This window comes from Lissotriton vulgaris, chromosome 7 (assembly GCF_964263255.1).
Source record: "Lissotriton vulgaris chromosome 7, aLisVul1.2, whole genome shotgun sequence".
NCBI lineage: Eukaryota > Metazoa > Chordata > Amphibia > Caudata > Salamandridae > Lissotriton > Lissotriton vulgaris.
In genome coordinates, this window is record NC_141695.1 from 970,988,129 (window position 1) to 971,060,217 (window position 72,089).

Consider the following 72,089-nt stretch of genomic DNA (forward strand, 5'->3'; position numbering starts at 1 on the left):
TATTCTATTCCCCTCATCTGAGAAGTGCACACCATCTCCTCTATAGATGTCTTGTATGTTGTAACACAAGTTATTGTTGTATATTGAACCCATTCTAAAGTCTCTCATGTAAGCAGAAACAGATTTATTCACATGTTTCCGTGCTTTCTCAAATTCTGGACAAAATTGGTTGGACCAGTTCCATTTCTGTCTTTGGCATATATTTTTTATACCAAGGCAGTTTGGGGAAAAAGTGTCATCAATTGATGAAAGGTGTCCTTTAAAAGCATTTCCAGACCAACCCCAGTCATAGTACCCAAATAATTTCCACCACAGTGCACTATTAAGAGGTCAGGGTTTGGCAGATGCATAAACAAATATATTAAAAACATATAAAATATATTTTTCCTTTAAAAGAAGAATACATTTTACAGCTTTTGATATTTGCTATTAAAAAACCATTGAAATTCACTGAAAAAAACATAGGTTATAGACCAGAGTTAGGAATTAGCATTTACAAAACCTTGAAAATTCACTGAAAAAACCATAGGTTATAGACCATATATAGTTAGGAATTAGCATTTACAAAACCTTATTTTACTCACACAAAACCATTGAAATTCGCATATATAGTTAGTTGCACTAACTATATATCGCGCACCCGCAATCCACTGCTGATGATGTCACATATTACATCATTCATGACATGGTCAGTGACATCACTGATGACATATGAAAACTAAAAAGAAAAAAACCCAATCTTTTCAGAACTATGTCCACTGGCTTAAAAAAGAATTATATTTCTATAGTAGTGTGTAAAACTTTGTCAGAGTGAATGTGTAGTGCATAAATGAACCAATGAATAAGTAGTGTATGGTGAATGTGAAAGTGCAAAACTATAAGAGAGTGCTACAGCATAAATGTATAAGGCGTTTACCTATACTATACTGTAGTACCTCCGAAGCACTTCAATGTATCACATCTATATAAATATGTTAGAAGTCTATACTTCAATTTGCACTGCTAGTGAAACTGCCTGGGTGAATTTGTATGTGTTAGAAGCAAATTCACAACCCCCTTGTACCTCTTTTACACAACTTTTCCATCACTTTTCTGATGCAGCGGTGTTGCAAAAGATGTACCATAGTACTTGATATTTACAATGTAATGCATATGGAAGGTGCATCACATTCTAAAGCCCTGCACCAAAAAGAGACATTCCTGCACAGAGAGGGGGGGAGGGAGTGAAGGTGTTCTAGCATAGGAACATCTCCTAAAAGTGACTGAGTGAAATATATAATAATATAATTTTAGTCAGTTTTAGGCCTATGCAACGTTAAAACCCTGCACCTGCTTGAAACAGGTGTAAAGATTGACACAGCTTTGTGAGCATAGAACCCGAAGAGCATTGCTGGAGCTGTGTTGCACTTGTAACAGAAGTCAAGCAATGCACCACCATCACAACACGAATACATCACATATCTGTGCCGTTTTTGCTCCATAATACACTACATTGTAAATACAGTGCATCCATTGTGCTGATATCACAGTGCACAATAACTGCCATATCTCTGGGAATGTACCACTTATTGTACATCTGATGATTACTGTTTGAATGTAGTGAATGGATTACTACACACTAATCAATGAGTCACTACAAAACTATAACAGGAATGACTGAGTGTTTGGTGAAAATGTAAGGATAGAGACTGGGGAATTCAAAATATAAAAGGTAAATTTGCAGGTGCGTAAAACAGTACATGCATAGTAAATAGGAGTTTGAAGCAGTCCATATACTAAGGCCTACTTCGCTCTATAATTAATTGGGTACTGACTGCATGATTACAGTTCTGCAAAGAGTGTGCATGACTGAATTTATAAAAGCTTCAGTTTTACCACAGTACATATATAAGGAAATATTGCTGAATGGCTCACTACAATATTGAAACAGTAGAGTGAGAGTGATTGTGAAAGTCTAATGATACAGACTGGGACATTTGAATGTAGAAAAAACAAATGTGCAGCTACATAGAAGAGTACATGCATACTCTATACAGGTTTAAAGCAGTACATGGCCTAATGCCTACTTTGCACCATGTTTACTTGAATACTGACTGGATTATTACAGTTCTGCAAGGAGAGTGTCTCTCTGAATTTAGAAGAGCTTCATTTTTAGCACAGTGCATACATAAGGGCATTCTGCTGAATACTTCACTATAATACTGAATCAGCAATCACAAAGAGTTTGCTGGAAGTGTAAGAATATAGACTGGATAATAAAAGCCATAAAAGACAAGTTTCCCATGCATAGAAGAGTGCATGCATAGTGTACAGTAGTTTGAAGCAGTCCATGCCCTAAGGCCCACTCTGCACCATGACTACTTGGGTACTGGCTGAATTATTACAATTCTGCAAGGAGAGTGTCTGGCAAAATGTACAGCAGCTTCACTTTTAGAACAGTGTATACATAAACACATACTACTGAATGGTTTACTACAATACTTAAATAGCAGTACCAAAATGTTTGGAGGAAGTGTAAATATACAGACTAGGCAATTGAAAGTTTAAAAGCCAAGTCTACAGGTGCATAGAAAAGGGCATTTATTATTTAATAACCTTCCCAAAGCCCCAAGCGCCAGCACACCTTTCCGATGGGAGGATAACAATTTACAAATGCTATAATTTTTTTAATTAAGAACCATAAAAATAACAAATATTAAACCTTTTTTTTTCTAATGATAACGATATTTTTTTATACGTCTTCTATTTAGATGCTTTTAATCATGAAAATGCAAAGAAAACATTTTACTGAGTAACACTTTTTAAACTCTCCAACGTATGTAGATAATAATACCTTATATGTGTTACTATCAAAATTGAAACCTTTACAGCTTCACAGTTTGAAACATTTCCGAACACGTGCAGACGAAAAACAGTGAAACCGTGAGCACGTGTATGCTGCAAAACCTGCCATCTACATAGGCGGAGCAACATCTTCCTTCCATAGACTACTAAACAACAAAAAACTATATAAACCACACCTACTGCGCAATTAGTTTCGTTTCCAGAGTTATTTCTGAATCGCCAATCTCTGTTGCAGGTTCTGTTCTCTAGCATTGGATTCTCTTTTTGCGTCAACAAACATATTCCAGAGTTGTACTTTGTTTCAAGATGGCATGGGTATAGCACTTAGTTATAAATTGTGACTATTTGTCAATATTTAAACATTTATATGTAGAAAAAAATGTTTCTACATATATTTTTCGCTTTTTCTCTGTAACTTCAGCAGCTTGTTCTTAGAAACAGATATCTTATAACAAATATTACTCCTTTTCTGGCTCATTTTACCTTATATATAGTGATTTTTTATATTATAATATAGATACTGTACTTCGCTCGAGAGCTGTTGCTAACCCGTCGACGCAAACCCTAAAGATTTAAAATCAACGTGACAATGATACACTTGTTATTATGTTTTCCCCTAAAGATCACATACTGGTATTATGTATATTATAACATTAACAGTCTTAGTGATCCTATCGGAATTCACAATCCATCGTCACAAACAGTAACTAAAAGTAAGCAACGTTACCGGCTTGCAGCTTTCAGTCTATTTTTCCCTTGTGATCATATGCTGTGAGAACATATACATATTATTATTCCCACCGTAATTATCTCATAGGAGTTTATGACCCGTCGCCACGAAGATCACATTTTTTCACCTCCCGGAGAAAAGAAGTTCAGTAAATAATTACTGCTCGAAACTATTTCATTATGGATGGTCTGTTAAATACATAACTTTATTTTCCTTTTCTTTTTACTGTAACAATGGTATTAATGGTTATATTATAATAGATTGTCTTATTGCTACAGAAGAGGAATGGGAGATTTTTCAGCGTCATCTGTAATATAATGATCAAATATTTATATAAACTTGATCCAATATTTTTATATATATTAAAATAAAGCTATTATGCATACTTTGTTACTTTAAATATTTAATAAACCCTACATTTCTGAATGTTATTTTCTAATTTCTATTCTTATTTGTGATTTCTATTCACCTTCTCCTAAAGAATATATAGGACCTGTACTTTATATTATAAGAGTAACATTCTACATATTCTTTGCTGAGTATGTAATTTATCAGCGGAACAGTCTGCAACTTGTAAACACTATGACAGCACGTTTCTGAATTGTACAGACTACACATTTTAAAAATAATAACGCATGCATTTCTATGTAATATGAAACAATTTAGATTTTACTGTTTTACTTGTTCTCTTGATCTGAGATAATGTAGTGCGGGAGTGTTTGTTGTAGCACTTCTTTTCTACTTTATTTAAAAGTAACTGATGCCCTCTTACATCAACAAGAATATGGGGCAACACTTTTACAAACTGTAGCACAAAAATGAACTTTATAGCCACGCTTAACTGATATTTTATGAAATTTCATTTTTAATTGTCACCCCTTTCATATATACTGCAACAGTTTCTGAAGAAATTTTATTTGCATTTGCTTAATAAAAACTGTTTCAACCCTAGACTGAATTTTTTGCTGCACAACCACACCTCCCCATCATGAAAGTAAACACCACATTATAAGTAAACAGTACTACTAAGAAGTATGCCACTTACAAACTTGATAAAAAAAACAGCACAAGACACTGTTATTTTTCCGCCGTGATTTATACACCACACAGCAATTATATAAATGGCCCTTGAAACATATATAAAAAATTGCTTGCCTCATAATTCCTCTCCACCACCTTATGGGCACTGTACACAGTTAATAGTTTTCCTAACCTGCCCTCTACTACTTTCTTTCCCAATACTCCTTTGGAAAATGCATCACAATATCACTGACAACAGTGAACCATTCCCACCCAATAAGGAGCTAACTTTTGTTCAGAACACTTTAGCCAATAAAATGTCCATCTTGTTCCAAAGATGAGCAAAGAATGACTGCTAAGCCTTCTACTTTTAATACTTTACAGCAGATGAACATTAAACTTCGTAAAGTCCCGCTTGGAGCACGTTACCCTAATACTCCACAAACAGGAAGGAATCCTTAATAAAACTTTTCCACAGACTTCTTCTACGACTAACGGTTCCTATGAAAAAAATAAATATAAATATCCACCACAGTAAGTATTTCAATTAGCAACATATTGTGCTGAACTTCTAACCTCTGTACTCACGCAACTGATCCATGAACTGTTACTATGGTAGCAGGCAGAAAAGTAGGACTGTACAAAAAAACATTATATTTACCTTGGATCCTCTACAAGACAGAAACGAAACCAAAATACCACATTTGCAACCCCTTTGCACAGTTTTTTTTAATAAAAAGAGGCCCCAGGGGTGGGGGTGGGGGGATTGAGTGGAGGCGATAGTGTTCGCCGGAACTCCGGGGAGCCATAACCCCCCAGTTAAAGATCGGGGGTAGCGATCCCTGTGCAGGGGAGACCCTCTAGGCCCCCTATTCTGAAAAACAAATTGCCCCTGAGATTTGACCCCCCCGGAGGCTAATTAACAATAAAGCGGGCTTCGCGTTTTTTTTCTTTTTTGCCCAAAACGCGTACCCTGCATTAAAAAAATATATATATATCCCGCATGACGTCATATACGGTGCCCATACACATACTCCACGTAAGATTCTAATTGGTCAAAAACATATATTTATGTATTTAATGTACATATTAAGAGAAGACATTATCTTCGATAATCATAAAAATTGTTTTTTAAAACTTTAAAAAAGCAAATATGACTTTTAAAATCAATTACGGAAATATCGCACGTACGTCGTAAGAGTAAAGATAGTTTGAAGACTTATACATTTTATAAAACAATATAGCACTGCACACTAAAGAACAACACAATTATTGACCCCTCTCCCAACATTTAAAAGCCCCTGGGGGAGGTGGTAAATTAATCGAGACTGAATACGTTAGTACAGCCTACTGTGCTTACGCTACCAGGAAAACACTACAACAGTACAAAGCTCAGATTTACATTGTAGTGATTTCTTAGTTGCAGATCTAGTTGTCAGATCGACACACACTCTCTCATGGCTGGTATACACCCACACCACACCTATCCAGCACATCCGTCACTACACACATGACCCTATGTATAAAAAAGACGGGGTGCACGTGTTCTATGCCATTTTAGAGTTGTTCCCAAAGTACCGAACAAGGGGCCCACTACTACATACGTGGCCTCTTTAGTCACTGAGTTAGTGGTGCCCAAAGCACTGAGCGGGTGAACAACCTGCAATGATAATGAGGGGAGGACGAGTATGTCGTTAGCCATATACATTTACCATCCATGATAAAAGCATAAGCATAATAATGGCTTTCTGGTGACGGACATGCGTTGTAATGGCTGTGGCTTACGTGCTTCAAATTACTTTTTACGTATACGTATGACCAAGTCTGATAACATCGGAGGCCAAAGATAAACACAGAACATCTCATCGATCACAGACAAGATAGGCGGAGGGTAAAATGAAAGTAACAGATATAAAAAAAACGGAGGAAACTACTAAAATAGCGGAGAACGGAGTATGTAATCAATGTTTGGCGCCTCCGCAATATGATTAGAAAGCGGCAAATTTAATACCTGAAATGAGGACAGCTTTGCTTGGCGAACTTAAAGAAAAAGAAAGAAACATGGTCTTGGAAACAAGACTGCTCATACATAGAGAGTACAATTGATGCAAAAAAAAACGGAAAGATTCACATACTATCATAGAAATATAGCTCTTTTTTTCACCAGTAAAGTTAGTTCTAAAAAAAACTGTGGGGTATATTATCAAGCCTGGGCGATAAAATTATCACTGCTTTATCGGCAGGAAACTGCTGATAAAGTGGCGATAATGGGCTTCATAATATGCTCCATGGAATTCAAATCAAAGCTCACGTTAGATGTCCTTCACATCTAAATTGAGCTTCGATTGGAATTTCATAGAGCATATTATCAAGCCCATTATCGCCACTTTATTGGCAGTTTTCTGCCGATAAAGGGGCAATAATTTTATCGCCCAGGCTTGATAATATGGCCCTGTTTTTTTAACCCCAATGCCCCCACGATCCTCCCCCGTCCTTCGAGAGCCGGCATTGCTTTGTCAGAGAGAGCAGCTTACATGCTGCTCTCTCTATCGAAAACCAATCTGCTTTCCTACTTGAAAGAGAAACCAGATTAACTTGCTCTCTCTTTTAAATAGTAAAGCGGTTTGCTGTGGTAAAGTGGGAACAGCGACGCTCCCGCCCTACCACAGCAAACAGCAGTGTCCAGGGGGTAGGCCCCCAGAGACACTGCAGGAGCCGGCCCTGGGAAGCGGTGGTCCCCGTGGCCATCAAGGGCTCCAGGAGGGAGGCCACGCTACCCCCTCCCAACATTAAAAAGCCCCTGGGGGTGAAGGGCCCCAGGAATAAAAGGTCATTTTACATATCACTGCCCCAGGAAGGTAGCGGTCCCTGAGGCGTCTACAGGGGGAGAAGGAGCTGAAAACATACTTTAAAAAAAAAAAACCCTGAGGGGTTAACGGTCCCCGGGGCTGCGGAGGCCTTACAAGCCCATCTTTATGGATAAAAATTGCCCCCGAGATTTGGCCCCCCGGGAGGATAATTAAGTATAAAACATATTTCTAGTTTTTTTTACCTATACGCGAACCCCGCAATTTCTTATTTTCTTTTATTTTTTTAAATTGGGAGCCTAAAGATCCATGTGGGACCCCCTGAGCAGGCCTAGAAGGTCAGGATCTTTCTACACTGCCCCTTTCCTTTTTTTTCAACTTTGTTGTACTGTTTTCTTGTGACTCGTTTCTACAGAGGCACAAGATGGCTGACACACTTCCTGGTTTGGAGTGTTGACAGACAGTTGACATCCAATCAGCAAGCAGCCCGTGCTCATAATTGTACGTATTTCGGTACGCGTGCTGTACTTCGTCTCTCGATATCGCTATGATTTTACTTTGATTTTCTCAGGAACTACTGAACGGATTTACACCATTTAACAAAATGCACAATCAGCGTACCGAACTCTACCTCTCTGCCAAATTTAGCGTAATTCCGTTCAGCAGTTCGAGCTGTAGCCTTTGCTAAAGGTCCCTATGGAAAATTGCATGAGGAAAACACGTTTTGGGACGCCCTTTTTTCTTGGCTCCCACTTTGAATCACCCCTAAACTTTCAGGGAAGGAGCGGAGCCAAGCAGGCCATTTTCTTGGAGAAATTCGCGAAGATTCGTCCACCGGCGCCAAAGTTATTCCAAATAAAATGTTGTGGATTTCCTATGGAAAATATATATATATATTACCTACTGGCGACCGCCAGTAGGTGATATATATACATATATAGATAGATAGATAGATAGATAGATAGATAGATAGATAGATAGATAGATAGATAGATATATTATATATTTATATATATATATATATGCACACACATAAACATATATATACACTTATAAGCATTTATACATATATAATATTGCATATCAAACAAGTCAAAACAATACCCTTTCAGGCATAGAGTGCTGCTTAAATTATGCAAAAATGAAGCAGAGAACAGTTTTATGTTTAAGTGGCGAGCAGCTCTGAATGTACTCACTTCTGCTTTTCTATCAAACTTTGTAAGCATACGATTAGCACATTGCCATCCATGCTGAGATAGAAAGGGAGTCTTTTGCCATTTCTGCAACGTTTTTAAGCATAGAGTTAGCACATTGCCATCCATGCCAATCTGTAAAATGGCACAAGCCTTTTATCACTCCAGGCACAGTATTACCACTTTGGAATGGTAAAATACAATCCAAGCGGACCTGGAAGAAATAAAAGAAACCCCAGACATTTGAGGTGAGCATATTCAGAGAGTTACTGGTGTTGTAAGGGTGCTCTGTACATGAGTTTTTCCCCACTTGAACTACCCAGAGTTTTTCTACTTTTTTTTGTTGCATACCTACATATATATATATAGCAGCACTTATCAACTAATCCAGTCGATAAAACGGCAAGCACGCAGGTATCTGATTTGTAAATCCTTTATTGCAAACACTCCTCACCCTCGACAAGACGCGTTTTGCAATAAAAGCTTTGTAAAAAAATATATATATATATTTGTGTACGTGTGTGTAACAACGTATTGGAAAAGCCTGGTGCCCGCCTCTATACACAAAGGAAACCAGGGCGGCAGCAGCGCGGTCCGTAACTTCACAGAGGATCGGAATGCATTGTCTCTTCTCGACCCCTGCCCGGCTGACAGTTGCTTCTGGTGGGCTGTAATGTTTGGGGACTGGAGGAAGCACTGAGTGATCTTATTTACTGGACATTGACTTTTATTTTATTTTCACCGTTAGCTACCTGCACATCGCAAATCCACACGGACACACCCTGTGCAGCACTTACCTGGGTAATGATCTCTGGGGCTTGTAGTTCCAATGAACTACAAGCAGTGAGCAGATATCCTACGAGGGGGTGTGGCAATCTCTGTTCAATGGAAGTCTCCACAAGCATTGATGGCATCTGAGGAAACCTGCTCTCTCTTCCAAATAGCAAAGCAGATTGCTTTTCCACATGGGGAGCAGCATGTTAGCTACTCCCCATGTGGAAAAGCAATGCCGGCTTCGGCAGGAGGCTGGGAACTGGCTGGGACCGTGGGGGGGTTGTGGACCCCCCCACGGTCCCCAACGGAGTGGGCCTGCCCCGGGGATGGGGTCTCCACGGCTATTAGTGGCCTGGGAGAGGGGCCACGTGGCCCCCCTCCCCAAAATGATATATTTTTTTTAAATATCCGGCCCCGGGGGATGGGGTCCCCGGGGCGATAAGTGGCCACATGAGAGGGGCAAGGCAGCCCCCTCCAAATAAAAACAAAAAATGTAAAAAGGCCCATGCCCCGGGGGATGGGGTCACCGGGGCAGATTATGGCCTCAGGAGAGGGGCCACGCGGCCCCCTTCTCAATGTTTCAATTAAAAAAAAATTAATTGGGGGCAGGTCCTGGGGGATAGGATGCCCAGAGCCAAAAAATTAGAAAAAGAAGGGGCAGCCCCCCTTCTTAAAAAAAAAAATATTTACAAAAACGGGATCATGGCCACAACCCACTATTGTACCACTCTGCAAATGCACCCCCTGGCGCGTTTGCAGATGGTGAACAAATTCCCCTTAAATACTGGGGGTCCTTGGGGGCCAACTAGCCCACCGGCTACATCCAGTGGCACTTACTGGAGGTAGCTCGTGGGCTAGTTGCACCCCAGGGACCCTCAGTATTAAAGAAGAGTTAATCCACCAACTTAAAACGCACCACGGGGCGGGTTTGCACAGTGGTGAAGGGAGTGGGCGCGGCCTGAGTTCACATGTGTGCAAACACGCCCTGTGGCGCGGGTTACGTTGGGGAATTAAATCCTTGTCAATATTGAGGGTGCCTGGGGGCCAACTAGCCCACCAGGCACCTCCAGTAAGCGCCACGGAGCTGCGGTGCATAGTGTTGTAAAAAGGGGCATGGCCTCCGAACACCTCTCTGCAACACAGCCTGCTGGCGCATACTGGAGGTACCTGGTGGGCTAGTTGGCCCCCAGGGACCCACAGGATTGAGGAGGAATTAATTGCACAGGGCGTGTTTGCAGACATATCACCTCATGCCACACCCTCTTCCTTCACCACTGTGCAAATGTGCATGTGGCACGTTTTAAGTTGGGGAATTAATTCTCTTTCAATACTGAGGGTCCCTGAGGGCTAAATAACCCATTAGGTATCTCGAGTATGCGCCATGGAGCTGCATCGCAGAAAGGTGTTCAAAAGCCACGCCCCTTTATACAACTCTCTGCAACGCAGCTCTGTGGCGCTTAGTGGAGGTACCTAGTGGGCTAGTTTGACCCTAGGGACCCTTAGGATTGAAGGGGACTTAATCTCTCAACTTAGAACGGTGACAGGGTGCATTCACACAGTGGTGAAGGGAGGGGACAGGGCCTGGCGTGATGTGTGCAAATACACCCTGTGGCGCGATTTAAGTTAGGGAAAAAATTCCACCTCAAACCTGAGGGACCATGGGGGCCAAGTAGCCAACCAGGTGCTCCCAGGAAGCGCCACTGAGCTGCGTTGCAGAGAGGTAGTGCAGGCTGTGCCCCTTTTTACATCTCTCTGCTACGCAGCTCCATGGCGCTTACTCGATGTACTACGAATTCCTATTTACTCACCTGTTATCAGGAGAGACCTCAATGCTGCATCTTTGAGCCCAGTACTGATCCTGAAAAGTAATTCTAACCATACTTACCAGTAACTTGAATTTCCTTCCATAGGCTAACATTGACTGGTTTCAATTGGAAATTGTTCTAAGTGTGGAGTTTTGGAACTTTTAAATATTCACCTAAAATCATCCGAACAACGAATTCCGATTTACTCACCTGTTATCAGGAGAGAACCCAGTGCTGCATCTTTTAGCCCAGCACTGACCCTGAAAAAAGTAATTCTAACCATACTTACTTGTAACTTGTATTTCCTTCCATAGGAATCCATTGTCTGGTTTTCACCAGAAAAGTTTCTAAGTGTCTATTTTCACAAACTAAAAATATTCCTTAAAAATCGCCTGTATGACTTAAATGTATTCTTCCAACTGTTTAAAGGAGATGCACCAGTGCTGGATCCAGGATCCACCACTGACTGAGAAAAAGTAAAGATAACACTACTTACCTGCTAAGTGAATTTCCTCCCATAGGATAACATTGGTGATTGTATGTGAAAAAAGTTCTGTCAACTTTTAAAATACAATAATATTCCTTAAAAATCACTACTGTAACCAAAACGCTTTTACTCAACTATTTACAGGAGATGTCCAAGGACTGAATCTAGGATCCAGTCCTGGGGTTAGAAAAGTAATCCATAAAGTAAATAATTGCATTTAACTAGAAATTCACATTGAGCTCAATGTTGCATTGTGTTTGAAATTGAGTTGCCCATTGCAACAACTGTAACTACTGTACTTAAAAATCTAATGCCTATTTGCAAAGTAGTTAAACTAAAGTAATTCATTCTGAGAAAGTATATTTTGTAATGTAATGTATAATGTAATTTAAAACATAAAATATCTCAAAATAAATAGTTAAAAAATGTAGTAAATCAGTATAAAAAAAAATAAATATAACAATGAATACATTTAAAAATTGTCATTTACAAAACCTTTGAAATTCACTGAAAAAACATAGGTTTCAGATATGTTACAGTTAGGAATTAGCATTTAAAAAACCTTTGAAATTCACTGAAAAAAAAACATAGGTTTCAGACATAATATAGTTAGGAATTGGCATTAAATAAAACCTTAGAAATTCACAGAAAAAATCATAGGTTTTAGGGGTGTTATAGTTAGCTGGACATTTCACTCGTACAAAACCATTGAAATTCCTCTGTTATAGTTAGTTGTACTAACTATAACTTGCACGCCCGCAATCTACTGCTGATGATGTCACATATTACATCATTCATGACATCACCTCCATTTTGCAAACATGGGGTCAGAGTATCTCCACCCTGAACGCTTATGTGGGATTTCACATAGATTTTCAGCCCCAGTAACTGTTCCTAATAGATAAAATGGCGGCCGCAACTTTCAATTCAAGTCACGTCCAGCCAATCAGAGCATTCCCTTTGGCGCATGCATTCGCGATTCATTGGGAAACCTGTGTGAAATATCCACGGCCAGAGATATCACTATCATTTAAAACTTACATTGCTCAAAAACTACTGAACAGATTTACACCACATAAGAAAAAGGCACTTCCTTGAACTGACATCTACCTCCCTGCCAAATTTGGTATAAGTTTGTTCAGTGGTTTGCGCTGGAGACGTGGATAAAGGTTCCTATGGGAATTAACATTGTAAACGTCACATTATTTCGTGCCCCAAATTCTCGGTCCCCACTGCAAGGATCTCCCCCAAACTTTCCCAATCCATAGTACCAACTGTGACAATTGTTTGCCAAAATTTCATGCAGATTGGTCAAACGAAATCAAAGTAATAGCCAAGTAAAAAAATGCTTTTCCTATGGGAACTAGCCCCTAACTGTAACTACCTACTGGCGACTGCCTGTAGGTATATATATATTACATCCTTCAGTAATGAGGAGAATAAGATTAGATCTATTGTTAAAAAGAATTGGCCAATTCTGTTAACTGACTCTATACTAGGCTTTCAGTTGCCTGATATACCATTGGTCAACTTCCGAAGGGCAAGAAACATGGGGTCTCTGCTAGACACTAGTAGCCCAGAAACGCGACAGACTAGTATATGGTTAAAGCTTGCCACAGGGTTTCGAAAGTGTTCAACTTGCAGGGCTTGCAAATTTGGAAGTAACAAAAAACACTATTGAATGCCTTTTCAACAGAGAGATATTCCCATTGCTGGCAGTTTTAACTGCAAAACTGATTTTGCAGTATATATACTGACGTGCACCTGCGGCCTTAACTATATAGGCAGCACTAAACTGCAGGTGCACATCAGGATTTTACAGCACCTTAGAGTCATCCTGCACAGCGACCCTACTTACCCGGTGGCACGCCATTTTAAGAAAAAACATAATATTGACGTGGCCTGCCTATCATACTTTGTAGTAGGATCTATTCCAAAACTGCGCAGGGGTGGAAATAGGGATCAGAAGTTCAGGCAGCTGAATACAACCATGATTTTAGAATTTGATAGTAAATGGCCGAATGGTCTGAATAATTCTGAGGACATGTATACTTTCCTCCGGGACTTAATCTGTGGTTGTGCTCGCTGGTCTGTTTTCGTGGCTGCTTAGTTGGTCTGGATGGTTTATGCCCTGCACTCTGAGTCATGCCCAGGCGAAATAATACTGGTGGTGAGATTCCCTGCCACCAAGTATGGTATTAACAGAAATTCTGGCCTTGGGGCACTTGATATTACAGTAGCATGTTATATTTCTTGAGGTAGTCAGGTTCCCTGTTGCCTCTTTGAATAGCTTCATTTCTTTGTAAATATAATGAAATTCTGCTTTCTTTTTCTGATTTTTTAGGGTGTTCACATTTTTTTACATTTTGGATGTAATAGGGTGTTTTAGAATTGTGATTTTTTATGTGATTTTAACAATGAATTTAGGCTATACCCTGGATTTTATATTGTTACCAACATTTTTAACTCAGTTTCTATATCCCAGCATCCTACACGTGGCACATTAATCTTAAGCTTTTTTGCACTTTCATATTTGCACAGCTATTTTTGCACAATTGGTAAAGGAGTTATTTCTAATTATATATATGAAAACGTAATGGCCCACATGCATCATTGTTACATTTTGCACTTCCTAATTTGCGAAAAATAAGGAATCGCAAATTAAGAAGTGCAAAATGCTATGCATCATTGTTTTCGGTATTCATTTGGGATTCGGTAAAAATCGCAATTTTTACCGAATCCCAAATGAATACCGAATTCTTAAGTGCATTTTCGCAATTCCTATTGATTCCTATGGGCCAAAAGGCCCATAGGAGTCAATGGGAAGGCATCAGCAAATTGCGAGTGGCACTTTGAAAATTTCATGGGTGCAGGGGGGGGGTCCAAAGGACCCCCCCATGCACCCCTGAAATGTATTTTTCGCATCATGTTTCACACACACATGTCCTAAGGACATGTGTGTGTGAAACATGAATGTAGAAAAAAAAACATTTGCAGCATTTTAAACACTTTTTCCAAATTTACAGAGTGGTTCAACCACTCGGTAAATTTGGCACCCTAATTGCGACTTTGCACTTGTGAAAGTAATGATGCATTGCTTTTAAGAAATCGCACATCTGCGACTTCTTAAAAGCACCCGCAATTTTAGAACTCGCAACAATGTTACGAATTCTAAAATTACTTCATGCATCCCAAAAAGCACTTTTGCATTCGCAAACGGCCGATTTTAAGTAATCGCACCGTTTGCGACTACAAAAATGCTTGATGCATGTGGGCCAATGTGATGTTTACAACAGATTGCATAGTTACACAGAAAAATGTTTTTTGCACCTTAAAGCGTTTACTATATTCCCCCTGATTCATCAGTTTTAGCCTTTTGAAGTAGTGAGGACGGTTATATTTTATGACTAACCACTGAGGGGTGAGCAAGTAAGGATTCATCCTGGAAGAGATTGTGTTAACCAGTCTGCTGTTTACACATACTCAGCTATGAGCATTTATGCCGCTATGTGAAGTAGTATTCAATTTTGTATTCTGTACTGTTTATCTTGCCACCCCTTCCTCCTCATTTAATTTGCATTTATGCACTTTATATTTTCTTTTGTTCAAAAGAGAGTATGAGGCAATGTATAAAGAACCTAGAGTGTCTTTACTATGTCTATGGTCATGTAATCCTAGCAGCCACATCACTCAGGGGGGCGTGTTTTTGTACTCACAGCATATACAAAATTGTAAAATAAGTAACAACTTTGCATGTGATCAAGGGCCCAAGAGCCCGAAACGCGTCATTGCTGCTGCTGTTCACCTGTGCCATTAAAAACAATGAGGCCAGATCCGGTGGTCCGTCTCCTTCCTATGCCTCGCCGATCGAAGGGATTTGAGGTTGCTTGGGGAGTATCTTTGTACATACATATATATATACATATATATATATATATATATATATATATATATATACATATATATATATATATTCAATCACCTCCTGGAAAATCTTCGCATAAAGAAAGAACCAGAGTCGAAGCCCAAATAGTGTGCAGAAGGGTTTATTCAGGCACAAGGAATACTACCCAACGCGTTTCGAAGTCAGCCGACTTCTTGCTCATGGGTCCAGGTCTGTTCCAATACCATCTGTTCCAAGACCATGTCATGAATGATGTAATATGTGACATGATCAGCAGTGGATTGCGGGTGCGCGATATATAGTTAGTGCAACTAACTATATATTCGAATTTCAATGGTTTTGTGTGAGTAAAATAAGGTTTTGTAAATGCTAATTCCTAACTATATATGGTCTATAACCTATGGTTTTTTCAGTGAATTTTCAAGGTTTTGTAATTGCTAATTCCTAACTATATATGGTCTATAACCTATGGTTTTTTCAGTGAATTTCAATGTTTTTTTAATAGCAAATATCAAAAGCTGTAAAATGTATTCTTCTTTTAAAGGAAAAATATATTTTATATGTATTTAATATAATTTTTTTATGTATATACATTTTTTGAGGGAACGAATTTACCAACTATCATGCTGAAGAAGAGTGTGGGGAAAAAAAACAAAGAGGAGGACTAAGAGGAAAGAAAAATCAGTTCAAAAATACAATTGCTTTAAAGCATGAAGTGCTTTTCCACACATTTACATTTAAATAACCCATATTAGAACATACAAAATATCTACAGAGGAGACGGTGTACATTGAATTTTAGACTCTTCATTGGTACCTACATGTTGGTACTTACATCACCAACACAACACAACAGCTCTATTCAGAGCTACCCTACCTCAAAGCACTCTAAAATATTATTTTACTATTTCCCTTGGTTTTCCCCTTGTTACGCTTTCCAGAACACTACCCGGTCGCGGACCGGGCGCTAACCGTGCGAAATCTTTTACATATATGGGCCTCCTCAGCCACCTCAGAAAACCTAGGGGGTCAGGATATGTCTCCCATGCCCCCTTATACCCATTCCCAACATTGTTTATCCTCCATCTTGTGACTAAATTCGTCCGAAACACAAGATGGCGGACTCCCGTTACGCTACCTGTGAGCTACCCGGTTCGCGTACCGGGTAGCGCTTCCACCGCGAAAAATCGGAAAAAAAAATATTTTATTTATTTGCCCCACGGGGCCCTTCAATAGCCCCCACATCAATCCTAGGGGGTCAGGAGGGGTCTACCTTGCCCCTTTCATTCATTTCCCCCTTTGTTTATTTCCACCTCTTGTCTGTCGATCCTACCGAGAGACAAGATGGCGGCCGCTCCGGACTGTTTAGAATGTTGAGAGTCACCGGAGAGCCAATCCGCTTCTCCTCGCGAAGTTCCGTTACGCGTCTGGTACGCGAACCGGGGCGCTAACCGAGACGCTGTCACAGATATATATATTTTTTTGAACGTTAATTTCTCAAAATCCACTGGAGCACATATCTTGAGACCTAGCAAAGGCACATCGGGCAAACAGTCTCTACAATTTTGCCAAGTTTCATAGAAATCCATTCAGCTGTTCGAGCTAAAAGTGAGTCCAACCGCCCTATGGAAAACTCAATGTTAAAAACACGTTTTGGGACCCCCCTTGTTTCTCGGCCCCCGCTTGACGAAACCCCCCTAAACTTTCAGGGGACGCTCAGAAACAAAATGTGCCATTTTCCAGAAAATTTCTGCCAATTCCGTCCATCAACGTCAAAGTTATTCAACATAGAATTTTCAGAAATCCCTATTCAAAAAAATCCTAACTATATATACCTACTGGCGACTGCCAGTAGGTAATATATATATATATATATATATATATATATATATATATATATATATATATATACATATATATATAAAACATTTCTATGGCAAAATGAAACCCCTCATTTTGTTCCTTTGCAAATTAAATGTTTTAAGTGTTAACACTTTATTCCGATCAAGATGACTTCAGGTGTGCCATACTTTTGTCATAAGTATGACTGTTAGCGCTCTAGTTGTTCTTTAGAACACTCTGGGACATTCTTTCACTGGGCTATAGTTGGGCTACATCTGGCTGATATTTGGGCTACATTTGTTTTTTTTTGTCTCTGGTGGCCATCTTTGTGCTACATTGGGCTACATTGGGCTACATTTGGGCTTTAACATATATATAGCCCAATGTAGCCCAATATATATTTTTCAAAGTTAATTTTCGTAAAAACCACTGGAGCATATATCTTGAGACATAGCAAAGGCACATCGGGCTACCAGTCCCTACAATTTTGCCAGGTTTTGTGGAAATCCATTCAGCCGTTCGAGCTAAAAGTGAGTCCAACCGCCCTATGGAAAACTTAATGTTAAAAACACGTTTTGGGACCTCCCTTTTTTCTCGGCCCCCGCTTGACGAAACCCCCCCAATCTTTTAGGGGACGCTCAGAAACAAAATGTGCCATTTTCCTGAAAATTTCAGCCAATTCCGTTGATCAACGCCAAAGTTATTCAACATAGAATTTTCAGAAATCCCTATTAAAAAAAATCCTAACTATATATACCTACTGGCGACCGCCAGTAGGTAATATATATATATATATATATATATATATATATATATATATATATATATATATATATATATATATATATATATATATATATATATATATATATATATATATATATATATATATATATATATATATATATATATATATATATATATATGTATATATATATATCAGCTTTCACAACACCAGCCTGCTGCATTCTCGAGCGGGAGCCCACGTAATGGGGGTGTGCCCGTTTCAAAGTATTCCGCTCACCATATCCACAGGTTCTCGTCATGTATAAAGATTGCAGCACTCACGGGGGTGGTTCCACAAACAAGTTTAATATGAAACCTCACAGCAAAGTAAGATGCGTTTCGGCATCGGCCTTCGTCAATTGTTACACAAAAATACGAGGCAGCCATTGTTGCTTTATAATTATTGCCTATTCACATTTCAACAACACAAACAAGGGACACATGCATAGTGTATTGGTGCCGCCATCATGTAAAGTGCAGTAACCTCCTAATTTAGTAAACATCCTAAGTTACCAATCAGACTTTGAAACTTGTAAATCTCAGTAATCATTACTCAATAGGAGTTCTGTGAGATCAAGTGTGAATTTAAATATGATTTTAAATACCCGCCCTGAATGGGCATAGGTCGTAAAACGCCCTTGTAATTTGACTCATAGTTAAATCTTGCCCTGGATGGGCTTGAACAATGGTTATACATCTTACTATCTTCATTTTCTTAGTATACTTAGAAACAATTATCTGTAACTCAGACTTCATTGTATTATAAAACAATTTCAGCAGGTTCATAAAAGTTCATATTCAGGCCAGCTGGCCATAAAACATCCTGCAAAACACGATCATAGTTTTAATCAATAGATGCAACTGGATATCTAAGTTCATGCCTGGTCAACTGATCCCAGTTGTGTGCCAGACATATCAGACTTATCAAAATCGTATCAAAGAACTGTGTCAAAAACATATCAAAAGACTATATCAAGAAGCATTGATGATCAAAACAAAGCATTTATCCTAAATGTACCGATAATTCCTCATGCATGTTGAGCCCCTTCGGCATTTTGCTCTGGAGATCTATAATATTGCGAGATTCCAATCCCCTTAGTTTCTGTAAATGATCTCCCCCTCTCACATTTGTAGGAACGCTATCTAAGCAGATGTACAACAACAGGTCCCTGTTGCGTTTGTGTTCCTTGACAAAATGCCTGGCTACAGGGTAGGACTCATCGTTATTCTTAATGGCCCGCAAGTGCTCTAAAATACGCAACTTCACCGGATAAGTGGTGCTCCCAATGTATCTGAGCCCACAGGGACAGATCAAACAATAAATAGCATATGGGATGGAGCATGTAAGGAATTTCTATATACACTTGGGCGTGGTCAACCCTGGTACCTTGTATGTTAATGTACGTTTACTATGTTTGCAAGCCTTGAAACGGCCTCAAGGATAGAAACCATTTAAAGGTGGCAGTTTGGGCTGTATTGTATGTCCCACATGGTGGCTTCTCACTAGATGGTTCTTAAGGGATCTAGCCTTTCTGAAAGTGACCAAAGGATTGGTAGGCAAATCTTCCCTAATAATCGGGTCAGTGAGTAAGATGTTCCAATTCTTATGTAATATTCTCTTAATATCACCTGCATTCTCAGAGAAGGTAGTTATTACTCTGAAGGCGACATTCTTTCTTCCTTTCTTCTGGGACTGCAAAAGATCTTTGCAATGAATTTTGCTAACCTTACTTAGGGCTTGTGTGAGAACAGCCTCCCTATAACCCCTTTTTCTGTATCGTTGTAGACTCGAATTTGCTGCTTTGCAAAATTCCACATCATTAGAGTTGTTCCTTCTAATTCGCAATAGCTCACCATATGGTATGCTTTCAATCAGCTTTTTAGGATGACTACTTGTGGCATATAGTGTCAAATTGCCCGCCGAAGCCTTTCTATAAAGTTTGGTCTGCATTTTGCCTCTTTCATCAATGTATACTGTAAGATCCAAATAATTAACTGAAGTTTACTGATTTCTCCCGAAAACCTCAAGTTAACATCATTTCGATTCAGTATTTCTATGTAGGTGGCTGCTAGTTCAGTGGGATAATCCATTACAATAAAAAGATTGTCGATATAATGATACCAATCTACAATTCTTCTGTTCCACTCTTGATTGACATTGGCCCAGGCCACCTGCTCCTCCCACCAGCCCACGAACAAGTCTGCGAAACTGGGGGCGGAGCAGGTTCCCATTGCCACGCCCGACATTTTCTTATATAGCTGTTCACCAAATAAGAACATATTATTGTTCAAGAAAAACATACTGAACTCAGATAACATTTTGTTATGCTCATAAAATCTTACAGGACGTTTGTCTAAGAAGCTCTGCACGGCCCTAAGTCCATCATTGTGTGCTATGCACGTGTAGAAGCTAGTGATATCCGATACCATCATGCAATAACTGTCTTTCCAATCAATGTTTTCAATGCAGTTCAAAAAATGTTTTGTGTCTTTCAAATATGGCCTTAAAGATGTCACTAGAGGAGAAAGAAAGGAGTCAATATAGATCGATAAATGTTCCGTTAAACTCCCATTGGAGGCCACAATAGGTCTCCCCGGTGGATTGTTCTTATCTTTGTGAACTTTGGGGAGGTAATAAAAGGTCGGGATGATGGGACATAGACACCTCAGGAATAGCTATTCATCAGTGTTCAACATATTGACATAGTACCATTTAGAAATCATATCATGGTAGTCTTTGATACTGTTGTTATACACCCCTTCGCTCACTTTAAAGTATGTGTTAGTATCTCCCAATTGTCGCAGTGCTTCAGTTTCGTACTTAGTGTGTGTCAACAGTACGATATATCCTCCCTTGTCTGAAGGCTTACAAACCAAGGAAGAATCATCACACAGCTTCTTAAGTACTTGTTGTTGCCTAAGGGTAAAATTGCCCCTTTTAGTCGTATATTTATTTTTGTTTCTTAAACGTACTAGATCTCTCACAACTGCATCAGAAAAGGTGTCGATGGCTTCCGTTCCTGTGATGGGCATTAAGTTGGAGGCAGGTTTAAAAGTACTTGCTCCTCCTTTTTGTTGCACTTCCATTTCCATCAATAATTGGGTACTGCCAATTTTCCCATCTGTATCTTCATCAATTTCTTGACGTAATCCTTCCATAGTTCTCACACTCACCTAGTCTCTGCATTGTAAACCGTCCTCAACAATATCTCTAGTTTCCAGAGGTTTAACTGGAGGCGGTTTCAATTTAAAGAATGTATGCAGTTTGAGTTTCCTCGCAAATTTAAAAATGTCTATTCTAGTTTTAGTAAATTCGAGATTTCTTCGGGACAGAAGGAAAGTCACAGTTTTAGAATGATGATGGTCAAGCTTGCTTCTTCTCCATTAAATTCATTCAGTTCTTTTTCTTGTAGAAGTTCTTGCTGCGGGTTACCGGTGGCGAGCCTACAACGTTTCTGGCCCCCCTCCCCCACCTCGTCTTCCTCTTCCTGTTCGTTTCTCTGGGGGCTTGCCCCTTCCCCCTCTAACTGCTGTTATCTCATCAATTTGAACACCCCTTGAAAAGGAGAAAGATCTGTTATGCCTTCCTCACTGGATATTTCATCTACAGTGGCATCGGACTCAGAAGTCTCAGGTACCTTGGGTGCTGGACCACTTGCTTTTTTCCACAATTCCTTTCTTGGGTTAGCATATTTTTTAGTAAACAGTACTTGTTTACTCTCCCCTGAGGCGGAAGCCGGTGGCTCTACTCTATCCCTTTTGCGGTGTAATTGTGGTAACTTTTAAAACTTTGTAAATATTTTAATTGTTGCGCTTTTAATACCACTGCACAACTGCGCTTCTCGAGTGCAAGATTTGCTTTGCACCGAGGCGCGCTCCTCTCACCTTTCCTTCCCGGCGTGGCCGATTAGGGGCTGACGGCGTGGGGTAAAGGCGCCATCTTGGAGGGAGAAAGGGTTGGCGGTCCAGTGGCAGGACGCCTCCCGCCCTCCCGGATATTTAAACAGTAGTGCCCATCGTTCTGTGTACTTGTTTACTCTCCCCTGAGGCGGAAGCCGTGGGCTCTACTCTCTATCCCTTTTGCGGTGTAATTGTGGTAACTTTTAAAACTTTGTAAATATTTTAATTGTTGCGCTTTTAATACCACTGCACAACTGCGCTTCTCGAGTGCAAGATTTGCTTTGCACCGAGGCGCGCTCCTCTCACCTTTCCTTCCCGGCGTGGCCGATTAGGGGCTGACGACGCGGGGTAAAGGTGCCATCTTGGAGGGAGAAAGGGTTGGCGGTCCAGTGGCAGGACGCCTCCCGCCCTCCCGGATATTTAAACAGTAGTGCCCATCGTTCTGTGTACTTGTTTACTCTCCCCTGAGGCGGAAGCCGGGGGCTCTACTCTCTATCCCTTTTGCGGTGTAATTGTGGTAACTTTTAAAACTTTGTAAATATTTTAATTGTTGCGCATTTAATACCACTGCACAACTGCGCTTCTCGAGTGCAAGATTTGCTTTGCACCGAGGCGCGCTCCTCTCACCTTTCCTTCCCGGTGTGGCCGATTAGGGGCTGACGACGCGGGGTAAAGGCACCATCTTGGAGGGAGAAAGGGTTGGCGGTCCAGTGGCAGGACGCCTCCCGCCCTCCTGGATATTTAAACAGTAGTGCCCATCGTTCTGTGTACTTGTTTACTCTCCCCTGAGGCGGAAGCCGGGGGCTCTACTCTCTATCCCTTTTGCGGTGTAATTGTGGTAACTTTTAAAACTTTGTAAATATTTTAATTGTTGCGCTTTTAATACCACTGCACAACTGTGCTTCTCGAGTGCAAGATTTGCTTTGCACCGAGGCGCGCTCCTCTCACCTTTCCTTCCCGGCGTGGCCGATTAGCGGCTGACGACGCGGGGTAAAGGCGCCATCTTGGAGGGAGAAAGGGTTGGCGGTCCAGTGGCAGGATGCCTCCCACCCTCCTCGGCAGGGTATAAAAAAATGGGGTCATTCCGTCCGCGCAGCGGGCAGGAGCAGCGGGTGTGCCGGCGGCGCGCCGAAGGCGCGCCAAAGGCAAGCCCATCTGCGCCCGTCCGTGCCGGTCACGGGCCTAGGGCCACCACCCCTGGCTCTACCGAATTCACCCGCCTCCCACCCTGCACTCACTCCCCGCTAACTGATCTACGTCCACAACTTATGGAAGGATGTACCAGATACAGTCCGGAATCCATATCTTCCACTACAATTTTAAAATGTAAGCACTGTCAGGCTTCCATCCCCCTTTTAAACAAATCGGTGGGAAGCGACAATCAAAATCAGATAACACAAAAATGTATAACTGCTCTCATTAACGTTCGCTCTTTGGCTAAACACAGGCAAGAAATTGCCGATCTACTTCTAGACAGGAACATTGATATAATGTTCCTGACAGAGACCTGGATGGATAAAACATCAGATCCAGATCTTGTGATAGCCGTCCCAAATGGATTTAAAGCCTATAGGCTGGACAGAACAGGCAAAAGAGGAGGTGGGATAGCTATAATTGCCCGGGACACTCTCAAATTCCGCATCACGACAATACCCTCCACAGCATGTGAGGCGTTCCAGTTTGATATCTACCTGTCTCCTTCTTATAACTTTAGAGGCATACTATTATATAGACGGCCTGAAATTCGGTCGGGATTTCTTACAGAAATTGCCACTATCTTAGAAGCCTTTGCAACCGATAAGTCTATAACACTGCTAGGAGACTTTAATTTCCATCTGGACTGTAATATAGATAAAGACACCATGTCCTTACAGTCGGAAATGGAGGTCTTCGGCCTATCACAGCTGGTGACGGGACCTACCCACAATGCAGGGCATACATTAGATGGAATATTTACTAATCTAGACAATCTGCTAATTACTGACGTCCTCCCAATGACCGGGACTGACCATTACTAGGTACTATAAAAATTAGCAAAACCTCCACTGTTAAAACACCTACCCCCAGACAGGAACCGTTTAAGGTATGGAAAGATATTAATATTCCTAACCTTAAGGTAGCACTAGACAACTCTAAGCCTACCTTGTCTACTGATCCAGAAATAGCTACAAAGCAATACCAAGCTTGGCTGGACCAGGCTACCAACACATTAGTACCAGTTAAACGAATGTCCAGGAATAGAAGTTCCCCTTCAGCACCCTGGTATACAGAGGAACTCAGAAAACATAAACAGCTATGTAGAAATAAAGAAGGACACTGGAGGAAAAACTATGACGATGAAAGCAAATATATGTATAAGGAGCTTCAAATTCAGTACAAACTCTTGATCCGAGAAGCCAAAAAAAAGTACTACAGCGAGCAAATCAAAAGTGCAAAAAATTCTAATAAAAAGCTCTATGACATACCCAAACAGCTTGCAGGAGGTGTTCCTGACTTGAATCCCCCTTGTTCACAAAGTTTCTGTGACTCATTAGCATCCTTCTTTTTCACTAAAGTGAATGATATCTTCTCAGCATTTAACTCCGCTGATAATCAAAGCACCGAGGATATAATAACGCCACATACTGACAGTATCTTTCCACAGTTTGCGGAAATTACAGAAAACCAAATCCAGGATATCATCAAATCTATTAAGTCCGGCTCAGCATTGGATCCTTGTCCCTTGAAAACTCTCCGCCCATTAATGAACACCGTGGTTCCAGTCATAACCCAAATTTGCAACCTAATGTTCCGCACAGGAATCTTCCCTACCCCTTTAAAAAAGACCTTACTGAAGCCACTTCTGAAAAAACTGGCCTAGATAAAACGGAGTTAAAAAACTAAAGGCCTATAGCCAACCTCCCGTTGCTAGCCAAAATAGCAGAAAAAGCCATGAATACTCAACTTGCGGAATTTATCGAGCAACACCATCTGCTCGATGAAACCCAATTTGGATTCCGCAAGTTTCATGGAACAGAAACGGCGCTTATCAAAGCGGCGGATGACATCCGATTAATCCGAGATCAAGGAGGCTCAGCAGTGTTGGTGCTTCTAGATTTATGGGCCGCCTTCGACACGGTCGACCACATGATCTTGGTCGACCGTGTTGAAAAGATGGGCGTGCAAGGCCTAGCTAAGAAACTACTGGCATCTTTCCTGACGGATAGATCCCAGGCAGTCACCCTAGGACAATTCGAGTCAGCAGAGCTGTCCTTGCCATGTGGGGTACCTCAAGGTTCATCCCTTAGTCCGACACTATTTAACATCTATGTGTCGGACCTCGCTAAAACAATCAAAGCGCATGGGATGAACCATACCTCATATGCGGATGACACCCAGTTGATTCTGGCCGTCAGAGATGATGGGGAAACAGTAGTGGAGAGTTTTAAAGCAGGTATGCTGGCCATCGGACAGTGGGTGGCAGCAAACTGTTTAAAACTGAACTCCGATAAAACCGAGGTGGTAACCTTTGGTCATCTTAGCCCTAACTGGTCCTCTGTATGGTGGCCGTCATCCTTTGGAGCCTTGCCCAAACCAACCATGAAGGTGAGAAACTTGGGCGTCATTTTTGACGACAACCTGAACTTTATGGCTCATGCCAACCAGACGGCCTCCACAGCGTTTTACAAACTACGCCTGGTAAAAAAGATCCTTCCATTTCTCCCCAAAAGTGTAGGCAAGACATTAGTTAGCGCCCTTGTCCTGTCTGCATTAGATTACTGCAATGGCCTGTTTGCCAATGCCCAAATCAGGGTCATCATGAAAATGCAGACAGTACAGAACGCAGCGGCCAGACTTCTCTCGGATACCCCCAAATTTAAACCTATAACTGATACCTTGAGAAGCTTTCATTGGCTCCCTATCAGGAATAGAATCAAATTCAAAACATTGTGTATTGTTTATAAATCGCTACACCAACAAGCCCCTCAATTCCTGAGAGACCACCTTATTCCATATATTCCTCCTCGGCCACTCCGTTCAGCCAAGCTGAACGATCTGGTAGTACCACGGACTAAATTAGTCAACTGGGGAGACAGACGTTTCCTGGTTGACGCCCCAAAACTATGGAATACACTTCCTCAATCCATTAGATCCAGCCCAAATCTCCTGTCATTCAGAAAGAAACTGAAAACATGGTTGTTTAACCTCTAATAGCCAGAAGCCAAGCATAGGAGAGTACACAATAGTACAACGCCGAGACGCCTGCGGGCATTTGTTCGCGCTTTAAGAAATGTTAAAAATAAATAAATAAATAAATACCCTGCCCAGGCTGTAATCCCTCTCGTCTCTGTCGAATTTCTCTTCTTTACGTTGTTTAATCTTTTCTTTGTATATTTTTAGACGTTTTATTATCAGTTCACCTTTCTCCCCCAGATTTGTCTGGTCCTCTGCTGATGACAGTTCTTCTTCCAGCTTCTTAATCTGTGCCAGTGCTTTCTCTCGCTCACTCCAAGCAAAGCGTACCAGGATCTGTAGGCTCCCTTTACACGATTGGGCAGTATGCTCCGCCCATGCATCCAGCAAAAGCGGGTCCGGGCTCTCATACGCCGGTATTGTATAAATCCTTAAGCCTCTTGCGTGTAGTGAAGATTTCTTCTTTCAATACATCTGTATACATCTTTTTCTTAAATCCATGTCAATGAACAAAAGCCAACGAATTTCTTCCTACTAGGACTTCTTCAGGGCTACACAAAATGTGTACAGAAGACAAGTACATATTTAGAAAATTTTAAAATAATTCATGAAAGAGGAGGGGTAGATAAATGACTTTGAGGCACACAGAGGTAAGATTGATTTGCCGTCTTCGCACTGTCATGCCCAAGTATTCATTGTTGCTGTTTAATCCAAACAGCAATAATGAATTTCCCCACTTTCTGTAAAAAGTTATTCCCTGTCAACCTCTCTGTTGTTCAGCCAATGTTATATGCTTTTCTTCTAAGAAATAAGCTGCATTCTGTCAGAATATGCTTGAAATGTTATAATTACATTTTCTTTTTATTTACATCTTTATACACATGTAGTGTATTATCATCCTTTGATCACATTAGATTCATAAGCTTACTTCTATAGCTTTATTTATTTATTTACAATATTTGTATTAGCGGCACGAACATTAGCACAAAGTATATCAGAAAAAAAAGATATGAATCCAGTTTAAACAGATAGATAAAGAACAGAAGACAAGAAAAAGAAAACAAACCATAATCATATTTTACATTTTAAATTTAGACAATACAAACAAATCTAAAAAAAAGAAAAATGTATTTATTTATTTTCAGATAAAGTTACCCCAGATTCTGTCAAATTTAAGTAATAACCTAGTACCTCTAAGTCGAGCCAAGGCTGCCTCCATGACCCAAATTTCATTAACCAGGGACCACCATTCCATAATATGCGGTGGTTGTGGAGAGATCCAAGCACGAGCGATAGTTAGTTTGGCACAAGATAATAAAATAGTAATTAACGGCTGCTGGGGAAGGATAACCTCATGTATATCTAGGAGTACGGATAAAGCCGAAAAATGCGGGTGCCTAACTAGTTTCAATTTGAAAACTTTATCCAGGGTCAACCAAAACTCCGTTAACGATGGACAAGAAAATAGCATATGTTCTATACTAGCACCTACGATATGACATTTGGGACACTTAGTACGATCACTATATGAAGCATTTAAGGACCACTTAAGAATTACTTCGGGGATAAAGTATAACATACACATGGTTTTGAACTGTTGTAGTCTTAAGCTCGATGAATGGACCAGATTATTGATGTTTGAAGGTGAGTGGGCAATCTGGTCTGAGTTAATCATCTGTTTCAGTTTAGAGCTCCATTTCTCAGCTAGTTTAGAGCAATTTGTTTTCCTATAGGATATCAGGCAACTATATCCTATACTGATTAGTGATTTCGTCTTAGATGAGTAAAGACTTTCCCAAATATCAGAATCGGAGATATCAAAAATGTTCATCCTATGAACCAAAAAATCATGAATTTGAATATACTTAAACCTAATTTCCTCGGTCAAATTAAACAAAATTTTAAGTGCGTCAAAGTCCAAAAGGTCATTGGGACCATAAAGGTCCCCCAATGTAGAAATTCCACACGCCGACCATCTATTTGCCCATCCGTCTTTAAAAATCCCAGGGAAGCCCGGATTTCCCCACAGCCGCAGTTTAGAATGGAAAAAAAGAAGTTTTACAAAAAAATAAAATATTAAACCAAATTTTGGCTGTATCTCTGGCGGTCTTAAATTTGACCCTCTTATAGTAGTTTGGATCATTCAGTCTTCGCAAAAACAATCTCGCATCTGATTTCAGCATAATAGTATGAAAAAAAGTTACAAGTCCGAATTAGGCAAGGAACGAAGGCAGCCAATAAAAGTGGCCCAAAAGTATAATTTAAAATCTGGAAAATTGAGTCTTCCTGTCGCTAAAGATCCTTTAGCTGCTAACAATGATCTTCGAACCTTCTTGTATCCCCAAATAAAGCAACTAAAAATTCCATCCAGTTTTAAAAAAAAAGAATTATTGAGCGCCAATGGTATGGATCGAAATAAATAAAGGAATTTCGGGAGAATTGTCATTTTTATCAAGTTGATTCTGCTAATAATGTTTAAAGGGAGTTTATGCAATTTTTTCAGAAGCAGTGCGGTTGTTTTAAGTAACGCATCATAATTTAGAGGAATTATATCTTTAATTTTAGATGACATTTTAACGCCTAAATAATTAGCAACCCTACATATTTAACAAACGGGTTCTGAGGGAGTATAATTAAAAACTATTTGAGTTTTATTAGCGTTTAATTTATAGCCTGTTTCGGCGCAAATCTTGTCGCCTCAACCATTATACCCTCTAGAGCCTCTGAGACATTGGTAGAATATATCGCAATATCATCCGCATATGTGGTTATTTTTAAGCAGTGTATCCCGAGCAAAAAGGTACTATTCTGGGCTGGGCCTAAAGAGCAGAAAGAAATGGCTCCATTGAGAGGGCAAACAACAAGGGCGACAGCGGGCACCCCTGCCTAGTGCCGCGGGAAATAGCAAAAGGAGATGAAGTCAGACCGGCATAACTAATACTCGCTGTAGGTCTATCGTATAGTGCCCTTATCCAGCTTAAAATTTGACCCCTAAAACCTATGAAAGACATCACTGACCAGAGATAATCCCACCCCACTCGGTCGAAAGCTTTCTCGGCATCTAGCGGGATCATACCGAGTGGGGTGGAATCTGTCTCTGCCATGTCAAAAACCGTAATAGTGTTAATATGGGTTGTTGTATCCCTACCCAATACAAATACGTGTTTTTGCATGTTTACAATTTTTGGAATAAGGGGAGACAGACAGTTTGTTAAAATTTTTGCAAAAACCTTGGCATCGGTATTGATCAGAGAAATGGGTCTGTAAGACCCACAATCGTCTGCCGGTTTGCCTTTCTTCAAAAAGAAGATAATTTTTGCTACGTTCCAAGAATTTGGGGCCTTCCCGGTTTCCCCTATAGATTGAATTACCATATAGAAGAGTTGAATAATTTCCTCCATACAAATTTTGTAGAGTTCAGCCGGGATGGTATCCTCTCCTGCCGCTTTTCCCGCTGGTATCGAAAGGATCGCTTGCTTAATCTCAAATAAACTGATCTCCTCTGATAAATGCCTAGCCCAAGCAAATTATGTTTTCCCTTAACGTTGCTCTCCAAATAAGCTAAAATGTCAGATGCGAAAGGATCGGTCTCTGGTGTATATAAGGTGTTGTAAAACTCGGCGAATTGAGCCAGTATCTGTGCGAGTTGATTGCAAATAACATTATTAGTGCCCTTAATACTTTTGATCAGAGTCTGTGCTCTATCATCCGCCACTTTGTAGGCCAATATTTTACCGATTTTATCCCCCCCCCCTCATAATGGGAGATTTTAGCTTTGTGTAGTTTAACACTGCTCTTTTTGATAAAAATTGTCCTTAAATTAGACTTTAGGGATCCACGTTTTAGCCCCAGTTCTACTGCACTTGAGGAGCCAACTCGTAAAGCCTCAGCTAGTGATACTTCTAGAGCCAAGATATTAGAAATCAGTTTTTTATTACCGCTTCGACGTTCCATGTTCTGTTTGACAACGTGTTGTTGGGTAAGCCCCCTAATGCTGGCCTTGCAAGTGTCCCAGACAGTTAGGTGCGATGCCGAATATAAGTTCATTTTAATGTATTCACAAATATGTAATTTAAACTGAGAAATATACTCTGCATAGGAAAGTAAGTAACGAGGAAAGGAGAACATTCTTGTAGCCGCTTGAGCTTGAGCTAGTGGGTTGTTAAATACCAATAAGATAGGATTGTGATCCGAGGAAACCCCGGGGCATATTTCCATGGAGCCAGTTTGTATTATTTTATCGGTTGCCCAAGCCATGTCAATGCGAGAGCAAGATTTGTGGGGCGCAGAGTAAAAAGTATAACCCGGTATATTAGGGCGGAGGGAGCGCCATATGTCTTTTATGTTATATATCCGACTGATTTCTAGGATGGCAGCGCAAACTTAATGTATGCGCTGGAAGGCACCCTGTCTAGTAGTGTCCCGTTGATAGTCCATGATACAGTTGAAATCCCCCATCATAATAAGTTTCCTTTCCCACCCCAACAGCGCCACATTCAACTGGTCAAAAACAAAGTCTTCATCTGTATTGGATCCATAAATCCCACAAAGAACATATTTACAGTTGCCTATAAGTATTTGTGCAATAACCCACCGTCCAATTTTATCTGACGCAGTTTTTATTGTTTCTATTTTACAGCGTTTATTTTTCAAAATAGCATCTCCTCTGAGTGAGACCTGCTGTGATGAACAAATTATGACCTCATAACCCAACTGGTTGAGTAACTTCCTATCCCTAAAGGAAATGTGTGTCTCGGATAGAAAAATTTACTGTGGGTCATAAAGTCTAAGTTCTTCAGAGACAAGTCTCCTTTTGTTCCTGCTATTGAGGCCTGAAACGTTCCAGGCTAAACATTTTAGTTTATACATTTCAAAACATGATTTATTTCCATTCTGCCATTCTGCTCAATACCATTCTGCTCAATACCGGTCAAATAGAACAATTTACCATGTCGTGCTGAATTTTTTAACATTTCCCCCCCACCTACAACAGCCCACCCTCGTAGAACCTGGGCCCGCCCCCCACCCCACCCTCCCTCACCCCAGAACCAGAGGGAGACCCCTCTATGACCGCTGCCGCTGGGGCTACCCGAGGGCTACCAAACCAACCGCATCCGTGTAAAAAAAAAAAAAAGAAATTACAAAAGGAAAAACCGAGAGAGAATAACAAATAATCCAAGTAGCTAGAAATAGGGAGAGACCCCATATACAGCCAGACCAAATTTGTTAGAGAGAATTCTTCATTAGAGTCCCTTCCTGCCTTTAACTGAGTTTAGACAGCACACTCTCAGCTCCCTTCTCATCAGTGAAGAAATAAGTGTGGCCCCCCTTGATTACTTTAAGACGGGCAGGTTCCTGCAAAAACACTTGCCCCCCAACAGCTTTAAAAGGATCGATTAATTTCCTTAGCCTCCACCTTCTATCCATGGTTGTCTTACTCAAATCAGATCGTACAAATATAGACATGTTCTCAAATACTATAGCAGAGTTAGAGCGTGCCTTCAAAGATACGATTTAGAAAAGGGGGTGGTGATGAACAGAGTGTCTGAGTTAAACAGACCACTCTTACCCAGTCCAAAGATCAGGGCTTGATCCATCACCGTTGTTTATCTCACTGCCCCATCCCAGCTCAGAACCTGGCTATATGCAAATCAGTCTGTCCCTGGCCCAGTGCATCATGGGAACAGGGCAGACTAAACTACCAAGCCAATTCTTCACCAGAAAGGAGACAAGCTACCGGGGACCGGTTTCTGGCATTTCAGCCTTCTTCGGCCCGGCTTGCTTGAATCCTGATGGAGCAGTGAGAAAGGGACTCATGTCTGAGTATACCCTACCACACCTATAGTGGCCAAAAACGATTTAGAAAAGGGGGTGGTGATGAACAGAGTGTCTGAGTTAAACAGACCACTCTTACCCAGTCCAAAGATCAGGGCTTGATCCATCACCGTTATTTATCTCACTGCCCCATCCCAGCTCAGAACCTGGCTATATGCAAATCAGTCTGTCCCTGGCCCAGTGCATCATGGGAACAGGGCAGACTAAACTACCAAGCCAATTCTTCACCAGAAAGGAGAACAAGATACAGCCTGCCTTAAAAGGAAGTTGCCAAAGTAGATAATAAAAGATCTGGGAAATTTACTCTCCCTATGCTTCTGAAAAGGAGGGAGACGGCGAGCTCTTTGAACCTGAGAGTCCCAATCCCAATCAGCTAGATCAGGTAAAATCTTGTGTAACAAGTTTACCAGATAGGCCCTAGCGTCTGACCCCTCGGTACCCTCAGGGATGCCAAATAGCCTAAGATTTAATCGCCTTTGGCGATTCTCTAGGTCCTCTACTTTCAGCTGTAAAGCTTAATCTGAGAGTCATGATAGTTCCGAGCAGTCTCCGTGCGGACCGAACCTTCTTCAATATTACCGACTCTTTGTTGGAGCTCCTCAACCTCCTGGGAGATCTCACCCAAATTAGAGGACATCTCCAATATATAATTCTGCAATTTGGTATTGTCTTCCCGAAGTTGCAAGAAATGTCCTGTGCCTCTGCCCGATGGTTTGTTATGGTTTGCAATATGACGTCAAAGGGAGAAGTTGAAGCTTCTCGTTCCCCGCAGTGCCCAACACGGAGATATGAACTGACCCTATAAAGTCGCTAGTCACAAGTTGTGGTAATCCAGATACATGACCGTGAGAGTCCGAAGAAGAAAAAGAGGCTACTGTAAGTTCTACTGGTGGCCTAGGGGGTGCCGAGGTAAGGCCAGCGGGTGGAGGTGTAAGTTGGGGCACCGCATCTGATGTAGGAATAGAACAGTCATTCGTAGGCCTGGTTACTGGTGGACTTGTGTCTGACAATCTCAATGTCATGTTTTTAACCAGCCATTTGGCCTAAACCCACTTCCTAAGGGGGTTTTTGGCTGGGGGAGAATTGTTTTAGTACCTGGAGCAGTATTGATCACTGGAAGGTTTTCAGTTGAAGCTTTTCTCCCTCTCTTACTTTTGGCCTTCAGTTTTGATATAGCTTTACCCCTTCGGCTAGCCAGAAACTTGGTGTTGGCCGTAGCTGAGGTTGTGTCAGAGGCATGACCAGCAGACTCCTCTTCTTCATCAACCTCATCGACCTCTTCATATTCTTCATTAGAGCCGTTACAGCGGTCACCTTCTAATTCCTTGACACCAGGGGGGAAAGAAGCATTTAAGACTTCACCAGGTGGGGTATTTAAGCATAGCAGTTAGGAAATCCCTGCCTCTTCAGGTGCCCGCTATTAACACTGTTAGTATCCCCCACATTTGCAGACTTGGCCACCTAGCCAGTATCGCAACCTCCAAGAGTGGTATCACAATTCCTCTCCGACTCAGACCCAGTCATTTCTATTTGGTCTATTGTTGATGCAACATTGTCATCATTTGAAGTAAAAATAATTTTGTTTCCTTCAAGATCAGTATCTGGCAACTTTGTTCTGTGTCCAACTGTCCCCCAACCAGCTTTCTTAATGACATCATTACAACCATTAAGCTGCGCATTAGTAAGTGTCTTTGGCGGAGTAGACCTGTTTTCCTCTGGTAAACTTAATGTCGGGGCGCAGTACCTGTTTGTTTGGTCCGGAGAATGCCACGGATGATTTTGATGAGACCCCTAAAGGAGCAGTAGCTGAAGCTCCTCCAGCAGAAAGCGAAGAAGCCGATGAAGCAGGTGAGGTCGATAATGTTGGTAATGCCAAATAAGCAGCCACGGCGGGCGTAACAGGTGCATGTATACTCGGAGAAGCCGTTGTCACATTCGTCGCTACAGTTTTAGTAGCGCGAGTAGCTCTGGGTACTTTTTTTTGGAGCCATTGTCTCTGGCTCTAACCTCACGCCACCTGGAGATGCAGTCCGGGTCCGAATCGGCTGTCCACGCCACAGACCCGACCAGTCGTGCGCCGACCCACAGACCAGTCACAGGATTGATTACCGCACCAGCTGGAAGGAACGCCGGACTAGCCACAGCATCCGGTCTCACTATCCCACTGCCAAACAGGCTGCGATCAGACAGATTGCCAAAAAACCGGGACGGCAGAGTCGCCAGATCGGCAGGCTCCCCCTGCCTTAGCCGTAGCCGGTGAGTGTTGATAGTTCGCTAATTACACCATATTTATTTTTTTCGGTAGTCGGTCGGGTCTTGGGGGCAAGCTGCGAATCATCCCCTTGGTAATCCCCCCGGTTTTGTTCACATGGGGTGGAGATGTAGGAGCCTCGAAGGATTGCTGCTCTCTACGGCGCCCTCACTCCGCCATCTTGGACAACCCACTTCTATAGCTTTATAAGAGTTTTTATTTCTTTTAGAATAAGGTGACTGATCTGTATATATTTTTCCAACAGCTATAGTCAGTAGGTTGGCAATGCAAGGAATGATGTGCAATATGAAGCTGCACACAAATTATTTATTTGTTTACATTGACCCGAAAGAGAGGTTTTCTAATTTTTGATTGACTAAATAGCGATACTAAGATGGGCCCGCATTTCACTTATGATAAAAACGTCATCTGAAGAAAGCATTACTTCTCTTCAAAAAGTTTGATGTCAATATTGGTAGTAACTTGTGTTTAAGACTATAAGAGTACTTAAGAGGTCATTTGTTTCAATTTACTGGAAAGAGCTAATTTCTACTTTTAAACTAAATAGCCATTTCAAATTGGCACCCGTATTTCATTTATGGTATAATGTTATCTGAAGAAAGCATTGTTTTCCTTCAAGAACTATGATATCAATGTTGGTAGCAATTCATATTTATGGCCATAAGATTATTTTCCCCATGTGATCAAAAAGAGATTGCTCTTGACTTATTTGCTCATCCTTTTGATTCACACATGTTGGAGTTTATCAGCGCAAACGGCACGTGGTCTATGTGTATAAATAGTTTTATTGTTTTACATAAGATCACAATATATTTGCCATTAATGACATTTCGTTTTGACACGATTAGTATATATATATATATATATATATATATATATATATATATGATTCTTACTATTATGTTATTCCGTCGTAATTTACTTTAATCACGTCAAGATGGAGCTGACAATATTCATCACGCTACAAGCAATCATCTTGCACCTGGTTCTCAGATGTTCGGTGTTAATTTACACTATCAATTCAGGACATTCATGGTGGTCTGGTCTTCTACTGCAGCAGGCACCACGTTCGCATCTTTGAAGGAGCACATGCACTCCGTAAGTACTATATCGTGTCATGCTAGCACACTAACAAGTTATTAATCATTTATTTACTAATATATCTATATTGTTTATAACAATCGTTCCCAAATATACAAATTATTTAAACAACTAAAATAATGCATTAATTCATTGTTGTTTACTTTCTGCATAACAGGAGAGCTAGATACCATACTATCATGGTATGGTTCTAATAGCTTCAAGATGGCTTTCACTTTTCTCTGTAGATCATGTATATATGCTTGCTACTAATGTGGTGTACTGTGACCTTTGCCTTTTTATGTTCTTGGAGTGAATGACTGATGTGTCTCATCTTCCAACATGCAGTACTTTCTCCATAATAAATGCATTAGATTTTGGTTACACTTTATTGATAACCTCTCCCACTATGGTGGATGGATGAACATGTTATTGATTGCCTATGCCACATTTAAACTCTTCCAAAAAGGCGCTCGTATTAGGCAGTCACGTTCTGACAGTGAACGTTTGACATATTGGTGTGCTAATGCTTGGTATCTAGTAATGAGGCTATTTTCTGAAATATAGAAATATGGAAAGCACGATATCGGCACTGTGTGCTTTATTTTAAACCATCATTCATGTTACATAGTTACTTTCTGATAATGAATGTCAGACATACTGTTTGTTGATGCTTGATAGTTATCAATGATGATTTTTTAAAATACTGCTTCTCTCAAGTTTAAAAATGTTTTAAATAAAAAAAAAAATATATATATATATGTTTTTTTTTACTATACTCCTTTTCTCTCATTATATCACCTACATATTCTAGCAATTTCAATTGGGTCTTTTATAATGTTTTTCACAGAAACTCCAGTACCTGGTAAGTTGACTAATCTGGAATATATATTTTCTAAAACTTCATTGGACCTTGATGGACTAATGGCGCTTATAAACAATTTTGAGGTATGCCCGTCTGCTTAGGTTTTTATGCCTGTCTTATCAAAAATTGCACATATAAAACTCTGTCTTCTAGTTAGTCTCATGAATTTTCAAGATAACTGTCTATTCGAAATTCAATGTTTAGGTTGACACACACTAAATGTTTGTAAAGATAAGAGCCTTTTTGGGTTAAATATATACTACTCATGTGTTATGAATATAATTAGTTAATATAAATTATTAGCACAGGGACGACAAGGTATTGAGAAATAATAATCTGATTTGCTGCAAGAAATACTGTTATATTTAAACATGTATAACTGATGCAAGGTGGCTTATGTGTGATCGTTGTAATCTATAAATGTCTGCTTTGATCCAATTTGTAAATATACAATGTTTTTTAATTATTTGCACATTTTGCAAATATGTGTTTGTCTTCTGAACACAATTTTTGTAGCCCTCAAGAAGTCTTGTAGAACGAAACAAGTTGGCTTTTGACGTGTATTTAAGAAAAACCAAATAAAGTTTTATTGAAAGAAGAAATCTTCTCTACATGCATGTGTTATGTCTCAGTACTAAACTGTCATGAATATTGTCGCTATGGAATGTATGGGAATTTATGTGGAAGGTAAAAGCACTTTAGTATACATTACAAGCAACATTGGGTGCTGAACCACCAATATTTCATTTTGTCATGGAAGATTGCTCCCTGTCGGATACCTCGGATAAAGAAGGGTGAGTATAATCTCAAAAAACCTTTTGGAGCAAGTCATTGGTCTTTGAAAGTGAGTGTATATGTTGCCTATTCAGCCCAATCTATGGTACAGGACTTTGATCAGATGGCCATAGTAATTCACAAAGATTTGCGGAGCTCAGGCCTTCTGGCCTGTACGGAACAGCAAGCTAGGTAAATGGCTGATATTTTATTGGATGTAATTAGAGCCTAAGCAAGGGCATGTGGTGTGGTTATCGCAGCTAGGCGTAATCTCTGGATGAGAGATTGGAAGGCTCACCCGATGAGAAGGCCACACTTTTGAAGCTTTCCTTTGAGGGACAGATGTTGTTCAGAGAACAATAGAACTCCATGTTGTCAAAGACTTTCAAGAAATGAAAGCATACCCTACCCTATAAGGGAAAGTATTCTGTTCGAATGCTTGGTAGAAATCAGCCTTAACTTCAAGAGCCGAATAAAAAAGTTCCTGACTAGTCTACCTCCCTTGGGTTGCTCCTTGTCAGGAAGGATTCAGCACTTTTGCCAGGCTTTGGAAGAAGATGTCATGTATCACTGGGTGCTGTACATTGTGTCAAAAGGGTATGCCACAGAATTTTTCTGAAGTACCACCACAAGGAATTATTCACACTCATCTCCCAACTCAGGTGACAAAGAAGCTTGAATTCTTACAGGATGTTGACACTTGGGTCAGAAAGCATGCACTCTTCAAGGTCCGTTTACCAGAGTAGGAGGATGGGTGTTACCATGGTTCAGCCAGGGGATTTTTTGGCATCAATCAATCTCCAAGATGCCTATATGCATGTGCCTATTAGACCTACTCATCAAAAATATCCTCACTTTACTATTGGACACAATCACTTCCAGTTCTGTTTTCTCCCATTACAATCTTTGTCAAGGGTGTTCACAAAGTTGGTAACTCCTTTAGTGGCAAATCAGTAAGATGACGACATCTTTGTGCACCCCTATCTAGACTATTTGCTGGTGCAGTCTTCATGGAGAGATGCTCTTTTTTCCCATGTACAAAGAGTGTTGGAAATGCTCCAGAAGCATGGGTTTCCAATGAACTAGGAAGAATCTTCCCAAACTCCCATTGAAGACTTTGGGCCCAATTATGATGTTGGTAGAAGTTTCCTCAGACCGACACCATTGCAGAATCGGCACCGATCTACCACCGGTCTGCAGTCCCGACCGCTTAATTACGATGCGACTGCACACTGTGCAGTCGCATACTCACATTTCCCTATGGGAGCTTGTGCTATGGTCGTAAACCGGCTGTAGCACAAGCTCCCATGGGGAAATTCAAGGTTGTGTTCATCCCTGCACCGTTTGGCAGGCACCTCAGGGTGCCTGTCACACGGTGCAAGGATCAACAGGAGGGCCTCGGCCCCCAACCAGAGGGCCCTTAGAGTAGGGGGCCAGGCTAGGGCCCCTCAAACTCACTTTATGACAGGCTTTCCATGTTGGAAAGCCGGCATGGAAAGCCTGTCGGAAACTGAGAATTCCCAACAATGCTGTCCATTGGGATTACGGGCAGCCTCGGACTGGCGGACCGGCTCCTTGAGCCTGTCGGATTCCAGCCGGAATGATTGCTTAGTTTCAATTCAGACCACCTATATTGTTATTAGGAGGTTGGAACTGAAATCCACGATCTTTAGGTCGGAGGCTTTACAGCCAAGATCATAATAGGCCCCCTAGTATTTGTAGGTGCTCATTTTCAAACTCAGCAGGGCATGGTATCACTTCTAGCAAGAAGATGACTCAAGTTGGAGGCTCACATAAGTCACACAAGCAGCCAAAGATTACAGACTGTTTGTGTTCTAAAGGGAACGTTGCTTCCACAGTTTTCTTGGTTCCATGGGCAAGGTTTCAGTTACACAAGTTCATGAGACCGATGGTCACAAGATCTGAAAAATCCAACCTCCAAGATGAAATGGATGCACAAGATGAGGAAGGACATCAGATAGTGGCTGAATCAGGACATGATTGAAGGGGGTGCCTCTGTGCCCTCCGTTTCTGTTGGTCATCACCACAGATGCCATTTTGACCAGGTGGGGAGCTTGGTTGGGAGAGCAGAAGGTGCACAACTTTGGGAAAGAAACATTTTTTCGAACTGGAGGTAGCTCTAAGTTATGCAACTGGCTCTTCTAGCATTCAGTCATCTGATTCAACACAGATCGGTGCAGAGACAGACAGACAAAATGTTTGCAAAGACATATCTGAACAGACAGGATGGGACCAGATCTTTGAACAACAGTTTCATGTATCTATGAGTTCTCTAACCACAGTCCACATCCAGGGAGTGGAAAATGGACTCAACAGGGAGATTCTGTCCTCTTTGGACTTCTCTCTTCATCTAAACATATTCAATCTCGTTGTGGTTAAATGGGTTAAGCCAGTGATAGATCTGTTTGCTAAACCACCAGAGAATGCCAAGATTCAGAGGTTCTGTTCCTGGTGGTGGTTCAAGGAAGTAAGCTCAGCCAGTAGGTGGTTTGACATTTCCATGGCACCATGGTAGGGGAGTAAGAAACAAAAGGGTATAGGTAGGGATGATAGTGATAGCTACTCTCTGAACTCGAGCAAATTGGTTTCTCTATTTCAGTCCTTAAGGGTGGAATAGTAGTGTAGGCTCCCCGTAGCGCCCTCTCCTCTAGAGTTTCCGGTCCTATCGAGGTGAACACTACACAAGCTCAGCCTGACGGCCTGGAGGTTGAGTGGGGAGGGTTAAGAGAGCAAGGTTTGCCTGAAGAGCCGGAAATTAACAACCAGGCTTCCAGGAGGGACTCAACACTTAATTCATGTAGTAGGCATTGGGGGCCCTTTTCTCAGTGATGTAAGATCAGAGAATTAGATCCTGCTATGGCTAGCCTGATTGTGGCTATGGAGAGTTTGCAGGAGGAACTAAAATTAACCATGACAGTTTGAACCCTTAGGGCACAGTGGGCAGCAATAATGGTTTCCTGAAGTTCATGGAAACATCTAAATAATGAGGATAGTGTGATTCCTAGATGTCTTATAGGGATAGAAAACTTCTTTTCATGTGTTTCCTACATGGGAATTATCTGTGGTTTAAGAGGCTTTCACAGTTTGCCCTTTTGGACCTTTACATCAGATTGATTTGAGAACTCTAATGCTTCAGAACTGTTTTCTCATTGTGATTCCTTCAGCCAGACAATTGGGAGAAATAGGAGCTTTGTCATGTAGACATCGTTTTGTAGGGTTTTTCAGGATAGAGTGGCTTTGCTTCCAATCCCATCTTTTTTGCCTACAAAAAATTCTGCATTTCTAAGATGACAGGACATTATTTTGTCTCATTTTTCCCTTCTCCCTCTTCTGAGGAAGAAACCAATCTTCATTGCTTGGATGTGAGTAGAGCTCTTAGGCTTTATCTAGAGAGCAGATGTTTTTAGGAAATGTGAGTCTTTAAAAATGAATTTTCAGAGATCTTTTTACAAGCCATACGGTGAAGTGTGGGTGTGTGGGAAAAATAGTAGATTGGTGTATTTAAGTAAATATGTGAAAGAGTAGGATAGAAATAGGACAGGGGGTACTCCATAGAAATATTTTAATGATTGAGGCCTACCACATATTTTAACATAGGCAGTGAGACTAAATCATTAAACAATTTCTGTAGAGTACCCCGTCTATTTTTCATCTTATTTACTTAAAATGCACCAATCTACTATCTTACACACACACCCACCCTTCCCCATATGGCTTATAAAAAGATCTCTGTTAAAGAGCCCCCACTGAGGGAGCCCATTGGGCATTGCAGCGCCGGCCCGACGTGGAGCAAAAGCCTAATGATGAATCATGACACCTATCTAGGTGTGTGAGGGCATTTGTTCCTACAGAGTAATGCTCCCTGCAGACTATGTCGCAGGCTGGTTTATGTGTTTTATACATTTATTGTTCTTTCCATGCATATACACCTGCTTCAATGTTCTGGCAGCTCAAAATGATGACCACCATACATAGTTTCTGAAAGCCGTACAACATCCTAACCATGAATCATCATGGTTATATGAGCAGTGATGCAAGACTAAGAGTTCTGGAAGCCTCTTTTATTGAGAAACTATGAGGCGGTCAAGAAGTAGTTACTACTGAATGTATGTGACCTTTAGTCCCCGCTGCTAATTTGTCTGATGAATATTGTTCTCTCCGATAAGACTCGTTGAATCAAAAGTAATCTACAATTTGTGAGGCACGTTTTGAAGATGAATTGCATCCTTTGTACAAGTGTACTGTGCGGCGTTGGCCGGCGGTGGCTTCTAGGCCAGGCAGGCAGTGCATCATCATCATCAAATCTTGTGGAGCTGGAGCTACCACCACGGTGATGACCATCATGGCACCATACCCCCCCCCCAAAAAAGCAGCATTAGTTTGGCAATGGGCATAGCATATTGGCATGTCTACGCGCACCTACTACTACTTAGGACTTGCTTACTGTCTGTTACTGCCTGCCTTTATTTACTGATGATTAGTCCGGGGGCTGGTGCTACTACAGACTGTCCTCAACCACGTACTCAGGCTGACTTGAATGACTCGAGTGGTGGGGGTGTTTTGGGGCATGGCAATCTTTAGAAAATCTGTGCACTCTGCAGCCCACCCCACACCCCCTCAGAACCAAAATCCATCCCTATCAGTGTGCCGGCAACACTCAACTAAGGGCCGCCATCAACATAGCATATGCACAGTACTGCATATGAATCTCCTCTTGGCTCAGGCTCAGTCTCACAGCTAGATGAAAAAGAGATTAGTACCAAGAGCCCCCTCCGCTTATCGCTAAGAATTATACGATGTGGTTGTTGAGGGGCCGGCGGTACCGTGCTCTGCTGCTGCTCACCTTTCCCCTCCTCCCTACTTTCCTCTTGCAGGTAGATATGGTTGCAAAAGAGCGAAGTCAAACAGGATTTCATACTTGTATGACTGTGATACAGTTTTTGAGATATGTCAACCTCGGGTGTAACAAGAGGGTGAGAGGGAAATGTATACCTATGAAATACAGAACTTAGGGGCTAGAGCGGCTGACTTTGAAGCTAAGGAACCAGGTTCGAGTCTCGGTGGCAGGGTCAAACATCTGTGATTCTGGGCAATTTACTTAATTTTCCTATGTCTAATAATACATTCCTTCTGCAATGCAACTGGTGCAAATGTAAAGCGCTCTTATACCTACGGGTCGAGTTTGCGCTACATAAAACTGCAACAACAAACAAATACTGCAGGGGGCCCATTATTTTGCTTTACGCCACAGTTCACCCGGCACAGTCTCTCTTAAACGGTTACTGGTGTTACTGTGCTTGAAAACACTGCAGCCAAATAGTGCATCCCTTGGACTGAAAATCTGCAACACGTCATTTAACAGTTACTTTCAACTGGCAGGCAGTCTGATGAGTAAATTGAGAGCCACTCTCCACTCTAACACAAAGAAGATACTTAGGGGGTCATTAGGATGGCGGGCGGACTATCAGTAATTGGTAATTGGGACCGCCCGCCATAAGGGCAGGCGTCCCGTGGGGGGTATTAGGATGCGCCCGCCATTGTGGCGGGCGCATCCTGCATCCTGCACTCTCAGCACCGCCCCCACAATGCTAATAATGCACATATGCATTTGCATAAACAAAGCGCCAGGCACCGCGCAGTGACTGCCGCTTTGTTTATGCAAATGTAGCGGGGTACCACAGGTACCCTCGTGTGCACCCCACCTCTCCTTCACTCTGGAGGCCCACAGGGGGCCCCCAAAGTGAAGACCGCATGCCTTTCCGTGGCGGCATGCCACCACGGAAAGGCATCCACAAAAGCCCATGTTAATATGGCTGGCAGTGTCTATTAGACACCGCCACCATATTGGACCTTTGCCCCCACCAGGCCTGCGGTGGCTACCACCAGCCTGGCGGGGGCAATCCGCCCGCCATCCTAATGGGCCCCTTAGTTTGAATACATATACTGTCTGGCTAGAAAAGCAAGTGGAATTCAGTGCAGTACTTCAGTTACTGGAGCATTGTTTCTTTGGAAACGCCTGTCTCCTGCCAACTGAAAAACCAAGATGGAATGACGTTAGCTACTCGGCTTGCACCTGCAATAGCTGGCATCAGGCCGCTTCACCACTCAGCTGTGTGTTATCTACTCACAAAGCAGCTGCAACACTTCACTGGGACTCCCTCGGGAGACGAGAAGAACACTCACTGACTCAGTACCGACTCTGAGTCCAGTAGTGAGGTCAATATACCAATCTCAACAAGACAATATGTGACGTGCAGCAGATTGGTGTAGACCCGGTCCTGATAATTAAGTGCCGGTGCAAAGCACCGGCTCAAATTAAGAACTGCAGGAAATGGCTTTACAGCGCGGCTTGAAGCACACATTCCGTTTCAGAATACGCTAAACAACACTTGCCTTAACACGCATAACCTTCGAGTTTTGCCTGAACCAGGCATATGCATGGTTAAGGCAGTTGGCATTCTAGCTTACTAAGTGGCCGGGGAGAAACCGGAAGGGAGGACCTGTACGAAGGATAGGGAGGCAGCGAGGTAAGTTGGGCTAGGGGTGGTAGACTTGAAGGGAAGGGGCCCATTTTAGGGCTCAGGGTGCGGGGCTTGGGTTGGGGTAGATTTTAAGGTATGCGGCAGAGTTTTAGGGCTCAGGGCAGGGGGCAGTTTTTAGGGCTCACAGCAAGGGGATTGGGGTAAGTTTTAAGGTAGGGGACAGAGTTTTAGGGCTCAGCATGGGGGGAAGGGATAGTTTTCAGGGCAGTGGGGAAGGGTTTAGGTCGTCTACCATGGGGAGTCTGTATAGTTTAAGGTTTTAGGGGTGGGGTAATTTTTAGGGCTCAAGGGGTTTGGATTATAGAGCAGTGGCCAGGATTTTAGGACTCAGAGCTCAGGGGCTGTGGTTTGAACTTTACCACACATCCCTTTACAAAGATACTTTTACCACGAAATTGTGCGATAAAGGCATGCATGATAAAGTCATGCGTGGTAAAGAAATGCGTTCTTTAGATGCATTCGTTGTATGGGCTGTGTGGTAGAGGCACACTTGATTCAGCCATGCATGCCTCTGTCATACAACCAGTAATTACGAATGTACTCCAGTAAATTCTATCCAAAGCATAAACCCAGCTCGTATATCAAATTATAGCAAAAACGCAGGTAGGTGATCCTTTAACCAAATGCATCATGGTCCAATAGGGATATAACAATTTAGAAAAGCTGTAAAAGATAGATAAGCTTACTCCTAGATATACCCATTCTTTAACCGTCCCATTGGTACACTACTCTGGAACTTTAATTTGTTGGATTATAATGATGTCTGAATCACACATCTGCCTAAGAAAGCTTGCATTTCCCTTCGGACTAGCAAGAACCTCCTTGTATGCAACCAACTAATGTCTAAGAATGTGAAGTTATTTGCCTTTGTAGAAAAGAGTATTTCTGGAAGCAAACTTCAGGAATCCTATTGTTCATTCATGTCAATATTTGTTCAAATCGTTTAGTATTTACTTAGACACTGACACTCTTTAAACTTTTGAAACTGTGGCAATATCCCGAGTGCAATTTATTTGTTGCATTTTTATTGAGCCTAGGCCAGGTCAGTTAAGGCATTAGATTGTAGCCCATATATGTTGTTGTCAATTATATTTTGTTGGTGTTGCCGTGTTTTATAGTCCTATTGTTTATTTTCTGAGGCACAAACAACTATCTTCACCTAAAAACATAGGGCATCCCACAGGTTAAATTCCAAGGGTCTGATTTAGAGTTGCTAGGCAATGGATAATCCTCCACTTTCCAGAGAGATGAATAGGAGAAGAATGCACCAGTACTACTTCCTCTCCCAGCTATCCTACATCAGACTCTAAAAATTGAAAAAAACAACCTCACTCAAAGAGGGGAAAGCACACAGAATGAGCAGGCCTTGATATATGATGACCCGAGTAAGCACATCCAATGTCTGGAAGGAATGATTTCTGTACTTCCGGAGCCTGGTGCACTTGAAAGAGTCTGTGCTCCAGCATCTGGTGCCATGCAATTCCCACACAATCTGGGGGTGAAATACTGTAGCCCTCTGATGGGTTACCCTAGAGGCTAGACTCCAGACAGGCAGACTATGCATGACTTTGAATGTGATTGAAAACCACAGACTTGAACGCTAGCAGGTTGTTTTCATAACTTGTGTATGCTGTAGAGTGTCGGCGGTACCTTGCTCTTTGATACAACATACTGTTCGTAAATAAAAGAGGCACAGAAAGCATCTCGGCACAAAGCACTCACCTCTAACAATCAGCAGTACGTGACAAAAAGGCTAGAGAAGCGCGTTACACCAGGGATTCCAGTGGAATTGAATATTTCATAATATATGTCTTTTGAACCCATGCATTAAATAATACATTGGCCGTAAACCAAGCAGAGGGCTCAGAAAGGAGCCTGGAAACAATGAGATATGGTGGGTGCTGTAACACCGTCAGTAAATAGACATTTCTCTCTGAAGCAGAATCAAAAGGCCTGGATCATCACATCGCCGGGCAGGACTCGGCGTGACTATTTTATTCCTTTGACTGGAAAGAGGAAATCTGAATACAAGGCTGTTCGGTACTTTGCTGAATAAATGATTTGACAACTGTGTAGCATCATGCAGATTCCATGACACCATCTCCAGATCAAAGGGAATAGGATTTATGGAGTTCTGTATGTTTTGTACTGAGCTGGAATTATTAAAATATACTTTTTATTGCCATAAATAAACCACAACGAACTTTAGAATAGAAGCAATTGGAGCAGTGCTGGCTACGGGGTCCATACAAATGACTTGAGAATTGAGACAAAGGACTGACTCACAACTCTAGAGTCTGAGCATTGGCGTAGGGGGGGGAGGAGGGGGGGGGGATGGGGGGTGGTCGCCCCGGGCAGCACAAGTTTTCAGGGAGGCGCCATCGCCCACCCCCGCTCTTACCTGCGGCTGCGCGGGCGACAAAGACAGGAATTGATTGCCTGTACCAAGCCCCCCCCCCACACTCTTACACTCTTATGCCCGCCGTCTGGCGGCAAGGGTGGGACCGCCAAGGGCAGCAAAGGGCCTAGCTACGCCCCTGAGTCAGAGCAAAATCATCGTAACCCATTGAGGTTTTTTACATAGATCCATCTACCGTCGATTAATTTCTAAAAGCTGCTAAATTTTGTTGGAGAGATAGGGATGTGCATTGGACACACCGCTTTGTCAGACACACTGGAAAACTAAGGGGGCATATTACCAAGCAATAGCAATAATTATCGCTATTGCTTGGTTAGAGACAAAAATTTACAGCTGAGCTGCGGCGATTTTTACCGCAAATAAACCTTGGTATTACCAAGGTTTATCGCAAATGCGATAAAAATCGCTGCAATGCATGAATATCGCTGAAAAGTCAGCGATATTCATGCAATACCGAGCTAATGCTCTTAGCCAAGTTATCCACCTCCCATTGGATAACATGGCTAAGAACTGGTCTGGGCAGGTGTTAGCTTTTGGAGATATTTGCGCTTAGAGCAAATATCTCCAAAAGTTGGTAATAGGAGATAGCGATGTTAGCGACTGTTTTCAGTCGCTAACATCTTGGCACGCCCACTTTGCATGTCATTAGTGATAAATATCACTGACATGCAAAGTGGGGCCCAAGATGGTCGCTATCTCCTACTAGCTGTCTCTAACTGGTGTTAGCGACAGCTTGGTAATAGGGAGATAATTTTATCTCCGCTTTCTTGGCTTTTAAAGCCAAAAAAGCGGAGATAAACCCCCTTGATAATATGCCCTAAGGTCTTTTGGCGCAAAGGCACCACATCTTCACACTAGCGCTTCACCTCCGATATTTTTTTATTATTTATTTATTTATTGCATTTTTATATAGCTCAGACTTTACCCGAAGGTTTCAGAGCGCTGTACAATAGAACCAGTTACGTTACGTGAGAGAAATATTACAAAATAGAACGTTACAAAAAGGAAATTAGAAGAGGTAGGAGAAAACCATAGAAGGCAAGAAAACAATATCAAACACATGAAGCAAGGGTGGGTAATGTACAAGAAAATATTACAAATTTACAATGATGAACAAACTTCTAGAGGGGTCTGAGAATGAAGGTATTAGTTCTAAGAGTGTCTTTGGGAGAGAAGAGATTTGAGGTCAGCTTTGAAGATCCGGATAGAGGTGGTGGCACGGAGCAATGGAGGGAGCGAGTTCCAGATTCTCACCGCATTACCTGAGAACGATTGAGCCATCGATCTTTCCCTTTTGAAGGAGGGGGGCTCAAGCAGAAACTTTTCCGCATTCCAAAAAGGTCTCAAGCTGCCAGATATTTTCAGTTTATTCGCCAGGTAACAATTTCAAGTTCAAGTTCAAGCATTTGTATAGCGCACTGCTCACCCAGAGGGTCTCAAGGCGCTTGGGGAAGGGGTTCATTATTTGTCGAACAGCCAGGTTTTAAGATCTTTTCTGAAGGAGCTGTGGTTTTGGGTAAGGCGGAGGTTAGTGGGGAGTGAGTTCCAGGTCTTGGCGGCAAGGAAGGAGAAGGATCTGCCGCCCATGGTGGATTTACGGATGCGCGGGACAGCAGCAAGGGCTTGATTGGACGATCTTAGTTGGCGGGTGGGTTTGTAGAAGGACAGGCGAGTGTTGAGGCATTCGGGTCCTAGATTGTAGAGGACCTTGTGTGCATGGGTGAGAAGGCAGAATGTAATTCTTTTGTTGGCGGGAAGCCAGTGGAGGTCTCTTAGGTGTTCGGTGATGTGATCCTGGCGAGGGAGGTCTAATATGAGTCTCGCTGATGCGTTCTGGAAGCGTTGGAGTTTTTTCTGTAATTTTGCTGTGGTTCCGGCGTATAGTGTGTTACCATAGTCCAGTCGACTCGTGACCAGTGCGTGTGTGACAGTCTTTCTTGTCTGGAGGGGGATCCAACGGAAGATCTTTTTGAGAATGCGAAGTACGTTGAAGCAAGAGGATGAGACTGCGTTGACTTGTCTGGACATTGAGAGAGAGGAGTCTAGGATGAAGCCGAGGTTATGTGCATGGTCTGTGGGTGTGGGTGCTGTGCCCAGAGTGGAGGGCCACCAAGAGTCGTCCCAAGCAGAGGAGGAAGATCCTAGGATGAGCACTTCCGTTTTGTCTGAGTTGAGTTTTAGGCGGCTATGTTTCATCCATTCGGCTAGTTCTTTCATGCCTTCGTGAAGATTGGTTTTGGCGGTGTTAGGGTCTTTGGTGAGGGAGAGGATTAACTGGGTGTCGTCGACGTAAGAGATGATGTTAAGGTTGTGTTGACGCGCGATGGAGGCAAGTGGACTCATGTAAACGTTGAAGAGGGTGGGACTGAGTGAAGATCCTTGTGGTACGCTGCAGATGACTTCAGTGGCCTCAGAGTTGAATGGGGGAAGTCGGACTCTTTGAGTTCTCCCAGCGAGGAATGAGGTGATCCAGTCCAAGGCTTTTCCTTGTATTCCGATGTTGCTGAGGCGTTGTATAAGGGTACTGTGGCAGACTGTGCCGAAGGCGGCGGAGAGGTCAAGTAGAATGAGGGCTACTGTTTCACCGTTGTCCAGTAGTGTTCGGATGTCGTCAGTAGCTGCAATGAGGGCAGTTTAGGTGCTGTGTTTGGCTCGAAACCCAGATTGAGATGGATCAAGGGAGTTGTTGGATTCAAGGAAGGTGGCGAGCTGGCTGTTGACGGCTTTCTCGATGACTTTGGCCGGAAATGGGAGGAGGGATATGGGTCGGTAGTTTTTCAGTTCGGAGGGGTCTGCTGTGGGTTTCTTCAAAAGGGCGCTGAGTTCGGCGTGTTTACAGCTTTCTGGAAAGATGGCAGAGTTGAACGAGCAGTTGATGATATCACAGAGATGGGGTGCGATGATGGAGTCCGCTTTGTTGAAGATGTGATGGGGGCAGGGGTCAGTTGGCGAGCCAGAGTGGATTGAGTTCATTAGGCGGATGGTGTCTGCAGTGGTGATTGGCTTCCAGGCGTTAAGGATGTTAGTTGGCGGGGTAGGATCTGAGGGGGGTGGGGAGGGTTGAGCGCTGGGAGTGTTCACGAAGCTGTTGTGGATGTCGGCAATTTTGTTGTAGAAGAAGGAGGATAAAGCATCGCAGAGGTCTTGGGAGGGAGTGATGTCGTTAGATGCTGCGGTGGGGTTGGTGAATTCTTGACGATGTTGAAAAGTTCCTTGCTGTTGTGAGTGTTGTTGTCGAGACGATCCTTGAATGCTGATTTCTTGGTGGATCGAATCAGTTGGTGGTGTTTGCGGGTGGCTGCCTTAAGGGTGGACATGTTGTCTGTGGTCGGGTTTTTTCTCCATGTTTTCTCCAGGGTGCGGCATAACTTTTTGGATTTTTTAAGGTCATCATTGAACCAGGGAGCCTTTTTGCTGGCTGATTTGATCTGGTGTTTTTTCAGGGGTGCTAATTCGTCAGCACTGTGGGTGATCCAATGCTTGAGATTGGTGGCCGCTTGGTTTGGGTCCAATGAGAGGGAGGGAGGGTTTTGGTTGAGGGATGTGATGAGTTGATCGGAAGTGATTTTGTTCCAGTTTCTCAGAGGGAGAGGTAGTGGGCGGTTGTGGGTCAAGGTGGTTTTGTAGCTGAAGTGAACACAGCTGTGGTCCGTCCAGTGGAGGGCTGTGGTGCGATCGAAGAAGATGTGCTTGCTGGAGGTGAAGATAGGGTCGAGCGTGTGTCCGGCTACATGGGTGGGGGTGTCAACAAGTTGTTTGAGTCCGAGATTGGCCAGGTTGTCCAGAAGGGTGGTGGTGTTGCTGTCGTGTTTGTTTTCAAGGTGGTAGTTGAAGTCTCCTAGAAGAATGTAGTTCTCGGAGGCGAGGGCATGTGGGCTGATGAAGTCAGTGATGTCATCGCTGAATTGAGTGCGGGTGCCTGGAGGCCTGTAGATGAGGGTGCCTCTAAGTGTGGTCCTAGGGTCGGTGTGGATTTGAAAGTGGAGATGTTCGGCGGTTGCAAGATTATCATCGGAGCTGGTCGTGACTTTGATGGTGTTTTTATGGATGATGGCGATGCCTCCTCCTGTTTGGTTGGTGCGGTCTTTGCGGGTAATCTTGTAGGCGTCCGGAATGGCTATGGCGATGTCGGGTGCTGATGATGTGTTCATCCATGTTTCTGTGAGGAAGGCGATGTCCGGTGACGCAGTATCGAGAAGGTCCCAGAGTTCCATTGCGTGTCTGTGTACCGAGCGGGTGTTGAGCAGGATGCACTTTAGGCGGTTAGAGTCGGGGCTGTGTATGGAGGAGGTGGGTTTGGTGAGGGTCCTGGAACAGTTGAACTTGCAGGAGAGGCAGGCGAATGGGCCGTGGGTACGTCCTGGGGTGGCTTCGCAGCATTGTGGAGTACGTCAGGGGTTGAGGGCGAGGAGAGTTGCGGCATCATATGTGAATCTGTTGGGCTGGGTAGGGCGGGGGGCAGGGGGACTGGCGCTGGGCGCGGTCCAGGCGCGGACCGGCATAGACGGGCTTACCTTTGGCGCACCTTCGGCGCGCATGGGGTGCGAACGCAGCGCGTGGACGCTGCGCGTAAATGCATCTGTCATATATGGATGGAGAAGGGGGAGGGGTGAGGGAGGGTCAGCTGGGAGGCGGGGCGGGCTGTGGGGGCCGGGCTCTGAGGCACCAACAACAACAAAATTAAAATGGCGGCAGCATAGGGAAAACGAAACTGGAGGTAGGCTGGGGCTCAGGCAATTGACGACGCTTGCTGCTGAATCGCGCTATTGAAATCAGAGTGAGAGGTAAAGCGCCGTTATCACAATACCCCCGAAGCGTTGCAAAGGCAGAGATCTTAGAGCGCCGTGTCAACAATCCCCCAGAAGCGTTTTAAATGGCCCAATAATGTAGCAATGGCACTCGCGCTGCAGCGCTACGCTGAGTAGGGAGTAGCAGTTAGGCAGCAGTTAGGCAGATCAAGAAACAACAATGCAGGTAACGATACCACACAGGAGCAGGGCGAAGGGAGCGACCGCTTCTGAACTCGTCAGGCCGGTCACAGCGCTTACGGGGTCAGAGCGGGCTATGCAATCCGTGGGAGGGAGAGTCAGCTGGGAGGCGGGGCGGGCTGTGGGGGCCGGGCTCTGAGACAATAACAACAAAAAAATTAAAATGGCGGCAGCGTAGGGAAAACGAAACTGGAGGTAGGCTGGGGCTCAGGCAATTGATGACGCTTGCTGCTGAATCGCGCTATTGAAATCAGAGTGAGAGGTAAAGCGCCGTTATCACAATACCCCCGAAGCGTTGCAAAGGCAGAGATCTTAGAGCGCCGTGTCAACAATCCCCCAGAAGCGTTTTAAATGGCCCAATAATGTAGCAATGGCACTCGCGCTGCAGAGCTACGCTGAGTAGGGAGTAGCCGTTAGGCAGCAGTTAGGCAGATCAAGAAACAACAATGCAGGTAACGATACCACACAGGAGCAGGGCGAAGGGAGCGACCGCTTCTGAACTCGTCAGGACGGGAAGGAAGTGTGCAAGGCTTTGTGGGTGATGCAAGCAGTTTTGTAAATAGATCTTGCCTGGATGGGAAACCATCGAAGAGAAGACAGGCTAGGAGTGATGTGGTCACCTCGCTTGGACCCTGAAATAAAGTGAGCTGCTGAATGGAGGACGGATTTGAGAGGGGAGAGGTGAGATTTGGGTAGGCCAGTCAGGAGAGAATTGCAGTAATCCAGTCTAGATAGAACTAGCAATTGGACCACGGTTTTTAGATCTTTCTCTGGGAAGAACCGACAAATCCCCCACAGAAGGTGCAGGAGTTAACGTGCGTTACCAGGTTCCCAGAATGTGAAGGGGTATAATTGGTGTTGGAAATTACCTCTTTTGCCAGGTATTGCTCCAGATTTATGCCTTTTTTTAACCCGCTTTTGCTGTCCAACGGTCTCTACTGCTGTGTTAGCAGGAGTAAAGTGTGCAAAGTGCTTGTGCTCTATTCTCTTAACAATTTAGAATGACACATTTAAATTAATTGTAAGTCTCTAGTATCCGGCGACACATGTATACAGCGCCTATAAATTAAATGTTACTAGTGGATTGTAGCATATATTTTTCTACACACTAAAGTAACGCAGTAAAACAATTCTCTGGGCCTTGCACTGCAACCCTGGTGTTCAGTTTTAAACCTAGGAAAGCAAACATTTTGCCAGGCGTAAACGTTCCTTTATCATACTTATAGGTCACCCCTAAGGTAGGCCGAAATTACCCATAGTGCTAGATGCATGGATTTTAAAATGTAAGGCATTTATATCTAATGTTCTACATGCCCGGGCAGTTGATTACCTTCAAATACATTTGTTCACAATGCCAAAGTTGGCTCGCCTATAGAAAAACACTGGGTTACACTATACCAACCTGTAGGGCTGGATTTCAGTTAGGGAGCAGCTAGAAAATTGCTTGAAGATTTATTGTGATAGTAATTTATAACCCAACCAAATAATGGTCGAGTCAAATTTAAGTTACTATTTTAGAAATTATATTTTCAGAAAGTTGTCATTTTCCAGGCAAAAATCAAAAGGCTTTGCTGTCAATGTCCAGATATCATCTGACCCCTGTTGCATCCCCTGTTGTGAGGTGTATATTACTCCCAAACAGCGGACCAATGGCTCTGGGTGTGTGCAGGGGGACTATCTCTAGATAGAATGACCTGGGGGTTGAGCCCAGAGCCTTGCTGTGCTTCAAAGGAGTCCTTCCTTGTCACTGGCAGATGAAGTTCACACATGGGTCTGCCTCTCTGTTGGCCTCTCTAGTCAACTTGGCACCAGACCCAGTGGGAGAGGAGGAAGTGACTAGAACTGGTTTAGGGGGTGTACAAATGCTTACATTCCACCACAGTCTGGCACTAGGCTTACAAGAAGACCCAACAGACACCTCTTCAGAACACTCCTGAACCTGGGAAGAATTAAAAGGAGGGCTGCCCTGCTGTCTGGAGAACTTGAATGAAGAATGCACCTGCTTGCCTTGAACCCAGAACTCCAGAAGTGCCTCTAAGGGTTAGTTGGCTTACCTTCTGCTTGAGATAAAGGCATACACAAGCTTCCTGGGCTCTCCCTGCAACTGCCAAGCTGATTGTTCCATCTGGACCTGCCTTGGACCTCGCTGGAGTTAGTCCTAAAGTTCAAGTGGTGCCCCCCAAATGTCCTGATCCCTTGGCTGGTGTTAGAGTGCCAACAGATGTTATTAGGTTTTGCTGAGATAACTTCGGCTTTTAGACCGATGCATGCAAGAAAAAAAGCATACCAATTGATCATATACAGTAACATTAAACACAGACAGAAAGTTCCACATATCTCCCCACCCAACAGCAGGACCCAGAATTCTCAATGAACGAGAGTTCAAATCTGCTCCCTTTGTCCATCTCCTACATTCCCATAGGTTTGGATCTCTTCTTTGACACATGTAGTTCGGGAACTTACAGGCTCCAGGTTAATACCCCTACAGTCTGCCCACTTTTGCCAGATTTTGGCACGATTTTGGGGGTATTTGTTCACCTGGTAAACTTCAATGGTCTAATCCCTGCTTCCATAATGTCAAGGAAGGGGTGTGGTCTGCCTTCACGTCTTGACTATATCCCACTTCACTGAGGTTCACCTCAGGAGTAGAAGGGCACGCTTGTATTTATTATTGCTGATTCCATCTGCAAATATGTAAAAGAATCAATCTCGAGTCAAGTGGAACAGTCTAGTAAGGAACCCCACCGAGACAGGAGGTCAACCCCCACCAAAAGCGGCTTAATGCTGTGCTGCTCCACACTATGTGTAAAAAAGTGCCATAATGCAGAGCTTGGCAGCTCCCTGCACCGTAAGCGATATATCAGTTACTAAACCCTATGAAGGTATTTAAATAGAATAAGACAGAGAGAGGTCGAAATGGTCACCTCTCATGGTGTCCACAGAGCATCTGACCAGTCATCATAGTCTAGAGCGGTTATACCTGTCCCCTCTGAACTTCTAAGGTTAGAGAGTATGTGTGTGCTGTGCAACACCAGTGAATGATATATCTTGGTGACCCTATGAGACACTAGCTCTCCTAAGAGGAGTTTTCCCTCCAGTGGGTTGAATTCTGGGTATGTTTCAAGGTGTCTAATGTATAGGGGAATGGCTTGTTAAAGCTGTAGCAATGAAATGAGATATGGTGCATTTGATATTCGAGCTGTAGTTCTTGAAATGATTTCAAGACCCTGCCACTAATTGCATCTCCTAAAGTGGAGATACCTATAGTATACCCCTTCCAAAAGCCTTCCAGCTGAGCCACCTACTGTAGTGCTGTTCCGTGCCATAGTGGCGTCCACTCTGTTAGCCTTCCCCACCACACCATGCAATTCAGGGAACTTGCCAGATATTCTGAACCACTCGTATTGCTGGGGTGGCGGAGAACCCACCCAGGATGGATCCCACCCCACCGTCCCAGAGAGGTAGTCCAGCCAGGGGGTAGTGCCCATTGCACATTTTTCAGCTGCTTATGCCAGATCCCCATGGAGATAATACCACCACTCATTAGCTGCAATTAATTGTAAGGTGGAAGAATAGGAATACATGTCCACAACTGCGATGCCGCCACTGTATGTAGACTGAAAGCACTTGGGGAGTGCAATACTAAGGGTACCTCCATTCTACAGGAACCCCGAAAGGATAGAGTTGAACTGCATAAACCAGCCTCGGGGGATGGTATGTGGATACATTTGTAGGTGATACAATAGTCTGTGCAGGGTAACAATCTTAAATATGGCCGATCTACCCATCAGGGATAGTGGAAGTAGTGACCATATTCTCACCTCCTCTTTCACTTGAACCACCATCGATTCGATATTCCTCAAGCATGACCACTTCACATCTGGTGACAGACACACCGCCAGATATTTAATGCCTCCCCCTACCAAACATAGGCCTGTTGCCCAGGTGATAGGCCCTGTTTCCCCATTTTGGGGGAAGAACACGGATTTCAAGTTATTCATAAAGAGGCCCAACGTTTCACCAAAGACCAACATAATCTGGAATAGACCCGGTCCAGAGTCTTCCAGATCTGTCATAACAAACAAAATGTCAATGGTCTATAAGACTATCTGGTCAGAGCATTCCGAGCTCCATTAAAATCCCAGCATCTGTGCATCCACCCTGATCTACACCACAATGTGCTCACCCGATAACACGATTGACCATGGGGAGAGAGTGCACCCCTGACTTCACCCAGTTGTATAGGGAGCTTCTCAGATACGCAAACAGTCACTCGAACTGAAGCTGTCAAACTGGTACATAACAAGCAGATGTAAGAAAGGAACCAGGGACCAACTTTTGTCTCTGAAGCTGGGCGAACAGGTACTCCCAACTAATGGAATCAGACACCTCATCCATATCAGCGAGGAGCAGCACCATCGGCCTCCGCAGACATTCCGCTAGGGTGAGGAAATTTGAAACTTGCAGGATATTATGACGCATGGTCCGGCTCAATGAGTGCCAATATTTTGCATGGAGGATCGATAGAGATCATGATCGCCATCAAAACGTCAGCCATCAAATCACTGGTCAGACTCAGCTTGCTAGTTTATCTTGGTAAAGGAGGTCTGACTTCCAGAAAAGTTTCGAAAGTTCAAACACAGAGGTCTTTATCAGGACAGACGCCAAGAACTTACAGTGTATGAACTCATCCTCATCATCGTCACCGGCAGTAGGACCCTGTTTTCAGCAACCTATCTTCGCTGAGCCCCCTTCGGACATAGCTTGCCCCACTAACCACTCTTTTCTCCATAAAGGTTTCTAACTCTGATGGTAATCTTTTCATAGGGGAGAGCCAGGTCCCTGTGTCTGACCGGCAATCTATCATGATTGACCTTAACTTTTGACTTTGTCCCCGGTCTAGTGCAATTTGATAACCACATTTGTCACTTTGTGGTTTTTGCCGCTTTTGTTTTCATTCAAAATTTTGATTTTTGTTGTTTTGGTTTCATTTATTTAAACATTTTTTATGTTTCTAAATTGGATTGAGATTGTATTGTGTTTTCATTTCATAAGTGTAAGAGTACTGCATGAATACTTTACACATTGCCTCTAAGTTAAGCCTGAATGTTTTGTGCCAAGCTACCAGAGGGTTAAACACAACTTTATTTAGTCACTTTAGTGGTTCATTCTGACAAGGACTGCATCCTCACCCCATCAACTAATACTCCAGTTTCTTAAAGTGGGTAAACAACTGTCTTTATGCTATGGGTAAACTCCGACAACCTACATCACTAAAGAGCTCTTGCACACTACTGATATGTCCTTCATTAGAGGTTGCAACAAAAAAACACATATCATCTAAAACCACAAGAGTTGTTTGAGAAGCTGGTGAGCATTACATTTATTCTGCCTCAATGTCTGGAACCTGGGCAGCAGTGCAGTGGTCTTGCAAACAGATGTCTGTCTTACTAGAGTGACAGTTACATTAATTTGTACATCAAAATTGTTGTCCATATAAATTGAACACACATTCCTGAGCTTCTTCAGCAGGTCACAGCGACTTCAGACGGCTGCATACTAGATATATGGACGTTAGACCTATCACTCAGCGCTCCATATAACTACGGGCATTTCCACAGCTGCCAGCAAGGATTACAGAATCCTCCTGCTGGCCTGCTGTTACAAGGTATATCCTCTCGGGAATGCTGCCCAGCCCAGTCGCTTTCCCAGTTGCCTCGTCTTTGTAAATTAAGACCGGGTTCTTCTCTCTCCCCTTACAGCTACAGTGAATCCTTGAATTTACCATAAGGCTACGTTTGGCACAATTATCAAAATTCAGGTATGCCTTGTCCTTAGTTTCACTGGGGTGCCTAAGTAATTGTCTCAATTACAAACCCCACATTTAGGATGTATTCCATTTATTCACAGTTTGATACCCCACGGCTGGTTTGTTCTTCATCGGTGTCTGCCATTCAACCAACAGGCTTGGCTGAGACCGCTCCGAGTGCCAGGAGCATTCTTCTACCTGTTTTACTCCCTTTTACCAGGTATGCTAGACTTGTTAATCCAACCTTTTGGATGTTTCCATCCAGTCTATCTTTTGAATTAAAGGATGTTCTCACCCTACTTACTTTTTAACATAATCCCCCCGTCATTACTCTAGGTGCTTGATTCAGTCTACCTCTGACTCCCAGTTGGACCAAACCCCTGGTTCCCTAACCTAAGGCTCTGGGGTCTAGCTCCACGTCCATCCTTCAATTATTTTGAAGAACCAGTGAGTGTACTATACACACTACATGCATTGGCATATTACCACACACGCTATAAACACACACTTACTCAGAATTCTCTTTCTGCAGGCTGTCCAGCTTATCACCTTGTCCTGAAGAAGGTCTGTTTTGACCTCCTTAACTTATGCTGTTTTTCAGGGTTGAAACGTCGATGGCTATTTGTCCATGCTTCAATAGGTCTCTTGGCATACAAATCCATGTAATTCATTTATCGAATTAGGGTCATTGTCGTTACAATTTGGAATTGGACCCTGTTTTCAAAAGTTTCATTCGTAAATATATGTACAGTATCATGTCACCTTTTTGTATAATGAACAGATTTTGCCACCTTGTCACTTCACTCACTGTGTCACTATAAATCACGTTCACATGCGCTACTTTACTAATTGAATTATCAGACAGCCTTTTTCTTGCTTTTGTCTTGGTAATTCTTGACCTTGCTTAAATACTTAGAATCATGAAGTAAAATATTATCTTCTTTGCAAATAACATAATTTTGCTCCTGTGGTTTTGTTCAAGTGTTCCGTGTACATTAATCACTTTGTCCCATGTAAATGGTAAAACCACAAAGAAATTGTTTGACCCAACAGCACCAATTGTTGCTTGTATTATTAGACTGAAAGAAGAACAGACCCAAAAAGACCAGTTTAATCAAATGACTGTGCCCAAGCCGACCACCATGAACCTGAGGGGCTATGACCACCCCAATCAACAAAAGTCCAAATTATCATTGAGGAGATTAATCCATCCCAGTAGTGCTATCCCCTTCTTTATATACTGAATTATGTTTTGGTGCAGTTAAAGTACTGCACTTTGCGAAAAGAAAAACACTGAGCTGAATATTCACTTGTTCGACCTGCGATTTTTGAGTTCTGAGTCTCTACCATCCACGTTACCTAAGTGAGAAGCCTTGGACAGCTAACCCTTGCTACCCTCAGAGTTAAGTGTGATAGGGGTGTACTTGGCCCATTTTTCAAGGGTAGCGAATTGGAGTTCTGGACTTTTTGGTTCCGTCCAGAGGTGTCAGGGAACAACACCCAAAGACCCCGGAGTTCCACCTGCCTTGGTGCGCAAATGAACAGAAACACGGGCTTCTCGATGGTGGCGTCAAAGACCAAAGGTTTATTACTGCAGGGACACAGAAATCACAGAATCTACACACGGGCAGAATCTAGGAGACTGTTCGATTTGTACATTGAGGGTTGCTCCTTATATACCAAAAATTGTGCTTCAGGCAAATATTTCACATGTCAGTACATTCCCAAACCTTTGTGTCTTAAACAATAAATATTTGGCGTTACACAGGAACTGTCGATAATATCTGATGCCAAACATCACGAAGAGGGGTTCCCACTAGTCCATCACAATCCCTTGTCAATATTGAATGCAAGAGCCGGACCGCCTCATCGTAAAGTTCGTTACCTCCCCCTAATAAAGGCCCAGAAGGAAAGGAGCAGAGCCAGGTGCAGAAGATAGGAAAGCGGGATAAGAGATGTTTGTAGGTTGTAAATGGGCAAGGCTACCGGCTTCGGCCGCCTAATCATGATCAGGACAATGGGCAGGAAAACCAGTTCAGGTGGGCTGGCCTCGGGCAGAGGAGGCAGCTTTTGTCGAGTCATGCAGCTTCAGCGTGATCTGGTTTAAGGTGTACGTGTCATGAAAGAGGTGAATCTCCGGCTAAGGCTACGTGTCCTTAATCAAAGTGAAGTGAATGAAGTGATCAGAGGCTATTGCATATGTGAGGGCAAGGAAACACAAAATGGCGGCCATGATCTAAGATGGATGCCATGGGTAGATCAGAAATGTGTTCATAACAGGAGTGCTCTTGCTCGTATCGTAGCGAAAACACCAGGATATGCTAAATGGATCATTTGCGGTTCGCTGATACTAATATTATGTTTTTCCGACAAACTTGAAAACACGGGTTCAAATTGTCACGGAACCTCAGACCCTCCTTTTGCCCTTACATAGGCAATTACTCAGTCTATATCAGAGTCTAGTTCTATACTCATCAGGTCAGTGACATGTTGTTGTATCATCATCCTTTCTCGTGCCTTTTCTCCAAACGCAGGTGGTTTCCTAAAACAGGTTGCAGCACAAAGGCCACACAGGGCTGGACCACACTGGATAATCAGGCAGCATGAGAAGAGGAATACTAAGATGACACCAATGACCATTAGAACCTTCCATCCCCACGCTGAGATCAGAGTCCAAACCCACTCCATAAAGGACCAGTTTCCCTTGTCTACATGTATAGAGTCGGAAATCTTGTGTAGCTTAGAGATCGCCTCATAGACTGTTGGAGCATTATTAGGAATAAAGACACAGCAGCTCGATTGGATCATTCTGCATACCCCACCTCGGTCTGCAAGGATAACGTCTAAAACCATACGGTTTTGCAACGTCATGAGTCTATCCGCCTGAAGCTCAGCCGTTAGATTGCTAAGGGCACCAGCAGTTTCGGTAATAGTAGATTCAACTACCCGTGTTAGCTGACGTATGTTTCTACTATTGGCCATAGGCCCCCAAAACGGAAGGAAGCCTTTGAAAAAGTCTCCAGCTTCCTGACCAGCAGTATCTTCTTTGCTGAAGACACCTCTCGCTACTCTGGTTCTGTGGTAATCAGATGAAGCAGTGTATGTTGGAGGCAACAATCGAGCAATATAGCATGAACCTGAAAAGTCAGCAGGCAACCATGTATAAGCTCGGTCTCGACAAATGAAATAGGTACCCCTAGCAGTAAGGAAGGCAGGGGAAGAGTTAGCCGGAAACACATAAGTCTCAACGCACTCACTCCACCCTAGCTGAGCTCTCGAATTTCTCCCATTACCTTGCAAACAGACCTGACCTCGGTGAGGCACGACCCAGATTGGAGTTGAGCTTTTACGCTTGCTTTCTCCTAAACTAAGGCGATACTCTGAAGTATTCCAACTCAAATACACTCGTAGTTCGTCTCTAGGGTATGATGGAGTATTATTGACATCCTTGATCATGTCAATAATTCCCTGGACTAAAGCTTTGTTGGCAGAGTTATATTTAGTGGAACGTGGTGGACGTGGAGGATAGGTCTCAAGGGCATAAGCAAAGATGGTTTGAAGGGCCTGAAATGATCCATTATAGCTGAAAGGCAAAACCAGATAGGGAATACCTTTATCCATAGTGTGGGGTATCAAGCCACACGCCCAGCAGTCTGTAGTGTTAACTACCAGTTGGTGTTGGTGCAAGAGCTGTACAAAAGTGTTGTTAATGAACTCTGTACGTCGTGCTTGCTCATGTTCTGGAAATGAGTGAAATGAGTGTATAGAAGAAACAGTAGAAGTAACAGGATCAAGGGGAGGTACTGTAGTAACTGGCACAAAAATCAGTTTTATACCAAAGACTATTCCACCCACCAATGTTGCTAAAACAATCAAAAATGTAACGGCACATTGCATCAGAAAACATTTGCTGTGAAGAATTCTATTAAGTCTGTTTCTGCGAACGTAAATCACATTTTCTCGTTGCAGCGCAGGAAGCTCCATCTTCTACAATCCGCTCGCGACCACTGATGATGTGTATGTAGATGAAAATGCCTCTGTCAGCCCTGGGAGTTCCCAAAACCAACAGAAAGATCGACCTTGTGTCAGACCCCTGCAAATTCAAACTAGGTACACAGCCACGACCCTACGGCTACCCAGACGGCAAGGCAATTTTAAAAACAATAAACAATAGCAAACTTCCTGGCTGAAAAGCAAAAGTTCAATATATATATATATATCAAAATTACAATATGCAGTTGCCTGCTTTATTAGTCCTTTTTATGGCTTCTAAGGTTGTATCTCTTCTTCGCTGGTACTGTTTGATCGGAAAATAGTGTATCACTAGCAGCTGTTGCAGAGTTTAAGTTCGCAGGTAACAAAGTTTCTTCTGATGCTGGAGACAAATGTTCAATGTTCGAAAGAGTTTTCTCAGGAGGAGAGTCAGGTTTCAAAGTGTCAGTAATCAAATCGGCATCACTGAAAGGGATAAATTTCGGGGTGATTTCAGATTCGGAGGCACCAATTCCCTTCTTCACCCAGTCGTCAAAAGGCAGCGGCAATGGAACACGCTTTACGTGAGAAGCGTGGATCCAGTTCTTTCGGCCAGCAACACGTACGGCTGTCCTCGTTGCCAGCAGGACCTGGAAGGGGCCGATGTAGCGAGGCTGAAGATTCTTTGTCCTCGCGAAGTTCCGGACCACAATGAAGTCACCCGGTTTCAGTTGATGCCCTGGACTCTCCGGAGGCTTTGGTAGTGCATCGAAGACCTGTTGATGAATAAGACTCAATTTAGCAGTCAAGTCGTAAAGGTAGTCTATCAACATAGGATATTCAATGGAGCAAAATTGTTTAGGCCTTGGCACACCCCAGACATTTGCCGGGCGGCCAAACACAATCTCGTATGGAGAAAGCCCTATTCTAGAATGCACTGTTGCTCTCGTTGATAACAAGGCCAAAGGAAGTGCGTCTGGCCAAGCCAAACCTGTGGATGCTTGTATTTTGGCTATCTTCAGCTTGAGGGTGCCATTATAACCCTCCACTAGACCAGCTGACTGGGGATGGTTCGCACTATGAAATTTTTGTTTCAAACCTAAGCCTGCACATACACTCTGCATAACTTTCCCTACAAACTCACTTCCGTTATCTGACCATACAATCCGTGGCATTCCAAATCTAGGGAAGTAGTCTTTGAGAAGAATTTTGGCAGTTGATAAGGCGGTATTGTCCTTCAGTGGGTATGCTTCTATCCACCTGGAAAAAGCACAAACCACCACCAGGACGTATTTCAAGTTATTACAGCGTTCCATGTGAATGAAATCTAACTGAATCACTTCAAAGGGACAGGAAGGAGGAGCGAAATGACCAGCTGGAGTTGGAGTTCCCTTGCCAGGGTTATGCATCAAGCACACCATACAATTTTTCACCACTCTCTCTGCACACTTACTGATCCCATCATTCTTCCAGACCGGAGCCAACATCTTACAGATGCCTTTAGAACTTATATGCGCTACTCCGTGCGCCATTGTCACTACTGCAAGCACATACGCATCCGGCAACATCCAACGTTGTTGCTCTGTCAAATCAATCCAACATCCATTCGAGTCCAACTTGCCTGCACTTTCTCTCCATACACGTTTCTCTTCCTCAGTCGCTTCTCTCTGAATCTCCTTCACACTTTCCATTGTGTCTTCACACATCCCAGACTCAGCGATCCATCTTGCAGACGTTGCAACATACATTCTACTCATCACATCTCTAGCTGTCTGTTTAGCAATTTCATCAGCAAAAGCATTCCCACGCCCAACATCATCCGTGATTGCTTTATGAGCACTGCACTTTATAATCGCAACTTCAGTCGGCAAGGTCAAAGATTCCAACAAGTCGTTAACTAGCTGACCATGTTGAATCTTAGTCCCATGGGACGTAATGAAACCTCTTTCTCTCCACAACCGGCCAAAACTATGGGCCACGCCAAATGCGTACTGACTATCTGTGAACACATTCACTCTCTTTCCCTCAGCTAAAACACATGCTCTCGTTAGAGCTATTAATTCTGCAGCTTGGGCAGAATTCTGACTCACTCTTGCAGTCTCCACAATCGTCTTCAAAGTTGTCACCGCATAAGCAGCAGTCACATCACCATTCTCCAATTTAAAACATGACCCGTCCACATATAGCGTACCATCCGGATCGAGTAACGGAGTATCTTTAAGGTCAATGCGTCCTTTTGTCTCTTCCTCCGTCTTAAAATAGCAGTCATGTGGCTCAGAATCACTCGACTCTTGATCAGTCGGCAACAGCGTTGCTGGATTCAATACATTACATCTTTTGATCTGAATATGACTCGCTAGTAGTGTCAGTTCGTAACCAGATAATCTCGCACTGGTAAGGTGTTGTGTCTTCGTTCGGTTCATGAGTGTATCCACTGCATGAGGAACCATGACCACTAGCATGTTGTTCATCACCAAACACGCAGATTGCCGAATGGAAGCCGCAGCTGCCGCTGTAGCTCTCAAACAACTAGGCAACGCTTTAGCTACCGGATCTAATGTTGATGAGAAATACGCACAAGGGCGTTGTTTATCACCAAACTTCTGTGTCAGGACACTCAACGCGCAACCTTCTCTCTCATGAACGTAGAGCGTGAATGGTTTACTGTAATCAGGTGTACCCAATACAGGAGCTGAACACAAGGCTTTTCGTAATTCAGTAAAACTCTCTTGACATTCATCAGACCATGGCACCGGACTCGGAACATTTTTCCCAGTCAAAGCTACCAATGGTTTCGCTAAAAGAGAAAAATTTGGAATCCACTGCCTACAGTAGGAGGTAATACCTAAAAAGGCACGTACTTCTCTCTGTGTGCGTGGAACACTCATTTGCGTAATTGCTTTTATTCTTTCTGGGGTCAACTTCCTTCCCTCCTTTGACAAGAGATGACCTAGGTAGGTCACTTCTTGGCAGCAGTATTGCATCTTGGAAGGTGATACTTTGTGATTCAAATCAGACAAATGATGTAACAACGATACCGTAGCTGCTTTGCAAGTTTCCTTGTCATCGGCAGCCACTAAAAGATCGTCTACATACTGTACTAGGGCAGAACCTGGAGGAAGGACAAAAGAATCTAGCTGACTTTTTAATGCTTGACTGTAAATAGATGGACTCTCACAGTAGCCTTGTGGAGCGCGTTTAAATCTAAAACTTCGACCTCCTAGACAGAAGCCAAAAATATCCCTGCTTTCCTCGGCTATCGGAATGCTGAAAAAGGCATTCTTCAAGTCGATGACTGAGAACCAATTGGCTGTAGCAGGAATCAATGTTAACAAGGCAGTAATGTCTGGAACCACAGGAAACTGTGGAACCACAATCTTATTAACCTCTCTAAGATCTATGACAAACCTATATACTGGAGGTTTCGTAGGATCAGTTCGTTTCAGAATTGGCAATACAGGACTATTACAAACATTTCCTCTAGTTTCTTCAATCACACCTTTCTTAATCAAATCTTGCACAATCAATAAAAGTGCACGTTCTCCTTCACTTGATATTTTATATTGGGGAATTCTGGGAAATTTTACATTTGCTTTCAAAGTTACTACATACGTTGGTATTTCCAAAAGGCCTACATCATTAGGACCAGTCGCCCAAAGAGAATTAGGGAGTGAGCGCAGCTCTGGCGGGAGTGCGTCCATTGACAAGTACATCGGAGAAGTGAGTCTTTTACCCAAAGTAAGCTGTACTCCTTCCGGAGAACAGTACAATGTCGCATATAGTCGTTTTAACAAATCTAAACCAAGCAGATTTTCATTACAACCCGTCGTCAAAATCAAGGGTGCTTTCAATTGGCATGGTCCAACAGAAATAGACAAAGGATTAGATATCGGGTTGTAAACAGGGGCGCCTGAAAAACCTACGGAAACATTCGTTGAGCCAGACAAAGGTGCGCCAGGGAGTTTCGCATGAATGATAGAACTTTTTGCGGCACCAGTATCCAACAGAAACGGTTCGACTACACCTGATGTTGCTACTGCGACATAAGGCCCACTCTGATCCACTGGAACTGATACTACTCCCTCTCTCTGTCCATGGCTGTCCTAGTACCCATTTTGCTGGAATCCCTCATCAACTTCACAATAATCCTCAACAAGATATTGTTGAGATTTATTCTGTTGAGCTGACTGTACGTTTCGTTGATCAAAGTGATTGGAGGGACGATCATTCGTTTGCGGAGGCATAGCACCTCGCCCTCGACCTCTAGTATTCTGCGCATAACCACCACGACCTCTCTGAGCTGCTGCTGCATTATTTTGCGCTAGAATCGGACATTCATTCTTGTAGTGACCCTCTTTCTTACAGTACGCACACTGATTCCACTGATATTGAGGCCTGGTTGAATTATAATCTGTCCTTTGATACGAATTCTGTTGCATATTAGTCTGATTCGTGCGAGGCGGATACGCCTGCTGTAAAAGAACTTTAGTCTTTAAATCTTTCGTTTTCTTCTCTGATTTCTCCTTTTCCTCTTTATCCCTATTTTCGTAGTACTGTGCAGTTGCAAGTATTTGTGCTGTCGTAGATACAGCCCACGCACTCTCTGAATCCTTTAATTTATTGCATAATTCAGGTAACAAATTATGCACAAATTTATCGACAAACAATCTCTGTCCTCCTTCAGTGCTCATATCCTGACCACTATGGTCTACAAAAGTCTCTTCGAACCTCGTGAAGAAGTCGGAGACACTTTCGTCTTTCTTTTGCTTGCATGCGGACAATTTATCCCAATTAACACGCAACGCAGGCATCAGAGTCTTCATTAAGTCAATTATTCTACCTGGAAGATTAGCAATTAGGGGTTCGGGTTTTGCACCACCCGTTTGCTGACCATCTGCTGCAGTGATAGCTGCCCAATCACCACCTAAGGCTGCTTGATGATCCTCTCTACGAATTTTAGCCCACACTGGTTGTGGAACTACATTGCCAAATAGCATGTCAATGTCTGCCAAATTCATTATACAGGCTTCAACTGTCTGTGTCAATTCCTTGTAATATCCGGCCGGATTCTTACGTGGATCTGGTAAGGCCTGTTTCACTGCTAGTACTTCAGCTCGCTTCCATGGAATGTGTATCCACACTCGTTGGAACTGTGCTGGAGCAGCTGCAATACCCGCAACCGCATCAGCTTGCACAGCTTCGCGCCAAATTGGAGGAACCTCCCTCATAGGATATTGGCGACTTAGCTTCATTTTACCTTTCTCTAAATCTCTCGGCGAACGAAGAGATGGGTCATTCCTAAAACTCAAAATAAGTTCCATCGCTTCTTGTATATTATCACCCACTATCATTCCTGCAGCAAACTCTTTTTGCACCTTAATTAAATCCTCCAAGTCTGATTCGACATCATCTTCCTCTATTTCCTCACGTAGCAACGAGCACATCTCATCAAAGACGTATCGTTGCGTTGGTTCCTTCCACTGCATAAATGTATCTAATACATCTCTCGTATTATATCTTCTAACTTTCGTAATCCATCTGAGAGCCGTGGAATCTAAAACTCCCCGTTCTTCAGTACTTGGTAGCTGACTACGTCTCTGAACTGAATCAGAAGTAGGAGTCTTAATTAAGGATTTATATAGAGGAGACAGAATATTAGCAACAGACTCAGTTATTTTTCGACGTACAGAAAGTGGAGTTAACATACTCGCAGACGTAGAGAACACAGTAGAGGTAGGAACAGATTGCGAAGCAGTAGGAGTATCAATGAAAATAGTTTGTGAAGTAGTAGGTGTAAGCGAGACAGATACAGGTATAGAAGTCGGCAACCCAGGAAGAGGAGGAGCCGTAGGAACATTCACATTAACCACAGGAGGTACAGAAACTAGATTCTGAGGAACAAGAACACCAGGTTGTCCAGCAACCGGCAATTGAACATTCGGTATAAGTTGGGCCGCAGCACCTTGTGCGTATGGTGGAGGTGAACGTAACAGATAAGACAACAGAGGATCGTTTTCGGGATCCTCCAGCATCTTAGCTGTTTTCGATGGCAAGGCAGGGTAGCACTTGTCAATCGCTAAATTATGCTCTCTAATTGCTACGTCTATAGCCTTTTCGCACTCATTATCTTGCAGTTGTTTAGTTGCTTGCTCTAGAGTTAACTCTTCTTGCTCTTTTTGTTCTTTCTTCAACCTTTTCATTTCTCTCTGTTTAGATTCTTTTCGCCAGTAACGGAAAGAATCAAACATTGCCGGCCGGGCTTTCTTACTAAACAGTTTCGCTTCTAAATTATCAAGGATCTCGGGCTCAAAACTACCATGTAGTGGCCAACTAAGGACACCATCCTTCTTACAATAACGGACCCACACCTCGTTATAGGATATAGGACCCACTCCAAATTTGCAATATAGGTCATAAAGGGGAGTCCCAATCGGAGGAACCAAACAAGAATCCTCCAATCGTGAGTCACTGTTGCAACTAAAACAAGACAACATTTTCCGACTTACCATTTTCAGTCTGGAACACAAAACAAACAAAACACGAAACAGATATGTGCACTTGAACCAAGAACTTAGGCCTACCAAAACCAAACTAATGTATCGATACCCAAACTGAACCAAATAGATTATCGTAACCAGAACAACTAGTGATAATCTTACGAAACCAAACCAAACCAAGAACCGATCAAGGATTTTTAACAATCCTCACAAAGTAACCAGCTAGCTATCACTAAATACTTAACTGAGGCACTGAAGACGTCACCAAGGAGAAACCCGTCACGTTTCGCTGTACTAAGGCTGCACCTCGGGTCCAAGACAGGGCGACGGTCAAGGCAACGGCCCACTGCAGCCGTCCTGAACGGGAACCCTCGTGGAAGAGAACTTCAGGGCCACTTTTGCGATATGCCGGGATCGATGAAGTGGGGCGCCTCCCTCAGGAATCTTCACACGAAGCTTCTCGAACTCTTCAGGCTTTTGGACCGGTACCGAATGACGTCGCCCCACGTTGGGCGCCAATTGGAGTTCTGGACTTTTTGGTTCCGTCCAGAGGTGTCAGGGAACAACACCCAAAGACCCCGGAGTTCCACCTGCCTTGGTGCGCAAATGAACAGAAACACGGGCTTCTCGATGGTGGCGTCAAAGACCAAAGGTTTATTACTGCAGGGACACAGAAATCACAGAATCTACACACGGGCAGAATCTAGGAGACTGTTCGATTTGTACATTGAGGGTTGCTCCTTATATACCAAAAATTGTGCTTCAGGCAAATATTTCACATGTCAGTACATTCCCAAACCTTTGTGTCTTAAACAATAAATATTTGGCGTTACACAGGAACTGTCGATAATATCTGATGCCAAACATCACGAAGAGGGGTTCCCACTAGTCCATCACAATCCCTTGTCAATATTGAATGCAAGAGCCGGACCGCCTCATCGTAAAGTTCGTTACCTCCCCCTAATAAAGGCCCAGAAGGAAAGGAGCAGAGCCAGGTGCAGAAGATAGGAAAGCGGGATAAGAGATGTTTGTAGGTTGTAAATGGGCAAGGCTACCGGCTTCGGCCGCCTAATCATGATCAGGACAATGGGCAGGAAAACCAGTTCAGGTGGGCTGGCCTCGGGCAGAGGAGGCAGCTTTTGTCGAGTCATGCAGCTTCAGCGTGATCTGGTTTAAGGTGTACGTGTCATGAAAGAGGTGAATCTCCGGCTAAGGCTACGTGTCCTTAATCAAAGTGAAGTGAATGAAGTGATCAGAGGCTATTGCATATGTGAGGGCAAGGAAACACAAAATGGCGGCCATGATCTAAGATGGATGCCATGGGTAGATCAGAAATGTGTTCATAACAGGAGTGCTCTTGCTCGTATCGTAGCGAAAACACCAGGATATGCTAAATGGATCATTTGCGGTTCGCTGATACTAATATTATGTTTTTCCGACAAACTTGAAAACACGGGTTCAAATTGTCACGGAACCTCAGACTGCAATGCAAAGGATGACCACAAAATGACACACATGGCCACTATTATACAAGGGTTGTATCACTGAATGAATTGGTGTTAGAGACAGAGTTAGAATGGCAAAAAGCATTGCGATTAGGATTAGTATAGTTTAAGTCGAGGGTTATGGTGAAGGTACAGCTAATGATTAAATTGGAGGTTCAAACTGGCCTCCAAGCCTCTAAACGCTGAGAGTTTCACCTTTTGCCCTAATAATGAGTCCTATATATATGCAAGCTTAAAAAGGTTTGTGTTAGAAATTGGGTTCCTGGTTGACTGGAGTGTGAGCCCTGGTCGAGCAATAATCACAATCCTAGTCAGGGTAAGGCTCCAGCAATTCCCAAATTAGCCTACTCTCACTTTCTGGTAGCTTGCCAGAGACCAGCCATGTTTAACTTGAAGCTAGAGTGTAAAGTATTTGGGCAACACTTCAAACAGTAATAACTGTGAAAACACCAAACAAAAAGAATCCATACCAGTTTAGAAAAATAGAGAATATCTTAAGAAATAAAACAAGACCAAAACAACAAAAAACGATTGAGCAGAGCTTGCAGCGCTAACTTGGGATACCTGATCGCAATGGATCAGCACTAAGTCAAAACATCAGGCTGACCGTGATGGAGCATAGGCTGGATACAGGGATCCTGAAAGTCCAGTTGAACAAAAGTACCTTAATCCTGATTGCGCCAAGATAAGGGATGCATGGTGCAGATGAGGAGATGCGCATGTGCCGATCCACGTAGTGGCGGCGATGCACTGGAACTGATCTGCGCAGCAGTGGCGATGAGCTGGAACTGATCCATGCAGCAGTGGCGTCGCATGGGCTCCAATGAGCGGGGTGCTGCAATGTGGAAGTTCTTCGCCGTCATTTAGGCTGTCGTCAACGGAGATGTGAGGACCCTGTGCCTGGAAGAGCATCGTGCAGTGGTGGTTCTGAAGTGATATGTTGGGTCCAATCCACACAGCTGCAGCGATTCATCTGTGTTGATCCATGCAGAAGAGGCAATGTGCCGGTTCTGATCCATGGACCATGAGCTGTGCGCCAAGTCTGAGCTACGCAACAGTGCGATGTATCAGTTCAACAGAGGATGGGTCTGTTCAGCTAAAGCAAGCACCTTAGGCCCTGCTCCAAGGGTACAGGACTGGGATGGCATCACTTGGCAGGACAGACTCTCAAATGGCAGAGTCTAGGTGCAGAAGCAGAGTGGTTGGAAGCCTTTTATGTTCCTGAGACTTTAGATCAGGAGGCCAGCCAACTAGCCCTTGTATTCACTCAGGGTTCAAGTGATGCAGGTCCAGTCCTTCTCACCCACACAAGCCGGCAGCAGGTCAGCATAGCAAAGCAGGAGTGCAGCAGAGTAGCAGTCCAGTAGAGTGGCAGTCCTTTCAGCAGCACAGCAGTCCTTCTTCCTGGCAGAGTAATTAGAGGTAATATCAACCTTTCGAATTACCAACAATCAGGGCGGGTCTAGCTGGAATTTCCCTTACTTTTGAACATCCTTTCGGGTCTGTGACGTCTGAGCGCGTCACTCAGGGCTCTAAATTAGTTATCTCAACTTCACCCGTTTAGCAGCACTAAGCCCAACATTTTAGAATTAATTTGGGCAAACAAACCCGCACCACATCTAAGTCTGAACCGGGGTTCGAACCGGCCTTCAAAACCTCTTGCCGGGTCACCGTAGTTTCAAGGCATCTGGGCGTGTTATTCAGCCCACAACGTCATTTACCCATGAGGGCCCGCCCAGCCAATCATGCACTGTCTCGGGTCTGAAGACGTCTAGCGCGTCATATAGGGCTCGAAATTAGCCATTTCCTTCTCACCCGTTTAGCAGCAATAATTTGATCATTTTACAATTATTGAGGGCGAGCTAACCCGTGATACATCTGAATTAGAACCGGGGTTCGATCCGGTATTTTTAACTATCTTCCGGGTCCTTTCAACTTTAAGGCGACAACGTCATTTACCCACAAGGGCCCGCCCAACTAATCAGTAATATTGCTTTTAAGCCAACCTCTCCTCGGCTCCGGTACTCCCGGAAGACAGCAGCCGAGAGAGCAGGTACACTGAGGGGAGCCGCGGTTGTCCAAGTAAGTCCTCTCTGCCGCTTCCCCCGCGAACCTTTGATCCTTAGAATACTTGACCCGTACTGACCTCCTGCGGGCCCCCCTCCTTTTTTCCATTAGATTCACACCGGGTGAAGAAGTCCCACGCTGTCTTTTCCGAAGGGGCGTGACAATGCCTCATAGGAAGTGAGTTTCCAAGACTTTGCATGAGAACTGTTTTTGCTTCGTATTTCTCCCGTCATTAGAGGGGAGTTCCCTGTTAGCTCTGTGTTTTGTGATTTTATCCTTTGTGAAAGACTAATATGAAACATCTTTAAAGCACTGCATTCTTTACCTAACGTTTCACGACTGAGAAACGATTAGCACAATTCTTTGCCATGACTTTACAGCCAAGTAATTACTTGACACCGGTCCTATTATATGAACGGTCATTCAAGTTAATCTGTGTGCACCCACAGCTAGAGTCTGGGGCAGCACCTCACAGTTAAATGTGATATAAATTCAGTATTACGCCTATACCTGCACATTCATAAAACTGCATCTTACTGAAGAAATTAACTATGTAATTTCTCCTCATGTATGTTTTTTGTCTGTCTTTTCTCTCCCTACAGGATTTTTTCATATCCCTACTGAAATTGTAGTGGGTTACTTACGAAAACCATCCGTTTATTCCACACTGTATATATTGTTTATATTTTTCACATTTAGAGCCTCCCAGGAGGGTACGCCTTAGCGCGCGCACACGACCGGAGGACTTTTGCTTAGGTCCTGAAGAATGCTGGGCTAAATGCAATTTGACAGCAGAAACATTTTGACCAATGTTTGATCTTAATTAGGACTCCGGTTCCTTAACTTAGAACCTGGGGAGTCCATCCACTCTGTTTTTATCTTATGCAAGTTGGCCATTAGAAAAGATTTTTGTAAAGGCACAACTCCTGCATTTTTTAATACACTTACACATTCACGTTTAGTCACCTCCTAATTTGGGCACTGTTGCACTCACCACATCCTGCTCCGCTGTAACCAGGCGTTGTAGCCCGCTGGGGAGACATTCGGTCACCCCAGCGGGGACCCAATGATGAAGCATGTCACCAACTAGTGGTGAGTGAGGGTCCTTCTAACAAGTACGGCTATTTCCCTCCTTTTTACACTGATGACCAATAAGCCCACCAGGTTTCTTCCCTAGAG